Genomic DNA, 60,948 nt, shown 5'->3' with positions numbered 1-60,948 from the left:
AGTGGTATGGCGTCACTGTAACGATGACTACAGCAAGTGAACACTACGTCAGCTGTTTGCTGACGATCACATGACCATGATCCTACTACAAATTCACTGCTGCGGACTCATTGGGACTTATCCGACCAAAATGAAACGGAACAATTGATTAAATTGTGGGGGTGTTTCCGAGTCCCATCAATTCCCGCCACCTGCTCCATGTTTAGGTCACGCCATTCAGTATCCGTACATAACGTACACACGCATAACACACACCTCTGCTCAGCACAAGGTCATTTTGTTTGTAGGTACATCTATATTAAATGGCCACATTATATGTTGCCATGATTTCTGATCATCAATAACTAATGAACAAATGTTGCATTTCTACAAAAAAAATACTGCATTTCTGACAATGCCATATTGAGGAATGTACAGCCTTGGTGGGGTACTGCGCTCTCTGAGTGCTTTTTTTGTTTATTTTTGTAATTCCATTCTCCGAACGATTCATGAACTTTCCATATAAAATGTATTTTTTTGTTTTACAAAGATGCATAGGAGTAACGTTAAACTACACAGTTACAGACACCAAGGTAGTGGTAAAGGTCAGTTTGCATCAAAATAAAGAACAGAAACCTGCAGAGAAGGAAGTGAAATGGAGTTTTTATTAAACTGATGAACTCAAGAAAATAGACAAACATATGTAGTTTACAGACACAGAAAGTGCAAACAAAAAATACTGTTTTTGTTCCAAAGAATTTGAATACAGAATAAAGGACCTTTCAGGTAATAACAGATATCTATGTACAACAGGAACAGATTGTGCTTAAACATTAAACAAATGGTGCAAATTTGCTGATTGAATTTGTACAAAGTGCCCCCACACACCTAGGCATAGATGAAATATAGTTTGCTGCACATGTATCAATTACAGTCTCAGAAACAGATAAAGCTGCAAATAAGCTTTTTTTTGTTGTAGTGCAATCTTAATACTCCCTGATTGTCAGTTTCTCATATGCATACATGTTTTGGAAAATGCATTGTGTGGTGTAAACGCATCCAGTATGCTTGGGATACATGCTAAAATAAGTTCATAAGCATGCAGAAAAGAGGTTTTATGGTATTCTAATTCAATTTAATCCGACTGTCCTGATGCTGAAGCCTCTCATAAACTCCGTATGGAATACACTGGTTCCACATCCTGCAATGAGATGACACAAAACAAGGTAAGAAAAAAGAACACACAACTGGAAAAAAGATATAATATGAAGTACCATGACATGAAAGCGCACCTCAAAGTCTTCATTTCATTGCAGTTTCTCAAACTGGCTCCCAAACTCTCCACTCCAGCATCTGTTAGCTTGTTGTAACTCACACTGCCAGACAGAATCGAGATAGAATAACTTCAGATGGGTTTTCACTGCATCTCTACTGAAGTCCAAACATATCCAGCATATCAAGGACTATGGAACAATACATCAACTGTAAATTAAAATCTTCCTTCATAAAATGTTTCTCTTGCTGATGTTCATGGTTCAGATTTTTGTTGTCGTGTGCTCAAAATCGCATTTCGTTTGATTCCTTTTCAAATATATAAAACGTGTAGCCTATGTGTATATTAAATGCATGTTTCATCAACAGTTGTGTTTTGTGCTGGGACACGAATAAAATCACAACAGGTTTTCCACATTGTGTCAAACAAACACACATAAGTATACACAGATGCAATAAAAAAATATGTTCTCTTACTCAAGATCAGTGAGGGAGGCCATGTGTGGGAGGGCAGCTGCTAAACTCTCTGCCCCTTCATCAGAAATCACATTGCTGTAAAGACTAGAAAAAACAAAGAGAGGGAGAGGGAAGTGAAATTATGTGGGTTTACAGTATGTGCCTTTTTTTGGGTGGTGTTGTGCAGGGGTGTACATGTGTGTGTGTGCACATTCTATACCTTAAACAGTGCAGTTTGGGCAGATCCTTCAGTGTGGCTGTCAGTTTCTTGACGCCTTGGTCTCCTACGCAGTTCTGTGACAGACTAGAAACCAGAAGGAGGAAATACAAACTTATAAGATGATGCTACTTTACCAAATATATGGCTTTTTTGTGCTGTGAGTTCAAATAGTTTGCTTTTCAGACTGAAGAAAGTAACAAAAAGGGGTCAGCATGCACTCACTTTAGTTTCTCCAGGGAACAGAGGGAAGCTAATGCATTAGCCAGGTTCTCTGCTTCTTTGTCCCCGATCTTACAGTCCTCTAGACTGAAAGAGAACATACAGAGAAGCGGTCAGATACTAGAAGCACATGCAGTCTCATAAACACAGAATATAATGCAATAAGAGACAACCAGGAATAAAGATGCATATACTTACTCCAAGTGCTGTAGGTTGGGTAGCCCTGGCAGGAGCTCCCATAGCTTAGGAAGAGCCAGGGGACCCCTCTCTGGACCGAGCCTAGAGGAAAAGACAATGTCATCATCATCGTTATCATCATCGTCATCATCATCGTCATAATTGTCACTGTCTTTATCATTGTCACTAAATGCCAGAGCTACTCACTCAAATTCCAGCTTGTGCAGCTCTTTGACGGCAGGCACCCCCTCTGCCAGGATAGACTCTGATTGGCTGGAACTGCAGTTGAGCAGAACATGCATTTTAATAACCAGATAGCTAAAGCTAACACTAGTATGTAGTAAAGTATATCTGAATGCATTTGTGTATGTGTGTGTGTGTGTGTGTGCATTACCTGTCTGAGAGCCTCTTCTGCACGTGTATCTTCACCAGCTTTTCCAGGTGCTCAATGTGACACACCTGTGTGGCTTTCAGAGGATGGATCTTAAACGTGGACACTGCGCCTTGTAGGAGCTCCGTTTCACCAGCCTGCTCCAGCTGCTCCCAGAGGGCAACGACGTCAGCAATGCATGCTCTACAAGGCACACAAAGAGGGTTGCTTTTATACATTGGTATCACTGCATGATGTAGAATGTTGATGGAGACCAAAACACAAAAGCAGGCTTTGCAGTTTTGCCAATGACTTCCAAATAGTGTAATGTTAGCTCCACTAATTGGACGAAAACACTGTCTTTGGTTGACTTTTTAATGTCCAGCTCCAGTTTCCATAAATACATCCATATAAATATGCACTCAAAACTAAAGCTGCAGGTTCTTTGTAAAATATCAGCAACTTCTCCAGCAGATGATCTATATAAAAGACGTGGGTATGAAAGGCGCTCTTGTATATCTGAGGAATTAATCATAGCATTGTATTTATGCTTTTTTAAACATGTCCACATGGAATAGTTAAAACACAGGATTACTGATCACATTATTGAATGTTGTGTTCTAATTAGGTATGCAACCTTAATTAATGTAATAATTAGCAACACCTGTGCCCACCTCATGTGTCATATAAAAATAGTCACTGTGAGAAACGTCAGTGTTGAGCTGATGCTAAACTCTAGTAGCATCCAGGATAGTCCTCCCCAAAGTGTTCATCTTGTGTTTATCATTATGTGATCCTCAGTCTTGGAAATCTCTGTAACTACTAACTAAACTAAATGGACATGCTCACGACTGAAACTTACAAATGGGTGCCAAAAACAAGACAACACCAGAACCTTTGATTCCTACAGTGAAGGGATTCTGTGGCTCTACTATTCTGTGGGAAACACTTTGCAGAATAGTTTGCCCCCACTTGTCCTACCAAATTAAACATTTTTAGGAGCTTTTGGAATGATGTGCCACAGAGCATTTTCCACCACCATCAGCAAAACACCAAATGAGGGAAAATCTTTTGGAAGACTGGTGCTGCAGTCGAGTGCCTGAGATATGTTACCCCAGTGCCAAGACAAATTGAAGTTGTTCTTGCAGCACATGGTGGCCCAGCACCTTACAAGGACTTTTTATGTTGGCTTTTCCTTTAATTTGCCACTGAATGTATGTTAGAACAGGTGAACTTACAGTTCAGCCCTTTCTTTGCACTTTTAGCTGTGTTCTTGGTTTTAGAAAGGCTACAAAAAGACAACATAACCCTTTAAAGCTTCAGACACTGACACAACCCATTTAGAACAGGGCTAAAACCAGTTATAAGGTCACAGTAAAATTGGAGATATGTGAAACTTTCCCAAATTTGCTGAAAAGACACACAGTGTGGGACCTTTAAACATCTTAAATGCTGCACATAAATCTGAATGTGCACCATTTATCATATGTTAATCTTTTCCACAAGGCAGTCAGTTCTGTTTTCAAACTGCTGATACACTATTTTAACCGTTGATATATTGCTTTTTATTTCTATTACTTTAAAATGATTAAAATGTATATACTTTATATAGTGTGATATTTAATATATATATTTTTTGAATCGTATTTTACCAGTCTGATGGTGAGCAAATGAACAGAAATTTCATTCAAATGTGCACCAACTAGTGTATGTTATGAATGTCAGTCAAGTGGCTAGTCTATTCCATGGCTTTGTCTATTAGGTCTGCAGACACACCTTAATAGGAATGACATGCTGTGATTGGATGATTGCTGTTTGGGGGAGGGGTTTGGCAAACACAACATACATAAAACAGCTTTTAGAATACACTACCTGTATGTGTTGATGTTGTTGAGGCCCACCAGAGCTCTGAGTCCACAGATCTGTATCCCAGAGTCCTCCAGATCCAAACAGAAGCTTCTACCTTCAGTTCCACCTCGTTTAACAGCGTTTTGTACCGTGAACACATCTGGCGGACTAAGTGGAACTCCCTGAAATGTCAAGAACTCCGGAAGATTCACTGCCAGGTGAGTCAACAGTCGTGTGTTGCCAGTGTTTCTGCTACTTTCATCACTCGTGTGACTTGCTTCATAAACACAATGGCAGGCCTCTAGAACCTGGGAGGAGCTCAGGTCACTGTAGGAGAGACCTTCCAGGTGTTTCATTACTGAAGCCTGCTTGGTGACCACCACATCTTTGAGGGTTCTCTCTGAGTGTAAGTGAAGCTTCTGCAGTTCTGTCCTGTTGTGGAACAGGAGGCCGACGACAAATCGCTGAGTGAGCTCGAGCTCCTCCCTTTGAGGCCGCCGCCGGCCCTTACCACCTGACTGGAAAGGGAGGGTCTGGAGAAAGGTCCGCTCTGTCACAGTTCTAGGAAACAGAAAGTGAGAGTGGGTCAGGGAATTGCAGAGATGCCAGTGGATTGAAAGTGAAACAGTACTCTTTCATTTTTAATCAAACAACACACTACAGAGAGCAGATATTATGACAGCTGAAAGTAATTTTAATCTGCATCAAGGCCTGTCTGCCACATTTTATTTTTTTATTGGTCATGGTAGCCAATTGTTTTCAAAAGAATCAGTAAATTGTTTATTGTTACCTTGACAAAGACAAATGGACCGCTGCCATGTAACTCTGAAGAAAAGGGTTCGCCCACAACAGAATGAGGTCATCATCAACATCAGTGTCTGTCCTCCCACTGTTTTCCTTTACTTCTCCCATCTCATGTTTGTCTCCTCTTCCTCCTCCCTCATTCTCACCATTTGAGACTAATGGCCTTTTCTTGAGGTGATGCGAGAGAACGAGTCCCATCCTAAGGCCAAATGCCTTGAGTTTACTGGGCACAGCTCGTCCTGTTGGAAGGATGGAAGAGTTTGATTTGACCCCTTCCCAGGCCAAAGAACTCAGCTGGGACAGCAACTCTCCTTCTTGTGTTCTATCTACTCCCTCAACATCATTCTTCATCTCCTCATCCATTTCGTCTACCTGGGTCTTTTTTGTCCTCATTGATCTTCGGCTGCCAGAGGAAGTGTGCTGCTGTTTTCTGGACTTTTTCTGATTGCTTCCGTCACACTTCTTCACTTGACAGCTATTTAAGATTTGGGTCTCATCTTGTACGGGTTGCTCTGGTGTTTGTGTTTGAGCTTCAGCACATGGGTTCTTCCTCTCTTTTTCCATTTTCAGACAAAGCACTTGATGACAGAGCCCAGTTAAAGTTCTTGGTAGGACCTCCAAACTTGCACACTGTTCCAAAACCAAGCACATCAGCCGACACAGACCAGGGTTCCAGCACAGGAGATGGAGGTAGCTGCTGCTTTTCAAACAGTCCAGAGCAGATGTTCTGAGGGCAGGATCAGTGAAGTACTGGGTCAGATATGTCTCTACATTTGTTGAAGTGAAGCCACACATCTCCAGGAGACTGTCTGTGCGCCGAAGTACCTGGAGGCCAGAGCCTCTGGGGCGGGTGGAGAGTAGAAGAGTGCAGCCTGGAAGGAGAACCCTCTGAAGGATGGCAGAGTATAACTGCTTTACTGTGAAGGTCTGTGCCTTATTATCTTTCAGCAGGGATGTCACCAAGTCTTTTTCTTGAGTCTGGAGTAGCATTTCATAGTCTCGCAACTCATTAAACCCGTCAAAAATGATGAGGACACGTTTAGGGGCTGCAAGGATTTGAGCGAACACTGCCTCTGGGTCCATGCAGGAAGGAGCATAGGAGGACAGGTTGAGTAGGAGTGTCTGAAGGCTGAAGGTGGGCTCCGTTAAAGAGAGTTGTTTGCCGTCCAATAAGAAGACAAAATCAAACTGCGGGATACAGTCTTTGGACCAGTCAAGACACAGCTTCTTAATCAGAGTAGTTTTTCCCATGCCAGCGTTGCCAAGTAGCAAAATGTAGCGTTTGGCTTTGTCATTTGAGCCTCCAAAGATCTGAGTGCAGAAGGATAAAATATAGCACTCATGAGTTTCACAAGCCAAATAAACAAACAGATGCATAGTATTAAATTTGTAAATGATATGAAATTTGGTGGTGTACAAAAAACATAATCGATGAATATTGTTTTTGTTGTTGTTATTTAACCCTCTCAACTCCAAGCAGTTTCTGTGTACTTTTAGCTTCTGCAACATTTTTACTCACAGTAGGCTAATTTTTCACTGCAACACAAAGTCTTGCATCTCTATTGTTTCAGGTCATAAATAATAATAACAAAAAAAAAAAACATCCAGCAATCTATTATCTATAGGCTGCTTAATCCTCATTAGGGCAAATAATTAATTGAGACATGAAGTATAAAGTGATTTTGATAAAACATCAGAATTTTCAGCTTTAATTTGGTTAAGTATACAGCACGTCACCGATGATTAGTTTAAAGACACTCTCACAGCTGAAAATGTGATGATTCCTTCTGTTTTTATCATTTCTGGCTCGGATAAAGACAATGTATCTTTCACAGTCATGGGTTGTGGGGTTCAGAGGGCTAATTTTAAGTTGTCCAATAAAACTCATAGCACTAGTTTCATCACGTGTTCTTTCAAACTTCACAACCTCTCATTCAAATGACCTATCTCAGTATGATCAGTCTGCAGCTCGTTCCATAGACACTCTTACCTGACTCTGTCCCAGCAAGCTTTTTTGCCGATCTGTATCTCCCATGATAACCAGCTCCTTTTCCAGGCACTTGTTTGTGTTTTTGCCAGAACGAAGAACCTCTCTTTGGCTCACTTGTACATCTACGTAATGCGAGGTCAGGCTGATACCCGTTTCCATATCCTGGCAGACTTGACTCATGTGGGCTTTGGCTTCCTGAATGTAGTCATTTACGCCTTCTGAAGAACAAATACAAAGGATATTCCAGCTGCATCTCCACAAAACATGACATTTTGTTCAGGGAATTGTAGATAAAATATAAATAAAGGCTTCAAAACACATGGTAACTTACGTGGAATATCAGGGACAGTGGGAGACTGAGGAGGAGGCGATTCCTTACACTGGGACATCTCTGAAATACAACAAATCATGATGTTTGAAACACGGCAATAACTCCGTAGGGATTTTACACACAAGGGAGGAAAATAAGACAGATAATTAACACTCACCAGTACTGGGGGAAAGAGGTGATGCACAGGGAGGACACATGGCTTTGCTAGCACTGTCTGACAGAGAACCTATCGGGGATGAACTCATTTGGACTGGTGCCACTGCACCACCCACTACAAACACAATGGAAAAAATAACAAACCATTAAAAAACAATTGCATTCAAGCACAGCAGTTGGTAAAGAATAGTTTCCAAAACTGGAATGGTGGAACCCTAACTAACAAACCACTGCCTGGGTAAGATCTCTACATATGAGCACATGTAAACAGACTCTTGCAAACACATTAAAATGACAAATTATTGAGTTTTTTTGCTCACCTGGAGAGAGTGGTGGCAGCCGACGTTTGCATGGTGGTGAGGTAGCAGGAACTAAATTAGAAACAGGGGTTATTATAATATAAACTGCTGATTCAATATGCTCAGTAAATATAAAATAATAAATAAAACTGACATATATTTAATACACTAAAACAACAAAAATATGACTGAAACAACAGTCTAAACAATTTAATATTATGAAAAAACAGATAATAGCTGGAAGAGGCTGAAAATGTAGCATTGTTTTGGCATCAAAAAATATGTTAATGTACGCTATCAGTCAAACGTTTGGACACACTTTCTCAGTCATATGAATGAGAAAGTGTGTCCAAACTTTTGACTGGCAGTGTATATGAAAAGTTTCTTATAGACAAAATATTTCAGGTATTTTACTTGCACACACATATATTTTCTAGATCTGTGCTTGCCATTTGTAACTGTATCTAAACCAAACTTTTTTTTAAGGCAGTCAAAATTGTATATCATCTGACTCCTCTTTCATTTCCTCAACACAGTCTCTTAGCCACAACAAAAACTGAACACCATAAGCTTCACAAACATGACTTTTTCAGGGCTGCTGCGCTGGAATGTGCTTGGTAAAATTTCAAAACTTTTAACTCTGTGTATGTGAATAATTAACTCACCAAATATGTATGTAGGTGCAGTAGCCGTGTTGGAGAGTGGAAGCCTAATAACAGGAGGAGGAGGAGACAGCTGGACCACCTGATAGCCTGCAGCGTCTGGGATGGTGATGATCTGAATGGGGAAGGGAGGCGCTGAATTGGAGGGATAGAGATGGACGATTCTTGGTGGTGGAGTGGTGGAGAGGCCACTTAAAGAATCTGTTGGATTTGGCGCTGATCCCACATCGGTTTCTGCAACCAGAGAAAGCATTCTTATCATTTCCAGCAAGTCTGTTTTGCTAACCTTGAGCCTATCAGAAAGAGAGCCGGAACAATGAAAACAAGCCGAAGGTTTAGTTTCTCATCAAACAACAAGTGATTTCTGTGTCAAAATGTTTTTGCAGATAGAGAGACTTGAAAATGTTGAGAGACCAGGAATATTTGCTGATTGCAATGGCATTCAGCTAATGGGTATCCTGTAAATAAAATGCTGGGCATCAAAAAAATCTGGTCAACAGCAGATGGCTAAGTGAGCTCGGATTAAACGTATGAAAGTCACTGTCAACACCTAGCTGCTAGTTCTGATCATACTGAGAACTAAATCTGACATCTAAAAAAGCACCGAAATGATCTGGAGGAAGTGGAGTGACTGAAAGTTCTTCTTTTGATTCATGAACACGACCTCTCATCTGGCATCCTCTAAAATAAACTTCCTGTTTTCTTGGTTTGTAATACAGTCCTGGAGAAGTCAAGCAAAACTCACCAGCATCACTTTCACCTATGAGTCAAGTGAACTGTCTGTAAAATGACATTCAATCTCTGAAGTACACATGCTCAGATTTCTGTTGTGGTCTGGTTAATGTATCTGTAACATCACAGCTGCATATAACACAAAGTTGGTGTTGACATTTGATTAATACATTGCTGTTTGCTTGCACACCCAAAATGCTGCAACAGTGATGTCACTCTTTCTCCTTAACTATCCTTTGTAGATTTTCACATCTGAGGCAAATTAATCTTTTAAAATGTTAACAGTTCACACCGAAAATGGCATTAAAAAGTCACAAAGACTCACCTGGAATGACAGATGTCGGCTCAGCCTGTACCTCTTTGGTTTTTGGTTGACCTAGAAGAGTTAACGAACCTACATTACAACATAGTTCTTAGCTTATTTCACATAAGACAATAAAAAACAGCCTGAACATTATACGTCAGACCAAAAGGTCATGATTACTTTTTAAAACAGCCTTTGAATGGAGATTTTTATAGTGAATCTTTATCGAAACACATTTAAATTCCTCAGCTTCTCAACAATGCATCTGGTGGCTATCTGAATTCATGCTGATATTGGGTTTTGATGCATTTCTCCAAGTTAATCAGGCAGCTACTGGTTTCCATTCATACTGTTTTCTCATTTTATATCTCACTGCTCATCTTGTCTCTCTTGACTCTCCCTTCACTCCAACCAGTTGAGGCAGACGTCTGCCCTCTCTGATCCTGGTTCTACTGGATCATTTCACCTGTTAAATCGAGTTTTCTTTTACTGACTGTTGCCAAAGAGCTTGTTTAAACAGGATCTTTGGATTTCTGGGTTTCTTGTGTTGACCTCAAAGCAGGCTGACAGGAGTGCACCAGGTGGAGGTGATGGGGCACACAGAGTTCTGGATAAGTTTTTTAGACTGATCCCTGTTTCGCTATGGTAACCACCAGTCCTTAGCGGCTGCAGCTTCCCCGTGGGGAGGTTTGCAGGGATGGATGGGGATGACTAGAGGTCCAGGAAGGACAGCGATATAGGACAAAAGAACTCCATTATGAATTATGAAGGATGAATAGATGTTTATGAGCCAGAGAGGGTGTATAATTGGGTTTTGTTCATTAAACTGAACTTGGAACCGAAAACAATGCATTTAAGTGAGACTATCAAACATTCTCTTAAACAAATTTGTTATTGCTACAGATAAAGTGCATTTGGCCTATTCATTAATAAATATAAATATCAAGTGAGCTGTGATGACTTATTTCCTGATTAGTCACTATAGTCACTATATGTGTGTGTTTTTTAACTATTTGAATTTCCATCTCCAATGAAATGAAATTGTACTTTTGAACTCTCTGTAACTGTAAATTAAATACTGTTGTATTGCATTAAAACCAAGAAATTATGCTTAAATATGTGCAACGTGTTGAAGGTATTTATTTGAGTCACAACAGCAATTCAATTAAATTTTACTACACCTCCATGGAACGCAGCTGTGACATGTGACGATCAGCGTAGGTTTGTCGGTCTGTCTGTCTGTCTGTTAGCAACATTACTCAAAACTGGACTAATGGATTTGGATGAAATTATCAGAGAAGGTCAGAAATGACACAACGACCACCTGATTAGATTTTGTTAGAGATGCAGCTCATAGTCTGGGTCCATGGATTTGTTAAAAATTTCTGTATTGCAATGGCATCACTGTAACTATGACAACAAGTGAGCGCTACGTAAGCTGCCTGTTGATGATCTCATGATTGTGATCCTACTAAAAATCAACCGCTGTGGACTTGCTGGGACGTATCCATCAGAAATGAGACAAGGAACAATTGATTAAATTGTGGGGGTGTTTCTGAGTCCCATCAATTCCTGCTGCCCGCTACACATTTATGTCACACAATTTGGTATCCGTACATAACGTACACATGCATAACACATGCCCATGCTCAGTGCAAGGTGATTTATTAATAAAGATTTCACATGTTGGGACCGATAAAATGACTGAGCAGCCTTGGCGGAGTACTGTGCTCTCTGAGTGCTTTTCTTTTTTATATAGCACCAATTCACAACATATATCACCTCATAGCACTTCACATAGTAAGGAGAAGATCTTACGAATGTTCAACAAAACTATTCATATGTAGTGAGCCAACACAACAGGTGGACTCTCCCTTAGTCATCACTGTGACTACTGAAGCAAACTCTAGGTCTGCTCAAGGATCATCCTAACATATATGAATGGAAACTAACAGCTGCCTGAAACTACACCAAATACATTTACACTTTTAAACAGTCAAAAAAATCTACTAAAGCAGAGTCAGAATCCGTGAATGATCTCAACTCTATTGAAATATTCTGCAGAGAATAATGCTCAGAATTGTTATAAGATTGTAAAACAGACAAAGGAACATGGTGGCTGTGTGACTATCATTCATTTATCCTCTGCTGACTCGAAGATTTTGTCGTTGCGTAACCTGGACTCTAGAATGTAATGCATGATTATCAAAAAAGTGATCAGAACAGCAATAAAACTTTGGTCATGAAGTCAGTCGATGGCCAACAGCAGAAAGTGAGGATTGTATGTTTCGCAACGGCCACATTTGAAGTGAAAACGTAGAAATAGTTAGAAATCAAAGCCTGGATTCATCACCTGCTACTTTCGGCCTTTTTCTTTTGGTGTTTTCAGTGGTGCACAGTGGCTGGGGAACTGGAGAGAGAAGATGTTAAATGTAATTGTGTTGCGAAAGTAAACAAAACTGGTAATTTAGTGCAGATTTGCATGGTTTTTTTTTCTGAAAATGACATTTTATGTGACAAAAAAGCTCTCTGTAAAGTGGAAGAGGTACAGAGCTTTGATTAGCCAGTTCTCTCTGGTTACCTACCTCTCTTTCTCTTTCTGCTGTTTTTGGTTTGTTTGTCTGTTTGTTGGTTTCTCTGCGGTTGGCTTTCCTGGCTAGGCACCTCGGCCGCCTTCTGAATGTCACCTGAAGTACAATTTAGAGGAAGTAAAAGAGTCAGTGAAGCAGTGAGTAGACACAGTACCAGAAATGACTGTTATTATCACGCATGCCAGCACTGAACTGAAAATCAACTCCGTGAAATATGTTTTTCTAGACAATTAAAGAAAAAAAGGGAAGTAGCACACACAGCATAAAACAATGAATTGAAAATGACACCGGAAAAGTTTTTCAATCATGTGTTTTGCTGGCATTGGTTGTATTTCCTTGTTGTTGGGGGTTTTCAAAATACCATACTGTTTCACCTCTTTAAAAAATCAAATAACAATTGACTTTTTTCCCACCGGTTCTATTTTTGTTTTGACTTATTAAAACCCAGCACTGTGAAAATTAAGGAAGTGTTCTCCTTGCTACAAACTGGGTTTCAGAATCATTGTGATAAAGATGACAAAATCCAGAAATTACAATGAAATTACACTAAGGAAACATTTAAATTCTGTATACTTTATAAAAGGTATAAAGAACAAATATATATATTCATTTATTTCTCGGTTCACAGTAAAAGATAAACAAATTTATCAAAGGTATGGGTCAATTATGGTCCAAACCATTCAGATTTATACATATATATATATATATATATATATATATATATATATATATATATATATATAAAACGATGCCTATAACATACCAAAAGAAAAAAGAGACTACAAACAGATTTACTTAACATTTGTTTTTAGTTCTGGGGGGCAAACAGTTGCAAAAATAACAAGAACTCATTCTTACTGCAGTAGTCATCCGCACAGTTCAACCAAGGATCATCAAAAAGCTTTTCCGTATCTAAATGACAAAATGCAGTGAATTAGACAACAGTCTATTTTTGCATACATGTGAGTTTCTATGTAAGTCATGTGACAGATCACTTTTATGTGTAACCTTACATACAATAAGTGAGCGTGTATGCAGAGGTCTGGTTGCAACTTACCGAGGAAGTCAATATTCAGATATTCAGTTAAATCATCTAAAACACAAAGAATAAACTTTATCAGACAACAGTTTTATTTCCTAACCTTCCATTTACATTTCAGATTATCAGCATTAATCAAGACAACAGTGGAAAGTATTTGGGAAAGTGATCTTCAAGTTGTAGAGGAGTACTAACTATGAATAACCAGAAGATGACCACACAACAGCACAACAAGCTAGAAATAAAACTTACTACAGCTGCAAACTGGAGTCACATAGGATTGTATTCTTTATTATTACTCCGACAAGGAACGCGTCGGAGTTATGTGACGATTGGTGTACGTTTGTTAGTCTGTGAATCTGTCTGTGCGCAACATTACTCAAAAGCGGACTAACAGATTTGGATGACATTTTCAGGGAAGGTCAGAAATGACACAAGGACCAACTGATTAGACTAACTATGGCAACAAGTGAATGCTATGTCAGCTGCCTGCTGACGATCATGATTGCAATCCTACTACAAATCTACCACTGCGGAGGGATTTTCTTGTCTTTTTCTGTGACAATATCAGTGTGTGTTGAACTTGCAAAATTATGTTATAGCTTCTGTTTTGTTTCATTCAACAGACTGTTGGAACTGACAAAGCCTACTTCTCTTACTTTGTCATTTCATCTGAGTTCTCATTGGCTCAGTCAGTTGCTGAATAAAAGGGATTTCCTCAGGGTCAGTTATTATAAATTTGTTTTTAGAACCCCAACACGCATTTCATGTTTCTTCACAATGCAGAAAACCTGTCAGGAACTTTTGAAAAGATGCAACAACACCAACCTGGTAGATCTCCAAATTCAGAGGGGTTAAAGGGGAAGTGATCTACTTCCTGCATCCTGGCATCTGAAAACACACACATGCACACAGAAAGAAAAAGAAAAGACTGTTGGTAAAATCCTTTAAAAAAATATAAATACCTATGCACAAAGAGCATAACGGCATAAAATACTACTCACAAGTTACCTGAACACTGTATTAAATGTATTAAACTGATCAGCTGCCTTTGTTTAGCAGCATCACTGCTGCCACAACTTTTTTTATCAACCTTTGCACATGTTCCCACATTAAGCTTCCTCTTTGCGCTTCCTGCAGCTCTATCAAAACGCATAGACGAGTAAAAGTAAATTCTTTAAGCAAATGCAATCTTCTAAATCAGTCAATATTTGATCACTGTCATATTGACACAAAAGAGCACTTTAAGTAAGAGACTTTCTTCATCTCAACAACAAAGAACATAACAGGAAACCAATCCTACTAATCGCATCAGTCTGTACCAAGGTTCTTCTTTTGGTTTTCATTTTTTATTAAACATGCTGATCATCGAAGACTTTCACGTATCAGATTATGTCTGTTATGCATCTGTTATAGGCTTACTTGTAGTTCCAAGAATTTCTAAAAGTAGAATGGCAGGCAAAGCCTTCAGTTATCAGGCGCCTCTCCTTTGAAACCAGTTCCCAGTTTGGGTTACTGCCCACAGCACTGGATGCTGTTACAAAACAAACATTCTAGCCCTTACATAAATGTTAGCTATTTAACTTGTTAAAATGTCGCAGTTCTCAATAAACAACATTTCCCATTCAAAGTCCTTTAGCCTTCAGCTTTTTTTTTCTCACAGTAAATCTCTATTAGCGGGTTGTTGCACCACCATCTCCGTTTTGTTTACATCTACTTCACCATGACATCACAGGAGGTGCTGCTCTGTTCCCTGACTACTCCTTCCTGTATGATCATCTTAATATTTACCTGCACTGCGGAATGCGCCATTGTTTTTCAATCATATGTATGTCTCAGATTCGAGAGAAGAACATCTGTGAAGTTTCTTTAAGGGTCTCTTTAACCCTTAAAAAGCCGGGACCGAGTATACTCGGTTCCCGCTTACTTGTACACACAGCCGAAACCGAACATTCTCGGCTCAACACGTGTGACTTGTTTATGATTGCAAATTAACATAAAATATGCACGCACCCGTATGTTTAAGTCGACCAATGGTAAGATATAAACATTGGCCCCAAATTTGCTTATTTCAAACAATAAAGCCGTATGAGCCGTTATAACGAAGCCGCAATTACGAAGCTTTTATCGGGCTTCAATGCTCATAAGCTGTTACTCCAGATATGTCACAAATCGAAGTGCAGTGGGCAGGATATTGTTTAAGACTACGTTCTGATGAGTACAAATAGAGAGATGAGCCAAACTAACTCATTTTTAAACACATTTATGTAATTGGGTAAAAAGCAAAAAAAAAAAACATTGATAATTGCAATAATGCTGAATATCAGATGCACCGATCAGTTGGTCCAACTGTACTCTCTAAATACAAGTCCACTGTTTGTATGTATGTTTGGTTGGACTTATAGTGCAGCAGAAATACAGAGTACAGTTGTACAGTGGTGATTCATGAGGCCTTTTCGAGGTGAAAGCTTATCAAAACCACAACTTCCTGTCTGAATCGATTTTTTTCTTGCATCTCTGTCACAATCATAAAAGACCCATGAAGGTAATAATTAAGTAGCAAATATAGAGCATAGAGAAAAGTAGTTTGGGAGAGTCAGGTGGGAAAGAATGAAGGAAGTGACCATGAAAAGGCAACAAAGAGGTTTCTGTTGTCAACGCCCAGATGCTTTAACCAGCAGAGAACTATTGTGCCACAGTTAATATTATAGTAACAGGTTTTTATCTTCATTCATATTGCTTGGAAGTGCGTCATAATCCTGGACTATTTTAAAGTGAAACTACACGCAGATGATCTTTGAAAGAAAGAAAGAAAGAAGGAAAGAAGAAAGAAAGAAAGAAAGAAAGAAAGAAAGAAAGAAAGAAAGAAAGAAAGAAAGAAAGAAAGAAAGAAAGACTGTCCTATTGCATCATGGCAAAGAAAACAATACAGTTGAATACAATTTGTACCCAACAGATTCGGATGAAAGCAACATTTTTAACTGATAAAGATTAAAGCCTGCTTTAAATTACTTACTGTACTACTGTGTACAGCTATTGTTAACCTGGGCTCTTGGCTCTTACTTTTCTCTTGGATAATTATAAAAGACACCTGAGTTAATACATTTGATCAGAAATGAAGTACAGGGGGCCGCACTGTGACTTGGTGGATAACACTTTGCCTTGCAGCTAGAAAATCCCCGGTTTGCGTCCCAGACTTCCAGGGATCTTTCTGCATGGAGTTTGTATGTTCTCTTTATTTATTTTTATTTAACCTTTATTTAACCAGGTTGGTCCCGTTGAGATACACTGACCTCTTTTCCAAGGGAAGCCTGACCAAGACAACAGCCAGAGGAACATTAAAATTATTATCTCTCTGTGCATGTGTGAGTTTCCTCCATGTACTCCGGGTTCCTCCCACAGTCCAAAAAACATTGTGAGGTTAATTAGTAATTCTCAATTGTCCGTCGATATGAATGTCCTGCGATAGATTGGTGAGCTATCAGGATGTCCCCTGCCTTCACCCTACGTCAGCTGGAATAGTCTCCAGCTCCTCGTGACCCTAATGAGGATTAGGCAATTATAGATAAAGGATGGATGGATGAAATCTAGGTACATGTGGAACTCGGGGCCTCTGTGATTAGAACGTCACGGATGTTGGTATGAATGTTTGAGGGAGTTTATACTTCAGTCTTTGAAAAAAAAAATGTCACCATGTAAATGCACTTGTCTTGTTTTTCCTCCACACTTTGACTCCCAAATCGGTTTAATCAAACAGGATAAAATGAGTTTTGAAACTTGGACCAAAGAGACACTGCTGGTACCAAGGAATGACAGGACAGCTTGTCTTGATGGCGGGTAACTTTTCCCCTTCACCTTGAGTACAAAGTACAATGAAACTAAAATGGCAGATGATCTAGAGTTGAGTAATTGCCAAAAAATTGTACCAAAACAGCAACACTAAAATGCTGCATTACCAGTAAAAGTAATATGAAAACTGCTAATCAAGTAAAAGTATGCAAGTATTAGCAGCAAAATGTAGTTAAAGTCCCTCTGACTGATGTATTATGGCTTCATTTGGGCGTCACTGCGTAGCTGTTCTATATACAGGGGCAGTAGATGTAGAAGAACAAACAAAGTTCTAATACATAAATCTGTTTTCAGTTTTGGGATATCTTATCTCGTCTTTGATTTTCGGTGAGTTATTGGATCATCTGAACATTTACTGATATGAAACGATATGATAAGTTTAGAAGGGGAAATCACTGTTTGTTGGAGCTGTTAAAGAATTCATTCCGAAATGTCACACTGCTTTTTGAAAGAAGGCAAAAGTATCACGTCACTGGTTTATATGTAATAAACTGTTGTTATACTACCCATTATGTAGCGCTGTCATCTAAAAGTAACTAAAGCTGTCAGAAAAACGTAGTCGATTGGAAGCACAACGAAGCACATTGAAATTATACTTAAGTACAATACTTTAGCTAATGTGTTTTTGTTTACCAGAATGTAGTTTCTGTTTACCACTGATCCAACAAATATATTCCTGTCTAAGTGAGTACACAGGCACCTCGATTTTACACTCAACTTTTCTTTTGGTTTGGGAATCAATTTATCTCAGGGTGCAGTGATCAGTTTGGACTTTCAGCTGATCACTTTGTCTGCGAATCAATAAATCTTGACTTTGTGCCTCATAGGATCAAAACAGAAAAAGTTTTCTCTTACATGAAGTGATTTATCCTTCGGGTTAAGGATGAAGGGTACACACTTGAACTAGTTCTACATTTTCGCAAACTTAAAGGCACTAGGGTGAATTCACTTCAGCTATGAGAAACTTGGCAGATTAAACAAAGCACCACAGCACGTTTTCACAGCAAAATCCTCATTAGAAAGTGAAAGACACATGACTGCATACAACATAAAATATTATCTAGGTGGAAAAGCTACACTCAGGAAAAGGCTAAGCTTAATACAGGAATGTGTGAAAATCCTTGTTTCTGAGCACATTCAGTAGACTTCTACACATATGGCCACCACCTCACTGTCTCCTAAGCAGTGCTTCCTAGCAGCTCTATCATTCAAGTAGCTTGGAAACCCCCCCAAATGCCCTTTTGATAACAACTTTCCCTGAAACCGCCTCGTCTTATTGATTCATGCGACATTTCAGCACACGGGGGGCCACACTGGTGGGCACACCCACACCAATGCGCACAGTGGCGCAGGTGAAATGCAGCTGGTTTGCGTGATGAAGGCTGCAAGTTTCAGGTGTAAACACATATGAAACATCGCACTGAAAAAAAAACTTCGACACTTATCAAAACTAATATCAATGTAGATGGTACGTTAAGATTATCTGAAGTTACAATAAAACAAACCAAAAAAAAAAAACAGGCGCATTTCTGCAAACACCATCCTAATTATCTCAAGTAAAGTCATAAAGAAGAAAAACATTACTACAGAGTTACATCATTCATTATAGAAGCTTTAAATCTCAGCAAAAATGTTTCATATATTACCAAATTAATAAGTGTGAACAGAAGGGAAACCCCCGACATCTTTGTGTATCCATGTAGGCGCATTTTGGATAAGTGCGCCCACAATGTGCCATCAGGAGAGAATATTTCTGCCTACCTGACAGGTCTCTCTGTATGATGCTCAGTAGCGTAAATCGGTCTGCTGTATGTTTCCAGTGCGGTAAAGTCAAAGCCTATATCCTCAAATGACCTACGCATCCAGCGAGCAGGCAAAAGCTGCTCCGATAAAACTCTGCTTTTGCTTTCACTTTGCCTTCACAAAGGACGCCAAGCCTGGGACGCAACGATGTGCAAGGTGAGGGTCCAAACCAGCAGGAGGCAAAACAACAGCTTTCATTTCAGTGTGTTCATGTAAAGACGGAGGAAAAAAAGTTCCCCATCCACACTGCACAGGTGACCAGTTCAAAACGGCAAAAAAAGAAGAAGGTTGAATGCTTGTATATTACCATATTCATTTGCTCAAATATTCACTGCATACTCAGACATTACATGGTGTCCACATAAAAATGTGCTGTTTTTTATTTACATAATGGTATTTCATTATTTTTGCTGCTTTTGACTGTATTGTTAGACTATTTTTGCTGTATTTAAATCAGCAAAAAAAAAAAAGAAGCCATTTCTTGAATACATGTGCCATTTTCTGAAAGACACACACATATATGGACTAAAAAAGGATGAATATATTTAAAAACGTTGTAAATGTTTTATCATTCTGAACGAGTTTAAACTGAGATGGAGAGCGGAGCTCCCACCTTTCCTGCCTTATATTCCCTGAAACTCCCATCCTGGCAGCACAGTGGAGTAGTGGTTAGCACTTTTGCTTTGCAGCAAGAAGATCCCCGGTTCAAATCCCGGCCTGGGATCTTTCTGCATGGAGTTTGCATGTTCTCCCTGTGCATGCGTGGGTTTTCTCAGGGTACTCCGGCTTCCTCCCACAGTCCAAAAATATGCTGATACTCTAAATTGCCCGTAGGTGTGAATGTGAGTGTGACTGTTTGTCTGTATATGTAGCCCTGTGACAGACTGGTGACCTGTCCAGGGTGTCCCCTGCTTTCACCCCAGTCAGCTGAGATAGGCTCCAGCACCCCCCGCGACCCTAGTGAGGCTAAAGCGGTGTATAGAGAATGGATGGATGGAAATCCCATCCTCAGTATGGTGTATTTTGTCGCATCCTGCTACATCTGACAGTAATTTCCAAACTAAATTACAATCAGATTGTGTCACTGGTATACCTTTGTCTTCAACACAATGAGCTGAAGTGCTTAAACATGCTTCAAAATACATGACATTATGTCAGATGCTGAAAATAATGCGAGGCCTGCATCCCACACAACATACTGAAGACAACTGGTATTCCCCATATTATGATGTGGTTGTGAATTAAAAAGGCACACTGATGCTGCGGAACTGTCCAAATGTTGAACATCTTGTTTGATCCTCTTAATATAAGCATCAAGCCTTGCCTGTTGTAGACTAGTTGTGAACACAGGCATTGCACAGACAGACATTGCACATAGCATTATAGCGCTGCTTCTCCTATTAGTCAGACAGATTTAGATTTACTGACTCAAAAACAACAAAAAGCAAGTGTGGAGAACTGGTGTAAGAACTTTATAGACTTCTATGAATGCAACAGGCTGCTCCAAGTCTGCAAGATGACACTCGAAGACAAGATGATTCCTCGAAAGGGTTATTATTGATGAAATATTAAGATTTGAAGCTCAAGCATAAGAGATGGTTTGTTCAAGGACCATCAGAAAGTTGAAAATGTTCCATTTCTCTCTATTCTTACGATTCTGGCTGATAAATCAGCATAATTTGTGTGATCTTTTTAAAAAAGAAGTCATGCCCTTTTAAACCAGCCATGGGTGTTCACGTCTGCCTTGAGAGAGCATGAACTACAATCCATCCATTATCTATACAATGCTTACTCCTCTGTAGTGTCGCAGGAGGGCTTTAGTCTATCCCAGCTGACCTAGGGTGAAGGCAGGGAACACTCTGGACAGGTCACCAGTCTGTCACAGGGCTACATATACAAACAATAACACTCACATTCACACCTACAGACAATTTAGAATCCCCAATTAACCTCAGCATGTTTTTGAGCTGTGTGAGGAAGCTGGAGTACCCGGAGAAAACCCACGCATGCACAGGGAGAACATGCAAACTCCATGCAGATCCCAGGCCGGGATGCAAACCAGAGATCCAATAGCTGCAAGGCAACAGTGCTAACCACCACCAACACTGTGCAGGCCAAGTGCATAAACTGATTTTATATTAATATTAGAGCTATATTAATACAATCATAGCTCTAAAAAATAATTGTTTAGGGAAACAACCGAAACAAAAGTTTGTTTTCTTGCTTTTTTTAATGTCCAAGTACGTACACAACATACAAGGAATTTGGTTTTGGCTGTCGGTGTCACTCTATGTATGAGGAAAAGAGAACTATAAAATAACTATAAAATATATAAATAGATATTCACACATCTAGAAAAGAATATATGTATATGGTAGTGCAAAGTGACAATTGCTAAAGTGAGAATAGTGCCAAAAGCAAAAAAATATTGTTCATATTGCATGCATCACTTCTCTCTCTCTCTCTCTCTCTATATATATATATATATATATATATATATAGTTAGAATTCATAATATTTTTTTATTTCACCTCAGTATAGAAAATATTTATTATAAAGAATTATTATCATTAAGGGCTGCACAGTGATGTAGTGGTTAGCACTTTTGCCTTGCAGCAAGAAGATCCCTGGTTCAAATCCCGGCATGGGCCTGGGATCTTTCTGCATGGAGTTTGCATGTTCTCCCTGTGCATGCGTGGGTTTTCTCTGGGCACTCCGGCTTCCTCCCACAGTCCAAAAATATGCTGAGGTTAATTGATTACTCCAAAATTGCCCGTAGGTATGAATGTGAGTGTGACTTTTTGTCTGTATATGTAGCCCTGTGACAGACTGGTGTCCTGTCCAGGGTGTCCCCTGTCTTCGCTCGAGTCAGCTGGGATAGACTCCAGCCCCCCTGCACCCCTAGTGAGGATGAAGCGGTGTATAGAGAATGGATGGATGGATTATTATCATTAATATTCTCACCTCCCTCTTTATTTAAAATATATTTTATTCAACATGTAGGCTCTGCTTTGTTTCTGTTCAGTGCTATGTGAGTACGGGATCTGCAGAAAAAAGGCACACATGTTCATCTTTGGCTTTTAAAAAAGAAACCAAACTACCAAAGAATAGACAAACAACTCAAGAGAGACAAAAAAAACCCCACAAAATGATAAAAATAAGACAAAAAACACAAGTGAGACAAAAACAAAACACAAAATGTCAAACGCAAGAAACACAACAACAAAAACACGAGACAAATGATAAAGGTTAATGTTAAAGGTTAATGAACTGTCTTTTCATATTCTGAACAAACTGATTTCTTCAGAAAAATAAGTGCAATTTCAGCAATATTATGCCTCAGTTCATCATTTACACAACTTTTAGATCACAGTGTGTCTACAATATAGTATTTCACAACTTGTCAAGATCTAGAAGGGATTTTAAATTTACATTCATTTCCACATCTGTGTAGTATTCCTGACCACCACACCACATGAACTAAATTTGAACTGTTAAGGAAGCAGGTTAAGTTATCCCCTGCCGTGTAAATGTAGAAAATTTATACAAAAATATACGTAAAAGTTGTGGCAGTGCAGTGGACCAATTTAAAAAAAAAAAAAGCAGTTACTTTTATTGAAAAATTACAGCGAATTTTGTCTCTGTAATTTTTACACATTGCAAAGTCATCCCGGGGACCGGATTGGACCCACCGGTGGGCCGACTTTGGCCTGCGAGCCGTATGTTTGACACTCCTGCTTTAAAGTGTCTAAATTCATTGTGAGAAACAAAAAATCCAACATGAGTGCCACTGAGTCAGTACCCTGTTCTTAAATTCTGGCAGTGGATAATTGTATTTTTGCAGAACATCACAAGTGAAGTTACATTCTGATCTTTTAGATATTACATGCCATCACGTCATCATTTTGTTCTATGAGACGTTTGTGTGAACTTTTGCCATGAGTTGCATGTAAATTCTATGAGATCACAGACCCCTTAATGTTTGATCACCAAAATATTATCAGATCCTTGAGTCCAAGTGGACGTTTGTATAAAACTTGAAGAAACTCTCTCAGAGCACACCTGAGATAATCATTGGAGTGGGACACGGAACAAAAGCCAGAAATGTTTCAGCCATGACTGTTGCCACGGCGAAGGCAAAACAACATGCCACCCTGACCATTTGTTGGTATGTACAAGGAAGCTACGGTGGAAAGTACCTGCTCTACCTGATTACCAGATTCAGTCAGATACACATTGCACCACACTGAGTCATGCCAATTATACCAGCTTATCCACATGGTGATATAACGCTGGCAAAGGGTCATTATAAAGCATAAACATGTCGCGCATACAAGCACGCACAAACATACAATCTTTCCTGAGAGGTTTTGTGTGTTCTTAACAAACACACACATAAACACAAACATATTAGATTATTTATTTGGTTGAAACTTAACCAAACCTTAAACCAAGTCTTCAAACTAAAAATGAATGATTTACTTAACAGAGACAGAAGTTGACTGTCTGTGAGGCGACCCCGTATCTCCCTCTTTCTTTCTCGTTAATGAAAATACAAAATTGTCTTTGCAGTGTTTTAAATCAGAACAAAAATCTTGCCATTATTGTCGATCTGTATCACTCCAGGAACAAGGAAATCATGCAAAGAATTTCAGTTACCAGATCCACAAAATTACTCATTAATTAGGTCGATGGAGAGCACAGCAGGTCACACCTGCATGCCTGAAACTTAAGCCCTGCCTTTGTGAGCCACACAACAGTTATCTACACAAAGCTAAACATTAAGACCAGATCCTTTGCCAAAACTGTATGTGATGGCAGTTTCACACCAGACAAAGTCCATCATGACAGCTGACACTCGCAAAAAAACAAAAAAAAAAAAAAATCAAAGATGAACCTTTTGTGCTCTTACATGTCTGTGTCTCCATCTGCCCGAGGTTCACTAAAACCTCAAGCTAAAGCTGATAATTAGACGCTATGTTTGAATATTTTAAAGAAATCACTGCTTTGTTCATCTTACTTTGGTCATCTGGTGGACACACCTTCATTGCTTTTTGAAATTTGCATTGCTTTCCACATTGTAGATCTATACTGAAGATTAACACTTTTGTGTTTACAACATAATTGTATTCTTTTAGAGTTTTGGTGTCTTCAGTATTAATCTACAATGTATAAAATAGTGCAATAAAAACCACTGAATGAGAAGGTGTGTCCAAACTTTTCACTGGTAGTGTATTTCCTGAACAGGCATGCAACAAAGGCCTCCTTTCATGTGCTTTGCACTTCATTCGTTACCTTTTTCTGTCCTTTCACTTCAGTTTTGAGGCTGTTTTTCTTTCTTTTTAAACATTTTAATGCAAAATGCAAAACACTTTAAAGTCACGAATGTGCAATGCAAATGACCTCACCTGCCCTCACCTAGTTCTCCACTATTACTGCATTCAGAGTCCCTTCATTTCTATTCAGTACAACTCATATGCTGTGTCGCACCAGGAAATATTTAGAAAACGCCCTCCAGGGTTTGGAAAACATTCAGGAGAGAGGTTGGGTCTGTGGCTTCCCAGTTTGTTTTGGTGCTGGTGTGCTCAAACTGAAAGTGAAACTAAGGCACACCCCTATCTGGAAATCTTGTCTCGACTGCACCCTAAACACCAAAAATAATGCACTCTGCTGACTCAGTTGCCAAAACATTTAAATGGAAAGCACCTAGAGATCTGGCACAGAAAACAAGTTTAAAAAAAAAAAAAGTTACTTTCTGTTTTGTGGTGGTGCTCAGGCATGATGAGGCTTTGAGAGTATTCCTGCAAACCCTGGCATTTCATGTAAATTAGATTTTAGGATTTGACTCGATAAAACTTTCTCTTTCACTCTCCATCATTTATATTGCACTTTTGCATGTCATTTCCATTTTGCCTTCTCTTTCTCTCCTGCTGTTTGTGTATTTTCCTTTCCCTCCTTCTCCCTCTATTCCCTGCTCATTGAACAGTCCAGTGTTTGTTGTTATCTTATTTGTTGTCTGTCTGTCACTGTCTCTCTCCCCGCCCCTAAACCCAGTGCAGGTGCGAGGCAGATAGCCGCCCTCCATTCACCTGCTTCAACTTAAATGGACTTTTTCCTCCTTGTTCAAAGGAAACCCTGCATTCATTTGGCTGCTCTCTACCATGTAACATTGTAAGGTTTTGACTTTAGCATATAAAATACTAATAGGATGATAAGCGATGCTGATGATAACTTACCCCAGTGTGAATCCATCTTCTCATGGATGTCTGTAATTCCATCTCCACTGCACGTTGTTGCACCAAATCCAGTCGTGGAAGCATTTTCAAGCTCATCTGTCACCCCTACTGCCATGCAGCAATCTGTGTTTAAATAAAGTGAGTAATCTTGCCTGATAGTTTGAGTTTCTTCAGGTGTGCATGAAGAGAGAAAATGTGTAGAAGTGTCTTGTGTGAGGCCAGAATTTGCATTGTATTGTGCGTCTTCAGTCAAAGAAAACAGGTCATCTGCTGCGTTGGTGGCCCTCTCAGCTGACCAGTAAGCATCCAGGTGGCCTTCCAGCTTGTCTGTGATGTTGTTGTTTGCGTCTGTTGCTGCACAGGCCTTAACAGATGAGGAGCTTCCTGCTGCTCCAAATATATCAGAATCATCAGAAGTTTCCCAGTTGCTGAGTTGAGAGAAATGAAGGCCTTGTGGTGCGACAGAAGCTCCCTCTGCATCCAGTGGGAAGCCGTCTGGAAACGTCCCAGCGCACTCGTCAATTGCCCTCAGAGCAGCTGCAAGCTCCGTTTCCCCGTCCATATCCGAGGCAAAGCATTGTGCTGCGCTCTCTGTTGACTTGTTTTCACTTGTTGAACAGCCAGTTATACAAGGAACCAGGGCTGATAACATCCTCCCTCCTCTGTCCCAGTGCTGCCACAGAGGGACAGCTATTCTCCGAGCTGCCTCGTCTACCTGCCCTAACCACTCCTCCCCATCCTCCAAAATCCCCTCAAGTATTCTTTCATTATCACTTTCAGGCTTCTGCATTAGTTCTGCACTTCTTAGCAGTTCTGCTTCTTCATCACTCAATGTGAGGGTGCAGTTGTAGTCAGATATTGCTGTTGTAGAAAGCAGCGTTTGATTGAGGTAGTGCTTGTCCATCAATTCCTGAATATTGCTGTGAATAATTTGATATTCATGTAGGTGATTAATTTGTGGATTGTATTCTGTGCTGTTCTGTTCATCCATTGACAAAACCGTCTCAAATGTGGACCCACATTTACTCACTAGGCTGTGATCTTCTTGGTTGAGGTGAAGGTAGGAGTTGGGTCCCTGAAAATCACATCCCGGTGTACATGCTGAATCTGCTGCGATCCCATCAGTAAGTCGATGCAGACTCAGGCTCTTGCTGTAGGCTTCTGAGATGATCCCCTCCTCCACCAAAGCCCCCAGTAGATCCTGGACCTCAGCGGGAGAGGACATGGTCAGAACCAGCCTCACTTTGTCCAGAACCTCCTCAAACTGAGTCATAGTGGTGACATCGGCTTGAAAGGTCTTGCAAAAGAGGCACCTACTAGTAGAGATGACTGAAATTTCTTAAATTTTTTTAAAGGGACACAATGGTTTTATCAAGGAGGCGTTCTTATTAATAGAGGGAGGTGATTTTGTGGTTTCAGAGGAGGTCTGTTCCATGAAATGTGTGGAAACGTACGTGAAAGACTCGTGTTGGGAGGCTGTGCTAACATTATTAGGAAGTGAGGTTAAATTATGCTCACACTGAGAGAATCTGAAAGGAGACATCCCTTCCAGTTTCACACAAAACACACATTTCATGTCAGAAAATCACTCTGGTTGTTTGTAACTTGCTAACTACTAGCTCTAAGTTTTTCTGCTTAGCTTTTTAGCTACTTTTAAACAGACAAATTATTTTTGAGTGCTGTATCACACCACAGAGTTACTTTTTCCAATTAAAATATATATGTATATATATTTTAACAAACTTAGAAAGCACTAACAGCCATCTGTTTATGAATTGTTTATTATTCCATTGCCTCGACACAGATACTCACCTAATTTTCGGATACAAATCTGGTTTGTTTTATTGATTTACTTTGTGTAACAGATCATAACCACGGAGACATTTGTTTTTTTCCTAATTGAATAATTTCCTCCCGTCTTTTTCACTGAGCATGACTTCTTACACGTTTACCTGCAATCACTAACAAAAGATCATTATTCACAACACAAATGCAGGTGCGCAAATACGTCAAAGGAAGGCAAAAAGGAGCCTGTTGTGTTGTTTGCTTTCAGGATTGGAACTGGTTTGACAAAATGCATTCCTCAGTACCAAACCCATTAATCATCACCCTCCATTTGTTTCATAACCAATCAACTGAACCTCTCTCACCACAGTCCTGTTTAGCTGCAAAGTTAACCAGAGAAGTGCAACTTACCTGCAATCACTAACAAAAGATCAGTATTCACAACACAAATGCAGGTGCGCAAATATGTCAAATGAAGGAAAAAAACATGCCTGTTGTGTTGTTTGCTTTCGGGATTGGAACTGGTTTGACAAAACAATACATTCCTCAGTACCAAACCCATTAATCATCACCCTCCATTTGTTTCATAACCGATCAACTCAACCTCTCTCACCACAGTCCTGTTTAGCTGCAAAGTTAACCAGAGAAGTGCAACTTATCAAAGCCTTAAAAGGTCCAGATTTTCTAACTTTCTCATTGTTTACTGCTGGATATAATGGCTAATTTTGGAATAAAGGAAGACACTAAGACCCTCAGGACTGCTTCAATATTTTTTATGTAATATCCCTCATTGAAAACTGCCCACTGTAGTATTTTATTTAGAGAGAATCCAGTTTTTCATCTCCTCTATGAGGCTTCCAGTATCCGGCTGACATCCTTTAGGCGTTGTGAATGTATTGTGACCGACGGTGCCGAATTAAAACACGACAAAAACAACAGCCTCTGAAAGCACAATCCACTGTCAAAAACAAACTTGTGCTTGTGGTTCAAATGTGTAAAACATCTCCTGGACAATTTGACTAATGTTACTGTCCTTTTATTGTTTTCCAACCTTCATTTAGGAAAGAACTGAATTCAGTGTTTTTTAAGACTTTTTAAGTGGAGGGGAATCTTTTAGTGTTTGGAGTTACACTCTTAAAGCTCAATTAACTGCATTAAAGTATTAAAATGATAAGAAAAAGTAGAGCTCACTGTATAAAATACGTATTGCACCGGATGCGCCATAAGTGTGTGAAATACTCTAGATGTGGCTGTGATTGTTTGCCGGCAGGATGCAGATACAGTTTCACATGTGTTTTCTAGTGAACCCCGGAGGAACTATGACTATGTTTACATAAGTACAAACAAGGACACACGCACACTAAATTCTAGCAAAACGTAGCAGACATGGTGGATGTGTGCCCACAGCACTTACCCAAAAAACTGCCTAAATAGTGACTGTCAGTGAAATATGTTGAACTAGTAGGACACTTGGAGAGCACAGTCAGCCACCAAGGAAGATTTAAAGAAAGCGATCTGGATCTGCACCAAATTTAACCGATTTTACTTTTGGACATCCTCCATCTTTAAATCAAGTTTGATAAAATTCAGCTAGGTAGTTTTGGCAGAATTTTTCTGACTACACAAATACACAGGTAAACAAAGGCAAAACAGAGTCCCTCTGCCTTGGCTCTCGCCCTGGCAAAGGAACAAATACTTGATGCAACACTAAAGACAAGCTTATTCGAAGGAACCCTGGCTTGTTAAACAGAGAAAAGATTTCAGGAATGGTAAGTAAAACAAGAAAAGCACTCAGAGTGCAGTACTCTGCCAAGGCTGCTCAGTAGCTGTATCATTTCCACCAGATGAAATCTTTAAATATTTCATGGTCACGATTGCAAACATGTGATCGTCAGCGGGCAGCTGATGTAGTGTTCGCTTGTCACAGTTACAGTGATGCCATGCTGCTATCTTGCAATGACATAGAAATCTTTCACAAATCTGTCGATCCAGACTATAAGCTGCATCACTGCCAAAATCTAATCCCTTGGTCCTTGTGTCATTTCTGACCTTCCCTGAAAATTCCATCCAAATCCATTAGTTTGTTTTTGAGTAATGTCGCTAACAGACAGACAGACAAACCAATGTTCCAATCGTCATGTAACTCCGCCGCATTCCTTGGCGGATTAAAAATAGTGATAGAAAATTCATGGACGTCCGTTTTATTCAGTCATCGGTCCGGTCATTTATTTTGGAAATCAGTTTTAGCAAGTCAGTTAAACAAAAACATTTGTCAGAACAGGTGTACTTAACGGATCAATAGTCAAATGACACAAATCGGGGAATCCACATTTAAATGTAATGTTTACTGCAAATCAGGAAAAATTGAAACACTTAAGTCGTAAATAAATGCGATGTAAACTAAACTCAGAAGAAAATTGACAGTTATTATGAGCAAAACACAACCAGTATTTCCAGATTTTATAAAATGAACAAACATCACAACATCCATAAAAGTGAAATTTAAGCTTCATGCACAACGTGCATTGTCAGACTTTAATAGGGTTATCTATATCTCAGAACCAACGGTATAGAAAAGAAGGTTAACTTTGTCTGCTCATTTGAAAGTAGAATCCAGTGAAAAGTTGGAAGACTTCATCATCTGGTGTCCTAAATGGGTGAACAACAAAATCCAGCTGATTGTGAAATCATTGGCCTTTCTCTCTTTTAGATTTCGGGCACCAAAATGTCCTTGTAGGAAATGGTTGAATATATAACATAACATATAACATTATTTACTACATGATCAAAAGTTTGCGTTGAACAGACATCATCTCGCCTGCTAAAGCACATTGAGTGAATTAGCATACTGTATAATGCTGTTTCCAAGAAAAGTTGGGATCCTGTGTAGAATGTAAGAAAAAACAGAATGAAATGATCTGCAATTCATTTAAACCTCATATCAAAAAACCAGACGCAATCCTGTTGAGAAAATCACAACGTGGGCTCTGGAATATCTCAAAAAAGCAACATAGGATGTATACAGGTTAAAACTGGATGACATCAGTAAAGACATACAAATAAGATCAGGAAAACGGTGCTGGGCTCATTCAAGATGGACTGAGGTAAACCGTGCTGTGGTATAACCAGCTCTTTTTGGAAATCATAGATGCTGTATCATTCAGGCTAAAGAGGAGAGAGAGACCACCCAGGTTGTTCCCAGCATACAGTTCAGAAACCCGCAAACATGATGGCATGAGGGTGTGTTAGTGGTAGGAGTAACTTGCCTATCAGTGAAGGCAGCATTAACCCAGAGAGCTAAACTAGTCTGCCTGCAGTCCAGACTTGTCTGCAATGAAAACATTTGTCACAGTATGAAAGGAAATGCATGACAAAGAAGGCCCTGAATGAAAAATGGGAAAACACTTCATTATCAAAACTGCATCAGTAGTTCTGTGACATACCGAAATATTTTACAGGTTTGTTAAAAGAGGCGATGCAACATGGCAATGAGAGCACAGTAATCTGCTCAGGCTGCTCAGTTGTTGTATGATTTCCGACGGATAAGTCCTGATATGTCCACAGCAGTGGATTTGTAGTAGGATCACAATCATGTGATCATCAGTGAGCAGCTGACGTAGCGTTCACTTGTAGTCATAGTTACAGTGACGCTGTGTCGCTATCTCGCAATGATACAGAAGTCATTAATAAATGTGTGGATCCACATTATAAGCCGCATCATTGCTTAAATCTGATCAGGTGGTCCTTGTGTCATTTCTGACCTTCCCTGAAAATGTTATCCAAATCTATTAGTCTGCTTTTGAATAATGTTGCACACAGATGGACAAAGAGACAAACATGCCGATCATCACATAACTTCATGGGGTTTTTTGGAGTGAAGTGCAATATTAAAAAAAAAAAAAAAAAAAAACAATAAACAAAAAGCCCCCAACAGTTCAGTGTCCCAATTTTAACATTCACTATTCTGTATTTGCAGTTTTGTAAATAAATATGGGATTTGAAGGATATCCAAATCATTGCATTTTGGTTGTCCTTTTTTATGACATTTCACATAGCGTTCCAACATTTCTGGAAAGATAGTTATATAAGACACTGACAATAACCTACACTATCCTTCATATCATGTTGGGTCCTGAAATAATGAGTCATTACCCCTGAAAATGCCCCCCCTTTAAATTAACTGCCATAAAGGTAAGTCTAAAATTTTACATTTTTCCTATTGTTAGCGTACTGCATGAAAAGACAAACTTGAAATGGAATGTACCTACAACATGTGTTATTCGTGTAGCCAGTGTCATAAAACTTTAGAATTACCCTGAAACACACATAAATCCTTTATAGCTGGGCTTTAATAAGCCACACCAATCAACAAATGTACTATTTACTCATGTTTGACCTCAGTTAAAACTCCAGTGCCCTGGTGTTTCACAAAATAATTGTCTAAAGGTGAAACTCTAAATGTGTAACCCATTTATCTCGACTAGGATCATTATATAACGCAAACGGTCATGTTTAAAATTAGGCCAAAGTGCTTTTTAAATAGGCCACTTTTATTATAAAGATGCAACAAGACTAATTATTTTATTACAAAGTGGAACTAACTTGAATTGTACAACAATTGAAGCATTATTAATTATCATATATTTATCTTTTTTGGTCAACTCTTCAAGTAAATATCGCACTTTCAGAAGAAGAATGGCACAGCGATATCTGACAGACTCACGACTTGTCATTCCTTATAATATTCAGGTAATTCTGACAAGCTTCACTAAACATCGTCATATTGCTCTTTTTGAGCTTTCCTGTGTGTGTTTTTGTTCAGCAGTTTTCGACTACACTCTTGTCATGTGATTTGTCTGTTCCAATATGGCCGCCATGCGTTGGGTTCAGGTTGCACTCTGCTCCTCTGTCACTCTGTTGGAACAGTAGTCCTGGATGCCTGAGGAAAAGATGTTGAAAATGATCCTTTTGGTGAAGATTTTTAGGACACAAATAAATCTACCTGTGTGTGTGTGTGTGTATCTGCATTTTCAAAAAGCCGTGAGTCAACTGTCTGTTATGAAAACCACATTTGATTCCACATGTTTAATCCGAAGCCATGGGTGGGTGATTGAATTTCGATACAATCCGTCTTCTTCCTCTTAATTTTACTGCTTCCCATTTACAGTCGTCACTTCTTCTTTCGTATTGTTTAATAGGGAGTTAAGCCAATTCGCAAACTATCAAGTCATCAAAAAATATTAAAGGACTTCACTGGAAGAAGGATTATGTCTGAGTCTGCATCTGACTTCCTCACTCTGAAACGTTAAAAAAACCCTAAAATATGATGTAAGAGGCAGCAAATTGACGTTGAAGATGCGTACGTATGTGGGTTGTTCATCTCTTATCAAACGCACTCACTTTGCACAATTCTCTGATAGGCTTGAGCAGCAGGAGAGTCAGGTACTTCACTGAGGAAAGACTTGCCCTCATCGCAGCTCCGTGCTATTCTGGGGTCGAGAGGTACTTTTCCTAACAGCGGCAGATTTAGATCTGCACACATTTTCTCAGCGCCCCCGCTGGTGGGAGGGAAGATCTGCGACGTGTTCTGCAAGAGAGAAGACAAAAAAAAAATCCAACTTCTGTATGCATTTTCAGATTCTATGGCTCTACCGGTGCCAATAAACGCATGTCGAATTGTTGAGGAATATAAATGTGACAAAAATTACAAAGCCATTTTTTCACCAGTGAAATCGAGGAAGTTAGACACACCACAATATCCAAGGCCTGTCAAACCAGTGTTTTTTTCTTTGTCAGTTTCAGTTACAGAAGAGGGGATTTCAATGTGGAAAATCAAACACAAATCAGACTTCTAAATCTACAGCAGTTTGACACTTTAAAAGGCCTAAATTCTGTTATAGTACTTTAAAAGAAGTCTGGCTTAAAAAGACACTAGTGAATCAGAATCACCCTTTTTAAAAAGAAGGGGAAGTTGTAAGAAGAGACAGAGTAAATTAGTATTGTAGGTAAAGATAAACTGCGTTTACTGATGTACAGTGAAACCTGAACTCAAAGGCTACATTCACACTAATACTAAAGAGTTTTTGCATGTTCCAAAAATAATTTATGTCCATACTATCACTCCTGTAAATGCATATGACATGTCTATCAATTTGACATCAAAAAACAGAGGGCTGGCTGCTTGGCTGTAGAACATTCTAGAGGAAAAGAACATCAATGGTGAAAAGAGAGATCAGATCTTTCTATATTTGTACTGACAATGAGGTGAAAATTGAACACAGAGTTCCACAGATGGATACCCTTTTCTGGTGTCTTCCAGAAAATGGTATTCTGAAATGGGTGTGAAGAATCAAAGAGCATAGCAGCCAATCAAGACATGAACATAGGGGTTTAAAGTCATTTCCAAAAGTCTCTGTTTCTGTTCATCCAGGCTAAAACAAAAGTCCCTAAAGTCTCCATTTTAGGGGTACTAAAATGCTGAAGTAATGCAGATGCAAGGCTTAAGTGTAGCAAAAATGATGGATTTTAAAATGAAAACATATTAGTGAGTCTGTAGCCTGGTTTAACGACAACGCCATGGCTTTCTGTCTTTACGTGTTTGCATCACTGTGCATCTTTACCACCCTGGACTTGAACCTGGACTCTGTTTACGCTGGTTGTCTGCAGAGAAAGGCTGGCAGCATTGTTACAGATTCAACCCAACCTGGTAACAAACAGTTTGTACCTCTGCCCTCAGGAATGAGGTACAGATCTAGAAGAACTCAAGCCACCAAATTGAGGGACAGCTGTAAACTGTACAAACTCACGCACACTTTACAAGCTTGAGACGAGATGGAACTGAAACTGCATCTCTAATCAGTCTGTTGCATAAATATTTTCGTACTTTTAATGTATTTTTTACTATTTTCTTAAATGCACTGTATATTTTACTGTCCACATCTTTTAACGTTGACTTTTAAGATGGTAATAGCAAAAAAAATTGTGTGACTGGTGAAAACTAATTGCTTAATGACAATAAAGATCTTGACTCGTTCTGTCAGTGACCTTGCATTTGGGACAGACGAAGCCGCTCATGTTCTCCACCACTCCGATGATTGGCAGCTTCACCTTCTTGCAGAACCTGATTTCTTTCCGTACGTCCTGCAACGACACCTCCTAGACACAGAGGAACGAGAACGCAGACAGAAAGAGAAAGGCAAAGAGAGCGATGGGGAGGGGGGCACAGAATATAACAGGAAATGAAAGAGGATAAGACCAAATAGCTTTTTTTTCCCCCAACTGCTATCAATGATCGAAAGCTGTTGGCACCACTAAACTTGGCAGCTTCCATGCACAAAAATGCTGAAATGCTTCATAGCAAAAGAAATGCTCGACGCTGATGTCAAACAAACTGGCTGTTTTGTTTGGGTAATTCCATCCTGCCGTGTGGTTAAGCGAGAGCTGGAGAAATGAGGAAGTGATTCTGCTGCTATCTGACCTCATCGATTCCAGCCTAATTAAAGCATCAGGAACTGTCTGCCGACAATCAGTTTTTCACTCAGTGGAGTACAAACCGACACTGACTGGAGTTCACAATGAATAGAAAATGAAAAAAATATATACTGACAATTAAGAAACTAACCAGTGCCATCCGTATGAGAACTCTCAGCTGTTACATCCTACCAGTTCTGATGTACGGAGGTGAATCTTGGAACATAAAAAATAAAATATTAAACAAAATCACTGCAGCAGAGATGTGGTTTTACAGACGCATGCTACGTATATCCTGTATGGACATAATGAAGACAGATCGCCAGTTATCGCAGGGCTACATATACAGACAAACAATCACATTTGCATTCAGACCTACTGACAATTCAGAATCACCAATTAACCTCAGAGGAGGGAGAACATGCAAACTCCATGCAGAAAGATCCCTGGAAGCCCGGGACGCAAACTGGGGACCTTCTAGATGCAAGGTGAAAGTGCTGCTCACCACGATAGACAGATTAACATCATGGCTACACATGGAACGGGCAACAGTTCAGAAAGCAAAAGCTCGGATTAGATGGAGAGAAATGATCGCCTACGCTGAATGACGTGGCACTCGAATGACTGATTGACAGTACATACAGATTTTGGGACACTAATAACATAAAAACGCTTGTATTTGGTGCTGTGCACGAAGAGGAATAAGTCACATTTATGAAACCAGACTCTGGCAATAAACCCCAACTGAATTCTGTACATGAAGTAGAAACTGGCTGCTAATTGTGTGAACACCTACTATTTCAGATCACCTGCATGTAAGAACTTGTTGGGTGAATTTACAGGTGTGGCGTGTTTATGCAGGAGTCTGAATGTGTGTTATTGCTATGGTGACAGACTTTGTGGTGGCAGTTCAGCACACAGACCTAATCTCATGCTAAAGCCGTGTGTCCTTGTTACACAAATAAATCTTTACCAAACCAGAGGGCTGAACTACGCAGGGAGAATAGCGAGTTATGAGGTATGTTGAGCCAAAAGTCACAGGTTTTTGAACCTGCTAGATCTCCATGGTAACTTACTATACTGTGGAGGTAACCTGGTCGGGAGCAGGTTGTGTTCAGAGTTTCGGATTTAAATTGGCTGGAAGAAGCGTCTCCCTAACCAAATTTTTTCTTTTTGAGCGGGACAGATTTTCAGCTGAAGGAAAATGTTGTATTTGCACACTTGTTGAGCTGTGCGTTGTCAATATCACCGAATGAACCTGTCTAGTTACAGTATCGCATACTGCAGGCATCGTGTTGCCATGGTAACCCCACATGCATTCAGGTAGTGATGCAGAAAGTGCATGAATATGTTTTTATGTTTTGTCTGTAGAACACTGATTTAAAATCGATTATTCTACTGGTATTAATCACAGAGAATATTCAATCAATCATCATAATTTCACTTTGATTTGGCAAAACAATAACTGACTTCCTGCAATATGGAACGCAGTCAGACCTGCATGCAGTTCAATACAATATCATGTGTGAATATACACTACTGTTCAAAGGTTTGGTGTCACCCAGATAATTTCATATTTTCCATGAAAACTCACACTTTCATTCATGTACAAAAAACAAGATTGCACAAGGGTTTTCTAATCATCAGTTAGCCTTTCAACACCATTAGCTAACACAATGTAGCATTAGAACACAGGAGTGATGGTTGTTGGAAATGTTCCTCTGTACCCCTATGGAGATATTCAGTCGTTTTCAGCTAGAAAAGTCACCACATTAACAATGTCTAGACTGTATTTCTGATTAATTTAATGTTACCTTCATTGAAAAAAGCCTTTCTTTCAAAAATAAGGACATTTCTAAGTTACCCCAAACTTTAGAACAGTAGTGTATGAAGCATGCAGTTTAACAGCTTTAATGTGCAGCCGTCAGCTGGAAATAAGCAGCTGCACTGACTCATTTGCATTAGCAGTGCTTTTCACAACCATGATTTTTTTTATATTTCTCCATTATATCAACCTGATCGCTTCATTTTGTGGGGAGGAACAGTCACATGATGTGTTAAAGCTTCCTTTAATGTGAACAGAGTTTCAATCTGACAGCCAGAATTAACAAAAAGTCAAAAACCACCTTTATGACATTTGGGGCTTTAGCTTTCTCGAGCTGGCTTCCACAAAGAAAGCCCACCTATGTCAAACTTGCTTCATAGTGCAGTCTTCAGGTGTACAAGAATCAGCACTCAGCAACTATTGTTGTCTTTGTATCTGTGACCATAAAATGATTTCATTCTTTTACTGAATACTGCCTGTAGATTGTACATAACGTAAACCTGATCTGCTTTTCTTCTGCACAACTTTTCTGTATTTTATGTCAGTGTTGCCAACATTTCATTTTCTTGACTGTGTTTTGTGCAAACAAAAATCTACTAAACAGGCAGTATTGTAACTTTTTCTGCTGCCATACAGCCTTTGTCTCATCAGAACAGACTTTTTATAGCATCCTCTATTGGTTGCCGTACTGTAACAGCATCGTGTGAAATAAAAGCAGTCTAATCAGCTACAGTCCCACGACAATGACTGCAGTTATCAGCAACATCATATCACAAGACAACAGCGTGTCCCAGAAAATCTTTTATATCATGTATCTAAAACATGCACAGAAACAGTTTAGGAAGAATAAAGTTTATGCTCATAAAAATGCTTTCGTTATGAAAAGATGTTAAAGTGCTAGATAGGAACTAGCAATGATCGCTTCCTCTTAATCTGTCTGCTTTATTTAGACTTTACAGTGTGACTTTCCACTAGCCCCCACAAGTGCATTTTACCATGGGTTAAACCTGTGGGCGAGGAGAAAAGCGGTCGCTAAGCTAGAAAAATCATGTGCTACAAATATATCAGCACACTGTCATATCACAAAGATGTAGAGGTACTAATTTCCCCATGGGGAACTGCACAGCTGCAGAATGCGACACAGCCGTTACATTTTGACTAAAGAGTGCGTTTCAAATCTTTCAGTCCCCTGGCAGCTGTCATTTGCCATCTATTACCGTTGATGTGACTTGTAGTGTCACTATCATAATTACTCAAGTTGCATAAAAACCACCAACTGAACGAGCAACTTGAGTTGGTTGTAAATCATTTTGGGAAATCCAGGAAATCACCAAGTGAAGAATAAAAAGGCAGATCACAAGCAGTGAAAACAGCCGCAGACCATTTTGAGAATAGACCCATACAGTATTCATAGGTGGAATTTCGTTAACGGTTACTGGTCTTCGTTTCTGAAGTAACAGTCATCCGTGCAAGCTGTAAGTATTTGGATAGTTCAGCACTTCTTGTTCATCAGGCTGTAAGTCCACAAGTCCCAGCTATAATTTTAAAAGGTATTTATGAACTCTCTGAATATCAAACAGCCTCTGAGCATATTTTGCTCCTTTCATGTTTCATCATTGTGGGCTCATTTTCCCCTTACAATACAAAGCACTGCACCTCGATGGAAACCTCTACAGAAGTTGTACTGAAGCTTTACAGCCATAAATAACAGGTGTCAGACATACGGCCCACGGGCCAAAATCGGCCCACCAGAGGGTCCAATCCGACCCCCGGCATGACTTTTAAAACTACATTTTTAAATTACAGAGATGACATTAACTGCAATTTTTCAACAAAAGTAACTGCTATTCCAAATGTGTCCACTGCACTACCACAACTTTTAAGAATTTTTTAAAGTATAAATTAAATAAGTTTACAAGGAAGGGGGATACCTTCACCTCCTTCCTTAATAGTTCCTATATATTTTGTATAGTGGGTCAGTTCAGGTGGTCAGGATTACTACACAGATGTGGAAATGAATGGAAATTTAAAATAATTTCTTGATCTTGACAATTTGTTTTGTTCATAAAGTAAAATACTATATTGTTCTTGCCTGGAAAATCCAGACTGACTTTATTTATGTATCAATATAAATACAAATAAAGGCAGTCTGGCATCGTGATGATAGGAGACGATTTCAAAAAGGAGGGGCTAATGAATGCAACTTGAACGAGAAAGAACCAATCAGCGTAACACGGATGTGACGCACAAACAAATCGACCTTGAAGTCCATGTAGTCCAAACAACAATGGCATGGAGCCGAGAAAGCATCGCGGTGACTGATTACTGCCGTTTTTGTCACAAAAATCTGCGAATACATGGGGTACTCTCAAGTACAACACTTATTTTTGAAAAGGCTACGCAACAAAAGACTCCTTTCGAACGATTAGCGGTGTTAGGAATAACTTTGGTAATGTTTGTGTTTGGTTACGGGAGGTGCGCAGGTGTTTTATGGGTAATCCAGGCGCTGAAGATGACGCAGCATTAACTCCCGCCTCCCGTGCTGTGATTGGTCGTACCAAACTTTCCCGGGAGGGAAACGCGATTCAATTCACCCAATGCCAAACTGATTCTCCTGTATCTCCTAACATGGAGATAGGAGATTACATGGAGATTCAGTTTGGATTTTCCAAGCTAATATTGTTCAGTTCCAGATATCCATGACTGAATGTTTTCTGCTTTTGCAGATGCACTGTGACCTGGAAGTTGTAATTTGTAAATGATAAACGGAGGCATAATATTTGCACTTGCACTTATTTGTCTTAAAAAATAAGGACTTTTCTAAGTGATGCCAAACTTTTGAATGAAAGTGTACATTACTGGTTTTATAGTTCGTAAAACACAAAATAAGCTATGTTAAAAAAACAAGCCATCCAACTGTTTGCATAGATATACTTGTACATATTATTTTATGTTAGGTTTCTATATTTTATATTTGTACATTTGTTACTGTATTTTTAAAATTCTGACTTTAATGAACCGATCAATTTTATGGGATTGCTGCTAAATTTTGTTGCACACTGTGCAAAGACAACAAAGACAATATATTCTGTTCTACTCTTTGCTCAGGTAAAATAGTTCAAATCAAAGCTGAAACTTTAATGTACAGATCTTTGTTTGATTTTAAACTGACTATGTACCTGTGGCGTGGTGATAATAACGGCTCCATCTACATGGGTGGAGCTCAGATACTGGACGATGGACAGATGTTCGTCAGAGGTGCCGGGTGGAGTGTCCACGATGAGGTAGTCCAGCTCCCCCCAGTCAACATCCCTCAGAAACTGTTTGATCATCCCTGATTGGACACAAACGCCACATTGGTTGATGTTTTGTGGCATCCAGAAATCAAAAAATTACAACTACACACACACGTTAACACACCGTTCTTCTTCGGTCCTCTCCAGATCACAGCATCATCCGGGCTACCGAGCAGGAAGCCAATAGACATGACTGCCAGGTTGTCCTCCACGTACTGCAACACAGAGACACAGTTTGAGCTGGAACAAAAGAGATTTCTTAAAAGAATGAAACATTTAAGCATTGTTTAAACTGACTCACCACAGGGGACCAGCCTGAGCCGCTCTGGTGAACCTGCACAGAAAACACAAATGCTCAATGCTTAACATGATGTACAGCGGCCATGAAAAAGTATTTGCCCTCTTCTCAAGTTCTTATTTTTTCCCAATATTTCCCCCATGTAAATGTTTAAGACCACCAAACAAATTAGACAAAGATAACCAAAATAAACCCAAAAAAGACAGTTTGTAAATGATGATTTAATGCTTTAAGGGGAAAAAGCTACCCATACCTACCTCCCCTACGTGGAAAAAGTAGTTGCTAAGTCATGAATTAGCTGTGGCTAATCACATTTCTTGGAAAGCAAGTTCAATTTCACTGACCACACTCAAGCCTGATTACCTCTAGACCCGTTGAATCAAGAAATCACTGAAATAAAACCTGTCTGACTAAATGAAGTCGGCCAAAAGATCTCAAACAGCTGCAACAAAATGCCGTGATCTAAAGAAATTAAAGAACAGATGAGAAATAACGCGATTGACATCTATCAGTCTGGAAAGGGTTACATTTCTAAAGCTTTAGGACTCCAGTGAACTACAGTGAGAGCTATTATCCACAAATGGAGAAAACATGGAACAGTGGTGAACCTTCCTAGGAGTGGACCAATGACCAAAATTACCAAAGAGCACAGCGAGGACTCATCCAGGAGGTCATCAAGGAACTCAGGACAACTTCTAAAGAACTGCCGGCCTAACTTGCTTCAATTAAGGTCAGCATTCAAGACTTAACAAGAAAGAGACTGGGCAAAATGGCATCCATGGCAGACTTTGCAAACAAACGTCTGAATGATCCCCAAATCTTTTGGGAGAATATTCTATAGACTGATAAGATGGAAATTAAACTTTTTTGGAAGGTGTGTGACTCGTTACATCTGGTGTAAAAGTAACACAGCATTTCAGAAAAAGAACATGATAGCAACAGTCAAACATGGTGGTGGTAGTGTGATGATCTGCGGCTGCTCTGCTGCTTCAGGACTTGGACGACTCGCTGCGATTGATGGAACCATGTATTCTGGGTTCTACAACAGGAGATCGAGCCAAAACACACCAGCAAGCCGACTTCTGAATGGCTTAAAAAAAAACTCAAAATGAGTGCCCAGATAGCTCAACTGGTTGAGCAGGCAACCCATGAAGCTGGCTATAGTCCAGAGGTTATAGTCTCCAACACAGCAGCCTGGGTTCGATTCCAGCTCCTGGCCCTTTGTTGCAGGTCTTCCCTCTATTCTTCTCCCTACTTTCCTATCTGCCTCTTCACTAACCGGTCAAATAAAGCCAAAAAAACCTTACAAAATGCAGGTTCCGGAGTGGCCTACTAAAAGTCTGGACTTGAATCTAACCGTAATCTTACCCCTTGAAATGCTGTGGCATGACCTTAAAAGGCCGTTCATGCTTGAAAATCCTCCAGTGTTGCTGAATTAGAACAATTCTGCAAAGAAAAGTGGACCAAAATATCTCCATGGAGATGTGAAAGACTCATTGCCGGTTATGGAAACATCTGATTTCAGTTGTTGCTGATGAGGGTGGCCCAACCAGTTATTAGGTTTAAGGGACAATTACTTTTTCACACAGGTCCAGGTAGCTTCCTTAACAAGTAAAATCATCATTTAAAAACTGCATTTTGTGTTTACTTGAGTTATCTTTGTTTGATATTTACATTTTGTTGATGATCTTAAAAATCAAAGCGGGCAAAATGTCCCCATAAAATAAGAATTTGAGAAGGGGGCAAATACTTTTTCACAACACTGTATGGTGAGAATTACATGTGGTGAAAAAGTAGAGTAATTTATGGGAAAGAATCTCAAACTGAGCTACTTTTTTGTAGAAGGACTATAATGACATAATTGTTATTGACAGCTTACTTGTTCTCCCTCTAAGCCCATGATCCGAGGAATGGATGGACCACAGATATCCACATCCAACAGTGCAACCTAAAACCAGAAAAAGAGACAGACAGCAGACAAACAAACACTCTTCAGTCTCTAGAGTAGTAGAGTCTGTGACAGGCTAAACTTTGGCCCAGTTTTGTAATCGTGTATTAATGTCTGGAACAAGCATTGATGGTGAGGAAGCTGAACTCTTGACATTTCTCATAGACTAAACAAAGAATTTTTTTTTTCCGACTAAATGACGAGGTCTTAGGTCACACTGACGAGGGGCTCTATTCACATAGTGCCTTATTTTACCACTCTGAGCTCTTTAAAAAGGTACTACTTTCAGACATGCTTTCTTTTCCATGAATCTAACAGCATCTCAACACGTCAGCTTCATGTGTAAAGGAGCATCCTGGTCACTTCACTGTAAAAAGTTGCAATCGCAATCGTACTACATACCACTAGGTAACATTTCTGCATTACTTTCAACACGGCAAAAGTCTGAATTGCCTGTGGTTGCATTAACAGATAAGCGGCAAGAAGCGACATAGTTGGAATTTTATGAAGTGATTTAAAGAAGGCAGTGCTGCACAATGGCTTTGTAGGTAGCAGTGTCGCCTTGCAGCTAGAAGATCCCCAGATCGCGATCTTTTGCATGGAGTTTGCATGTTTTCCCTGTGCATGCGTGGGTTTTCTCTGGGCACTCCGGCTTCTTACCACAGTCCAAAAACATGCTCAGACTAACTGGCAACTCTAAACTGTCCATAGGTTTGAATGTGAGTGTGACTGTTTGTCTCTATATGTAGCCTGTTGATAGACCGGTGACCTGTCCAGGGTGTCCCCTGCCTTTCCCCTAAGTCAGCTGGGATGACTCCAGCCCCCACCCCTGCGACCCTAGAGGTGAATAGACAATGAATGGATGGAAGTTTATGCTCTCTCAAGACGGGATATGACTTACGAGGGATCATCCTGTCTTCAGGCGTCATCTTGGAAACTTAGAGCAGCCTGCTGCATTCATAGCAAGTCTATAAAGTTCTTACACCAGTTCTCCACACTTGCCTTTTGTTGTTTTTGATTCAATAAATCTAAATCTGTCTGGCTAATAGTAGAAGCGGTGCAATGTACTGTCCGTAGATATGAATGTGAGTGTGATTGTTTGTCTCTATATGTGGCCCTGCGATAGACTGGTGACCTGTCCAGGGTGCCTCCTGTCTGGGGACACTTTGACAGGGGACACCATCACCTGGGATAGATTCCAGCCCTCCCACGACCCTAATGAGGATTAAGTGGTGTATAGATAATGGATGGATTTAAGGAAGGCTTTTTCCACATTTCAGCCCAACACTGATCCAAAAACTTCAGAAAAAGTGTCAAATTCAAATAACACTTCTCTCGCTCACTTTGTCGTGCAATGTCACATTTATTAAAAACTAAAATTTCCAAAAAATAAAACTTTACTGCAATGAGGACAAAGCATGTAACACATCACATTAATGAGACTCAACAATACTAAACAAAACTGGTGTTTTGACAAAATGCTAAAATGCTTAGTGAATTTATCCATTCGTTTTTGGTCTATTTTTGAGAATTTTCTGAAAACCTTAAGGCTTCAAACTATGACTAAAATCCCTTTATTTTTAGGATTTTCTCCTAACTTAGTCAGAAGGTGCCTTTGTATTTGTTTAGAAAGTAAATAGAGAAAAACGAACATCTGAAAAAGAAGGAGAATTCCTTGCGAGGTTCTATCCACATTCTTTGTGCCAGAGCAGTCATATGTACCGCTGAACATAGAGACACTGATGCAAGAGCAAATCAGAAACACTTAAATGTGTGTTCCATTTGCATTGAGATAGCTAAATCTGAAAACTGATTAATCTGTACTTAAGCTGCTTTGGCTCTTCATCCCACAACAAGTCTGTTATTTCAAAAAACAAAACAAAACAGCTAAGACATGAAATGTCTATATCACAAAAAAAAAAATGGTTTGAGACATTCTGCAACCTCGGTACAGGTTTACCACATCAGGAAAACACCTTACATTAACACTCCAGCAGACATCACTCTCATAAAACATGTCTAATGTTTTTTCAGTGACTTTTAATCTGAGGTAACAAACAGTATCCTACTGCAGCTGCTTTAAATATTTCAATATGTGATTGTTATGAATTGTTTAAAACAATCAATCACTAAATAAACTAATTTATAGAGTTTCATTAGTTAGACAGAGTTGCCATCATAGTGAAAGACTAACTTTAGAACGATTTCAGGTGTAGATACCTGCACTTGCAGTTGACTTTACCACCATAATCCTCGGTTCGGCCATGTCTGCAGCGACCTCTAGTGGCATTTATTGATCTGCATAAGCAGCAGTGTCAGAGGGCATAGCAACGGGTTTGGAGAAATCCTGTGTTTTTGTTTCAGGTAACACAGTTTAACTCGTCGTAAACCTTTAAAGAGAAGCTGTGATGCACTGCCCTCTCTCTCTGACCCCAGAGAAAAATATACATCCAGCAGTCGTATATCAAATCTGAATTGAAGAAAATACTTTCGTAGCCGTAATAGTTTTGTTTGTTGAACAGTGTGTGAATAAACTGGTGCTTTAGAGCTGGTAGCTTTGTGATGTACATCTACCAATGAAAAGTGAAATATTACCTCCTTTGTGGTGTCACTAGCGAGGGCATGGGCCAGGTGTGCACTAAAAGTACTCTTCCCCACTCCTCCTTTTCCAGACAGCACCAAGATCTTGTGTTTGACTGTTGACAGCTTTATTCCTATTTCTGCAATTGCTGACACGACACATGGGGAGGAAATGAAGGACAGAGATAAGTTTTTTGATGCAGAAGCAAAAGAAACTAAACAAAAGGAGGCTTCACGTTAATATTTGTTGGTTAAAAGCTTAACTCAGTCCATTATTAAACCAACATGTATTTGTTGAACAGTCCTGCCTTGATTTATATATCGAAATATCAGAGAGATGATATAATCAGATGTGGTCTTACCAGGGTCAGGGGCCTTTGTGGCTCCAGAAGCACACAGTTTCTGGTTGGGACAGCCCTGACATGATGCAGACTTTCCTGCTTGCTCACTTTCTGTGCCTGGACAGTCTAAAAGGGGAAAACAGAGCCCAGTAATCAGGATACTGTCTTTGTCTAAGCATCGGTAACTGATCAGAACCCTAAACATGATCTGGACCCAGTTCTGGTGCATGATGTTAAACACAAGCCCGTGTTTAAAAAGCATTTCCTTCATTTCTTTAAACCTTACTGAATACCAGTGGGACTGTTGTCAAACTTGTACTTTATTTAGATCGTAGTGAAGACGCCCGACGTTCTGAACACCCCAAGCATGTCAGGGTAAATGTTGGGATGTTGGTGTATGAAATGTCACACAAGGTGTTAAATAAGTACTTGCTTAAAATCACAATTTGAAGCAATGTCAATCAAAAAAGGCTATAATTTAGGGTATATTGCAGTGTATGGGATGCAGGGTTTAAACTGTTGTGTATTCACGCTGTTCTCCTTGTGTGACAGTCACAGCTTTGATGGTTTCTGATGTAGTAATGCTTTATAACTTGTTTTCAATCTATACAGTAAACATTGAACTGAAGTTTTTAAAAAGTGCTAATCAAATTGCAATTGTGAGAGCTGTCAGAAAAAATACAATTTTCCCTCAACCATTCAGTCCTAACATCAAGAGTCATACTTATTATTGTTCTATTGTTCTTTTCTTTTTATTATGTTCCACACTTCAAATGAGAAGCGACTCTGGCAAATTTACCAAAGCAGATTAAAGGGTGAAACACAAGAAAATTTATATTAAAGAGGTTATGCATTGTGTGATAAAGAAAATATATATTTTCTCACAACATTTGCACAATTTCATAATCCTCAACATTTTGATCATCGAGAAATAACAGATTACATTGGTTGCAATTTCCCCACACTGATCCTGGAGGACTGTCACAATGATTCAGCAAAATTTCCAGGCATTTCATCAGACAAATACATTCAGTAACATTTTGAGCAGCTCTGTGTTTCTATTACATCTTCCTCTGGTAAAACGACCTTTTACTGCAGTAACATTACTTCACTGATGACCGTCAGAAAATCACATTAATAACTGCGTCACTTAGCTTCTGAACACAACAACAGATTCCTCTTAAATTTAATTTAAAATACGCCATCGCCACCAGCACAAACACAAATATTCTGGCTGACATTTCCCCTAAATACAAACACTTCGGAACTATTATGAGTGTAACGTCAGGATACCACCAGTGAGAGAAACAACAATGAAAGAGGGAAATACTGACGTTCATCTAATGTTTACCACAACTGTTTAGAAAAGACCATATTTACAAAGATCAAATAACGATATTATTATATTATTTGACGGATAAAAGTCCCTAAAAAAGTAAGTTTAAACGCTCACGATATTATTATATTATTTGACGGATAAAAGTCCCTAAAAAAGTAAGTTTAAACGCTCACGTTCGGGTGCGTTGTCTGGTACGTCTCCCATCTTTGCACAGGTGTCCCTCCGTTAAAGCCTTCCCCCTTCAAAGGTTCCGGATACATAGAACTGCTCAGGACATTTCTACTTCTGGATTTTAAACCAAACATACCCACTAGTAACACTGAAAATAATCCGAATAAATATCAAAGTAAAAAGATAAATTTGGAGCATTTTGAGAAAAAAAAAGCAATAGAAATAGACAGGAAAAGTTCATATTAACACAGTTATATTTCAAGTGAAATGTTCATTTATTGACAAAAACATATTTTGCAGTTGTGCAAATTCATTTTGCAGATGTTTATATCCAACGCAACATAGATCCGAGAGTAGACAGAACACACGCAAGGATCCAGTCAGGAGAAAGCAACCTGGATAAGTGCCATAAAACAAACACACAGCTCATTCCAGACATTTGTGCTTCAAAATTTATGAAAAATAGACATTCTCTTTTATTGTTTTCTGCTACATAGTCATCAATAGGTAATAAACTATCAAAGGCTTGATTGGATCAGCTTACACATCAATGGTAGCTTTTTCATTAAATGTTTTTTGTTGTTTGGTAACCCTATTCTAATCACAGGAACAGAGTTGCTAATCCACACTAACATTAGCTTTTTCTTACCAAAAGGAAAAGCTTAGTTATGTAAAGAAAAAAGTAAAAAGAATGTGTCCTCTGTTCTACCTATTCTTTTGGAAAACTGTTTGATGGTAATTCCAGCGTTAATTCATACCAAACAGACTTGTGTTGCATGTTGTTGGACACACGTTTCTCCTTTTTTTTTTTTTTTTTTTTTTAAGATTTGGTCTCAGGACAAGTAAATTTACACAGCAACTGCAGGTTTTAGTATCTTGTACATGTATTATTTGGAATTTGATGGGTGGGATGTAAAATGTCCTCCATCTCTGGAAGGAAAGCATGAAATGCTCATTGAAATGTAATACATAACGCTATATCATAAAATATGACAATACATGTGTCCACCACAATCCTCCAACCTCTTTCCACTTTCTACTATTTACAGAAAAATGGTACTACTGACAGTTACGTAGTCTGTTGGCTTTTAACAACTAAATAAATAGATGAATCTGTTCTGCATTTTCCCAAAAAAGAAAAAAGGGAAATGTAAACTGGGAAATTATTTTTAAAAATATTTAATATTTAGTGTTGGTTAGTATTTGACAGTGTTCTGCATTCCCCTGTATCATTTTTTACATGTATGTCTTGATTAACTGAATTAACAGCGGGAAATTAATTTATTGCTCCCAAACTAGAGCTGATGACTGTGTCCACTAGGGGGTGTTGTTGATCCTGTTATATCAGGAAGTGTTACACTCACATTGACAACACATAGAAAATAGAGACAGAAAAAAAGGATAAAGGGGTGTTTATGTTAAGCACATTCAAGTTTAATACAGATTTTAATCGAAGCTGCTGAAATGAAAAGATTTCCGACAGTTTCTGCTGACACAAAGTATGTTGTAATCATAAAGCTGCTCCATCTGGCTTTGCATCATTATGTTCATATTAATGTGAGGAAATCTGAAGCCATAATAGAGAGTAGAGTTGAATGATTTAGGAGAACCTCTGGTAGCATTTACTGTAAAGTCCAATGAGTAATATATCCTCAGGAAGCCTCAGCAGTATAGCTGGCTTTTAGACATATAATTTGACAGTTGATTTGACAGTGATGCTGTATTTCTTAAAAATGTTGCAAAGGTTTCCACACCATTTTTGTGGGTCAGTTTAAAATCCTTTCTGTATGATTCATACAAATCTAAACTTGATGAACAAGCTGTTTTATTGGCTCACTGACAGTATCGGAGGAGCTGATGGGTCGACAGAGCATCTTTTGTCTGTATCTGTAATCAGAGAACAAAAGAGAAGTGTTTGCAAGAATTTGTATGTGTGTCTGTGCATGACTACACATAGTGTGTGTGTGTGAGCTGGAAAACAAAGTCCTAATAGTGCAAGAGTCTTGAAATAAAGATCCTTGTCGATGTTGGGCTACACACACTTTTTAAGAGCTCTAAGCTGGTGAAGCTCAGTGCTCTTGTGTTTGTGTGTGTGTGTTTGCGTGTACGTGTGGCTTCCCCGCCTTCAACTGTTTGCACTGTCGAGACTGTGTAACGTGATATTTTCTTTGTGTTGGCTCAACTGTCAAGCTTATTCACACAAGCCATTACAACCTTCATTCACTGCTCATCGCTGCTCTCAGTGTATTAAAGCCAGAGTCAGATTGTACAGTCTCGGCACCGATCTGTGCGTAGTGGTGGATGCTTCAACTAGAATTTTAAAGATTGAAAACAACCGTAAGGAACAAATGGAACACACAGTCACAAAAATAACATTTTCCTATGAAATGTGCCTGATGTGTCATAGCTGTATGAACTAGAAATGGGTTTAATATCCTTTCTCTTTCCCTTTTACTACTCCTCCCCTGCCTCTCCGCACCCTTTAATGGAAGCACTGATAACACTGAAGCAGTTCTTTGAATAAAGAGAAAAGATGCTGACATTATCCAGTGGACAGCGCTCAAATGAATCTGTTAACTGGGAAAGAACAAACTATAAATCACATATTGGACACTGCCAGTTAGCGCCAGTGCATATCTAGAGTGGTTGTAGACTACAGAAATGACATAAGTGAACAGAATAGAAAAACAAACTTTTTTTTTCTCTTCTGGTGATGGTCACACACACGAATTAAATATAAAAAAATATTTGACTGCAAGACTAAAATATGCTTCAATCTCATAAAATGTTGACACCTTTTCTGTGGAGTTAAACAATGAGAATAAATGCAAACAAAAAGAAAAGAAGACAACAAGTCTGATTTTATAGAAATATGTTTTCTGCTTTCAGTCTTTATGCCAAGTTCAGCTAAAAGATTAGATAAATTGAACTTTATTAATCCCAAAGGAAGTTCTTGAACTAAATATTGCTCATAGAAAAATTACAATAATATAACAATATATGCAGTATCTAGTGGAATGGCAATAGGATGTGCGTACACTTAACAAAAACATAAACGCAACACTTTTGTTCTTGCTCCCATTTTTTATGAGATGAACTCAAAGATCTAAAACTTTTTCCACGTACACAATATCACCATTTCTCTCAAATATTGTTCACAAATATGTCTAAATCTGTGATAGTGAGCACTTCTCCTTTGCTGAGATAATCCATCCCACCTCACAGGTGTGCCATATCAAGATGCTGATTAGACACCATGATTAGTGCACAGGTGTGCCATAAACTGCCCACAATAAAAGGCCACTCTGAAATGAGCAGTTTTGTTTTATTGGGGGTGTCCACTCCTCTTCAATGGCTGTGTGAAGTTGCTGGATATTGGCGGGAACTGATACACGCTGTCGTATACGCCGATCCAGAGCATCCCAAACATGTTCAATGGGTGACATGTCCGGTGAGTATGCTGGCCATGCAAGAACTGGGACGTTTTCAGCTTCCAAGAATTGTGTACAGATTCTTGCAACATGGGGCCGTGCATTATCCTGCTGCAACATGAGGTGAGGTTCTTGGATGTATGGCACAACAATGGGCCTCAGGATCTCATCACGGTATCTCTGTGCATTCAAAATGCCATCAATGAAATGCACCTGTGTTCTTCGTCCATAACAGACGCCTGCCCGTACCATAACCTCACCGCCACCATGGGCCACTCCATCCACAACATTGACATCTGAAAACCGCTCACCCACACGACGCCACACACGCTGTCTGCCATCTGCCCTGAACAGTGTAAACCGGGATTCAGCCGTGAAGAGAACACCTCACCAACGTGCCAGACACCATCCAATGTGAGCATTTGCCCACTCAAGTCGGTTACGACGATGAACTGGAGTCAGGTCGAGACCCCGATGAGGATGACGAGCATGCAGATGAGCTTCCCTGAGACAGTTTCTGACAGTTTGTGCAGAAATTCTTTGGTTATGCAAACCCATTGTTTCAGCAGCTCTCCGAGTGGCTGGTCTCAGACCATCTTGGAGGTGAACGTGCTGGATGTGGAGGTCCTGGCCTGGTGTGGTTACACGTGGTCTGCGGTTGTGAGGCTGGTTGGATGTACTGCCAAATTCTCTGAAACGCCTTTGGACACGGCTTATGGTAGAGAAATGAACATTCAATACACGAGCAACAGCTCTGGTTGACATTCCTGTTGTCAGCATGCCAATTGCACGCTCCCTCAAATCTTGCCACATCTGTGGCATTGTACTGTGTGATAAAACTGCTCATTTCAGAGTGGCCTTTTATTGTGGGCAGTCTAAGGCACACCTGTGCACTAATCATGGTGTCTAATCAGCATCTTGATATGGCACACCTGTGAGGTGGGATGGATTATCTCAGCAAAGGAGAAGTGCTCACTATCACAGATTTAGACAGATTTGTGAACAATATTTGAGAGAAATGGTGATATTGTGTATGTGGAAAAAGTTTTAGATCTTTGAGTTCATCTCATAAAAAATGGGAGCAAAAACAAAAGTGTTGCATTTATTTTTGTTGAGTGTAAGAATAATGCATATTGCTGAACTTTTACAAAACTGTGATAGCTTATACTATTGAGAAACCAATATTGCTAAAAGAAAATATGGATAATATTGTTTTGTGTCCAGTGTTTGAATTGTCGTTCTTGCAGAAACGGGAGCAGTTCTGCAGTTTGAAACCCGCTGGTTGATTTTTAACGGACAGATACCCGACTCACACTGCCAGCATGAGGAAAGAATCATAAAATATTAAGGATTTATTCTCTGTAATAAAACTGTATTTTAATTTAATGATCTAAAGCCATAACTATATCTACGACCATTCAAAAGTTTGGGGTCACTTAGAAATGTCTGCATTTTTCGAGGAAAAAAAGCATTTTTTTTAAAAAATGAAGATAACATTAAATTATTTAGAAATGCATTTTACAACTTGTTAATTTGGTAAATGATTATTCTAGCTGGAAATGGCTCATTTTTATTGGAATATCTACACAGGGGTACAGAGGAACATTTCCAGCAACCATCACTCCTGCGTTCTAATGCTACATTGTGTTAGCTAACGGTGTTGAATGGCTAACTGATGATTAGAAAACCCTTGTGCAATTACGTTAGCTCATGAATAAAAGTGTGAGTTTTCATGGAAAACAAGAAATTGCCTGGGTGACCCCAAACTTTTGAACGGTCGTGTAGGTCAACTTTAACACATTTAGAGCAATGTCAACTAATTTGGAGTAACTTTAACTCATTTCAGAACAACTTTTAATAATATAGAGCAACTTTAACTCATCAAGAGCAATTTTCACTAATATGGGGCAATTTTATCTAACATAGAGCAACTTTAACTAATATGGAACAACTTTAATTCATGTACACTACTCTTCAAAAGTTTGGGGTCACTTAGAAATGTCCTTATTTTTGAAAGAAAAGCATTTTTTTCAATGAAGACAACATTAAATTAATCAGAAATGCAGTTTAGACATTGTTAATGTGGTAAATGACTATTCTAGCTGGAAATGGTTCATTTTTAATGGAATATCTACATAAGGTACAGAGGAACATTTCTGGCAACCATCACTCCTGTGTTCTAATGCTACATTGTGTTAGCAAACGGTGTTGAAAGGCTAATTGACTGTTGAAAAAGCCTTGTGCAATTTTGTGAGCACATGAATAAAAGTGTGAGTTTTCATGGATAGCACAAAGTTGTCTGAGCGACCCCAAACTCTTGAGCGGTAGTGCATCATTTATTGTGGACTATGTTCCTTTGTTTGTGTAAATGCATCACATTTGACTGATGACATCAACCATCAAATCTCTGTATGCATCAAGAAGTCACACACAGTTTGACTATTCAGCAAATGGTCTACACACACACACACACACACACACACACACGGACTCAGGTCAGATTGTGGTCACAGAGTTACTCAGCACAAAAGTTAAGCCGTCACACTGGGAACAATGCCATACGAACACACACACACTTACACAACCGGCCTTAACATAACTCACACTTTTCCTATAAGGATTAGAACAGAAAGGCGTGTTTGGATGTGACAGAGATGTCACACAAGTGAAGAGGAAAGAGGAAGTGAGCCGTTTCTGGAAAAAGCAATGGGTGTGACCTGGATATGCAGTTTACAAGCTCAGCGTGAAGGAAATAAAATACAGTTGGGAACAAAGCGCTTGTGTGTTTTGTCACTCACTTTGTGTCTTTCACTGGTACAATAGAAACTACAAACGAATTTTTGGTTGGAAATATGAAGACGCTCAATCTGAAAGCATAAATATTTGATGGTATTTTATTCAGTGTTAACCAGATTATTGTGAAATCATAAGTGACAAATGATGTTATTCAAACTATATTTCCATTTACTTCAAGAGAGTTGTATATCTGAACTCTATTATTGGTCTTAGTTTTCCATCCATCCATCCATCCATCCATCCATCCATCCATCCATCCATCCATTTTCTTCCGCTTATCCGGGGCCGGGTCGTGGAGGCAGCAGGCGAAGCAGGTCGTTCCAGACGTCCCTCCCCCCAGCAACGCTTTCCAGCTCTTCCGGGGGGATCCCGAGGTGTTCCCAGGCCAGACGAGATATATAATCCCTCTAGCGAGTTCTGGGTCTATCCTGTTCTTTCGGTCACTACCCAAAGCTCCTGACCATAGGTGAGGGTTGGAACGTAGATGGACTGGTAAATCGAGAGCTTCACTTTACGGCTCAGCTCCCTCTTCACCACGACGGTTTGGTACAACGCCAGCATTACTGCTGACGCCGCACCAATCCCCCTGTCCATCCCTCGCTCCATTTTCCCATCACTCATGAACAAGATCCCGAGATACATAAACTCCTTTGCTTGGGGAAGCAACTCCCCCCAACCCGGAGGGAGCAATCCACCGGTTTCCGGCAGAGAACCATGGCCTTGGACTTGGAGGTGCTGATCCGCATCTCTGCCGCTTCACACTCGGCTGCAAACCGCTCCAGTGCGTGCTGGAGGTCACGGTCTGAGGACGCCAACAAAACCACATCATCCACAAAAAGCAGAGATGCGATCTTGAGGCTCCCAAACCGAAAACCCTCTCCACCACGACTGCGCCTTGAAATCCTGTCCATGAAAACTACAAACAGGATTGGAGACAAGGGGCAGCCCTGGCGGAGTCCAACACCCACCGGAAACGTGCCTGACTTAGTGCCGAGTATGCGGACACAGCTCTCACTTTGGTCGTAAAGGGACTGAACGGCTCGTAGCAACGAGCCCGGGACCCCATACTCCCGCAGTGCCCCCAACAAAGCCCCTCTGGGGACACGGTCATAGGCCTTCTCCAGATCCACAAAACACATGTAGACTGGCAAGTCATACTCCTATGACCCCCTCAGCAGCTCCGCAAGGGTAAAGAGCTGGTCCGCTGTTCCACGACCGGGACGGAATCCTTATTGTTCCTCCTGAATCCGAGGTTCGACTATCGGTCGAATCCTCCCTTCCAGCACCCTAGAGTAAACTTTCCCGGGGAGGCTGAGAAGTGTGATACCGCGATAGTTGGCACACACTCTCCGGTCCCCCTCCCGGCGACCTCTGCCACGGATATGGCCTTATTTTTACCATAGTATATTGGTGCATTTGACATTTTAGTACGGTAATTACTCACAGTATAGTTTACACTTATTGTGCATTTTGTTCTTCAGTTTGTGTTTCTTATTTCTTACTTTTTTACTTTACTTAACTGGATATATATATATTTGTATTTGCAGTTCTGCTTACTACCGTAAACACAGAATTTCCTCTTGGGGATCAAGAAAGTATTTCTATTCTATTCTATTCTATTCTATTCTATTCTATTCTATTCTATTCTATTCTTGAAATGAATGTGGTGTTTAGAGATACTGTCTGAAAAAGCAGAATATTTGTGGTTCATTTTCTGTTTTGGATCCTCCTCTGTATCTCTTCTCCTTCATATCTTCCCTCTTCATTCCATCATCCTCCTCCTCTTTCCTCCCTCTCTTATGAAATTCTCTGTGGTCACAGTGGGTCGCTACCTTTGAACTGCACCTTTGTTGGACTACAAGCAAATCTGTGAGCATCTCAGAGATTTTGACATTTATGTCTGAGAAATTGTTTCTGATATTGCAAGACAGACATTTTTGGCCTTTGTTTAAAGCTTGCTCCCTCAATCCTGAAGCAGGAGTGTTTGCTACTCCACAGGCAACAATCATGCAAAGTAACACCCCCCCCCCCCCCCCCCCCACGGGGATTAAACATGCAGAACAGCTGCTCATCATCAGAAAATACACACTGTGTACATTTTGGTTTTGTTTATGTGTTTTATGTGAATGAGCATGGAGTCGGAGTGATAACAAATGCAGAATTTCATTATTCAGTAATTTAGACTGTAACTACAAGTTGTATGGGTCAGTCCAGAATTAAGATAAGATAAGATAATCCTTTATTACTCCACGCGTCAGGGGGAAATTTCTCGTGTTACAGCTGCAAAAATCTTTCAGAGCAGCACTAACCATATGTACAGTAAAGATAATAATTATAATAACAACAATATATACAAGAATGAAAGATGAAAAATGAATAAATACAGTATTACCACACTATAAATGAATGGCATCAGCAAAAAGCGAAGGACATCCCATCCATTAAATTTTAAATAATTCAACTACAACATACTAAAACATGCACCTGTTGTGTAAATTTACTTGGCTTGAAAGCAAATTTTTTTAAAAAAACTGGGAAAAAGAATGTCTGAAAATGTTTTTTCAAAAATCATATAAGTCTGGAGTTCCCCCAAAACTGTTAAAATGAAACATAAGTTCACTTTTTTGATGGTATTTTTTCGTTGATGTCTCTTGTCATTGCAGGACAAATTTTTTTAATCAACATAATATTTTAAATAATAATTATCATGCATGGAACGTGTGTCCCACAACAATCCTGTTAGCATAAGAAGAAGAAAACAGTGAATCACATGAAATGCTGGAATTGCCATCACCAAACAGTTTTCCAAATGAATGGGTACAGTGAAGGGATGTCGTGTCTTCTATTTTTCATACTGTCATAAGATTGTGAGCCTTGATTGAATGCCTCACTCTACCTCATGCAACCCTGTTATGCATATCATTAGAAAAAGACAAATTCTTTTTTGCTTTTTTTCTTCACTTTTTTTCCATTAGTAAGTTTGTCCTCTTGGTCAGCAGTAACAGTAACAGATAGTTCTAACTTCTACTCCTGAGAAAAAGCTAACATTAGCATGGATTAGCAACCATGTTACTGTTATTTGAGTAAGGTTAGCAAACAACAAATAAAACATGGAATAAAATTGGTACTATTAATGTGTAAGCTAGGCCAATCAAGTCTTTGATAGTTTATTACTTAATAGTGATGAATATGTAGCAGAAAAGTGTAAAAGAGAAGGTCTATTTTTCAAAAATATTGAAACCCAAATGTCCTTCAACTCTGGAATGACCCATGTATCAGCCAGTTAGGTGAGACAACGATCAGCTTAAAGTTGTGTCACACTCATTGTTTGCGGACAGTGTGGTCACAGATGAAGAAATGCTCCAAAAATAAATGAGAAAATTAAAAATAAAAATGTTCTCCTAGTTTGTAAGAAGTACTCCCTGTTGCTGAGGGTGGGGAGGATGCAGACAGCTACAAATTTCCTGTGATAAGAATTCACTTACTTTCACTAACAGATAAGCTAGTTTGACATTTTGTGAAATACCTCTTTTTTTGCTTTCTTGCCAAGAGTGGGGTGAGAAGATCAATATCACTTAGAGTTAGTCTGGGTTTGTCCAAAGGGAACCAAATCTACCTTCCAGCTGTTCCTCAAATCTATCATTTATGTGTTAATCCTCACTTGTTTAATCCACTGTACCAGAAACAGCCTGTATCTGATATTAAAACACAATTGTTGCCATTTTTTAAAAAAGTTGCAGAGCCTTCAGGGCTGTTTGATAGCACTGTGATGGAAATGGATGCAGAATTCGTGTGATTCTGTTGACTCAAATTTGAAAGAGTTGTGGTTATGAGTTTTTTGAACAGGTTCAGTAATATTAGCGTCAGTGACTCATTGTTGAAAAACTGTTGTTCACTCTCAAAATTACAGTTTTCATTAGGTGGAAGTAAATAGATTCCACTCAGGCCCGGTGATGGTCTTTCTACGTCTGCCTGTTTTACTTTGTAAATCCTTGACCAGTGTGTGTCTCTGCTTCCTCATTCTGCCTGTTTCCTTTCCTTCTGATAGCCCTGATCTTTTTCACCTGTTTTACCTGTGTCTTGTCTCTCAACTTGTTCTGCATGTGACTATATGGTCTTGCGTTTCCCTCCGTTTGTACTCTTTTATCTCCTGTGTAATCTCTGGTTCTCCTACTAATCCCAGCTTGCCACCTGTGTGTGCTCTTCATGTGCACCAGGGTTGTGTGTTTTTTGCCTTTGGATTAGAAACCTTTCAGAAATTCATATGGACTTTAAGTTTGGAGTTTTTTTTGCTCACCCTGCTAAATGTTTCTGATTAAAATTTTGTTGTCACTTTCACCAGCCTGCTTGTTGTGTCTGCATTTGGGTCCTTCCCTGCTGATCCCTGACAGAGTCCAGGGTTGTTCATTTTGGCCTCGTAGTTGTGGAGCTGTCACTGACTTTTTTTTTTTTGAGGTGAAAAATGTGCTTTTTTGAAGAAGGACTAATTTGTGTTTGCGTAAAAGTGAGGAGAGTGATGTGTTGGGTTAGTTCTTGGCTGAGAGCAGGAAATTCCTCAATTTTTGTTTGGATTAAACAAGTAAGATTGTGAGAGATGGAGCTGCAAAGCACAAGAACTCAGGGGTGAACTCAGAAACAGGGTTTTTATTTAATTCCAAAATAAAAAAGGTAGAAAAACCGATACTAAATTCAAGTCCATATAAAAGGTCAAAATAAAATAACTTAACTTAACCTATCTATCTATCTATCTATCTATCTATCTATCTATCTATCTATCTATCTATCTATCTATCTATCTATCTATCTATCTATCTATCTATCTATCTATCTTGTGTTGTTTAAAAAGATATTTTGTTTATTTTTGTATGTGCATGAGTGTAAACTCCTTCAACTTAAAGTTGGTCCTGAAGTTCCTATCTGGAATGGCTGCAAGTGCGGCCATCACAATGATATAACGTGTAAGGAGCTGTAGGAACCGTTGGGCAGCTTTCATTACAGTCAGATGTGGCGTTTCTGCCCTTAGATTCACTTTTATTGGATAGTCCTGCTATTTTATATTACTGTTTCCCAAAATCTTAACCTGTTCTTTCAATCTGGGCAGATAATGCCTGTACGATCTCAACCTCACCTCCTTCCATACATGATTTCCACTCTAAGGACTGGTGCAGTAACAATGACACAGCCCCTTTCAGTACACTGCTGAGAAATTCACCTAGGTCTCACTAAAAAAATCCATTGTGCTGGTGCACTTTATAAAATCTAGTATGAAAACAAAAGCTTCATGTTTTATTTTTTGACCATTACTGTTCATGTATTTACAATTTTTCTCCGTTGCTTAGGTACATTTCTGGAAGCATCCTCGACATTTGCAAAACAGCAAGTGCATTTCTCAAAACAGTTTGTACAAACAGCAAAACATGATGGATTACCTGCAAAAGTCAGTCTCTTCCTCAAAATCCTGAGTTCATCTCTCAAAAGTAAATATCTATATCAACATGTCAGTGTCATGAGAATAACAAGTCCTTGTGTCATTGTGTGTGGGTTAAGACAGTCAAATTGCTTAGTCATGTTGTCATTATAACAGTGTACTCTGGAGGAATTTTCTGATGTAAACCATGGCTAAAGTTTTGATGACAGTTGTAAATTGTAAGTTACACCTTACTGTATGTGGAAGATTTATTGCAAGAAACCGGACAAGATTCACATTGACACTTTTACTGTAATTTGTTGACAGACCACGTCATTGCAATACAGAAAGTTAAACAGTGCTGCATAGCACAAAGAAAAAACAAACAAACATAAAAAGGTAGAAATGTGAACATAGGACAATCTCTTTTAGGAAAACTGTACATGCAGAGCTGCAGGAATTATAGTGCTGTCTTCAAACACCTCCTGACGTTCCCGTCTGTTGGGCCACAAATTCTCATCCTGATCACGAAGATCTTCTCTTGTGTCTTTGAGCAATTTCAGAAAACCCTAACCCTTCACACATTCCCTTCGTTAGAGAAAGTCGAAAATTTACATAAGACCAATTTGCCAATCCAGGATAGATTTAAAAAAAAAAGTCTAATGGAAGTGCATAGAAATATCCTTGACATATCATGACAGTTTGTTCAATCATTTTGCACGTAAAAACTTATGCAATGAACTAATGCTAAAATGTTGTGGGGGTGAGACTATTCAACAGAGACCCATTACAATGCATTTTGATCAACATGACATAAGCAATTGCTAATGTAGGAAACAGCAGAGAATTGTACGTAATCATTTGCATGGCTGTACCAAAGCATTTGCAACTTGTTCAAAGAAATGAGAAACTGTTTATTTGATGTGCACAAGTGACACAATGATGTGAAGATTGAACAAGTAGTTTTGAGAATTTCTATTAGGATCTGGGGCTGCACAGTGATGTAGTGGTTAGCATTTTCGCCTTGCAGCAAGAAGATCCCTGGTTCACCTCCTGGCTTTCCCGGGATCTTTCTGCATGGAGTTTGAATGTTCTCCCTGTGCATGTGTGAGTTTTCTCCGGGTACTTCCTCCCACAGTTCAAAAATATGCTGAGGTTAAGTGATTATTCTAAATTGCCTGTAGGTGTGAATGTGAGTGTGATTGTTTGTCTGTATATGTAGCCCTGAGAGAGACTGGCGACCTGTCCAGGGTGTCCCCTGCCTTCGCCCGAGTCAGCTGGGATAGAGTCCAGGCCCCCCGCGACCCTCGTGAGGATAAAGCGGTGTATAGAGGATGGATGGATGGAATGATGGAATTCTGATCTTAGAAATGTACCAACGTGACCGAGAAAAACTGTAAAAATTACTAAACTCCTTGAGAAAACGTGCCTCTTACATGAAAATAAGTGTCTGTTTGTGCACAGGAGGTCTTTAGTTTCCACATCATGCTTATATAAGCTGCACAATGGACCAAGAGTGGCCTCCAAACTAATTGTCATTAAACTTTATCAAATAATTCTGAAAACAGCCTTCTATTCTTAAGTTCTGCTCATAGCTCTAGACAGTGTTTCCGCCTGACATGTTTTGCATGATGGGGGATTATGATATGCAGATGAAGCAACAGAAACACATGCACAGACGTAAGTGTTGCTGCAGTGGGGAAAGAATTTCAGATAATCATTGCAGTTATTCTGGTCAGGCTGCAGCCAGAGGAATCCCAGACATCAACTCTGTTTTCATACCTCTGTCCCCCAGTCTCCGTCTCACCAACCTGCCATCCGAACCGCTGACCGCATGAACCGCCAGCTTCCAGGACCTGAACTAATCAAACAGCCTCCCTTCACCTTAAATGTTTAGACTTCACTTCACACTTCTGCCTAAAATTGCTGCGTTAGAAAATGCTCTGTGATCATAAGTGAGAGGAATCAAATCATCCCAGAGGTTATAGAATTGTAAGAGGACTGATAAGGAAGAAGGATGGTCTGTTGGTGGGAGGATTGTCCCCTTGGGTGACCTTTGACCTGCCCAAACCACACGTCTAACAAAATCCATCACAATGCAGAGGGAATGAAGGCCTACACACACACACACACACACACACACACACACACACACACACACACACACACACACAACTTAAACCAAGTCTTCACCCTAAAATGTAATACTTTACATTGTGAAGACTTCCTTGCGGTTCCCAGAAGGAAGTCAAGTCCCAACAATAGGAATGCATAAACAGATTCACATCCCAACGACATTAGTAATGCACAAACACACACGTACACAATCATGGGTCATTAGAGGGGTAATGTGTTGACTGACGGGAGGTTGGGTGGTGTCCTCTATTTCCTCAGCTGTCCTGATGCGCTGCCTGATCAGAATAACCCTCAGGATGACCATTGTTATCTCTCTGTCTGCACATGTGTGTGTCAGCTGGGAAGCTTACGGTGATAATGAAAATATCTTTGTTGCAAGGAAGGGAAGTGTGTGCATGTGCAAGTGTGTGTGTGTGTGTGTGTGTGTGTGTGTGGGGGGGGGGGGTTGTAGTGCTGTAGTGTTTATGTAAAGGAAGGAAGATTAGTAGGGGCTAGCGGCCTATTTCTGGCCACACAGTTTTAGACATCAAGTGTTTTCCCCTGCATTGTTAAACACACGTAATGGCTTTTTACTTATCTTTACGACAAAAAATGCATTTCTTGTGACATAAATGAAAATATATTACATTTTCTGCTCATAAATCAAGAAACACACTAACAGGACCTTAATTTTGAAGAAGAATAGAGATGCTAGTTCTCTTTATATTTTAAAATGTCCTTTAAAGTGGACACCTACATGACAAGAAACTATACAGTACTGTTCAAAAGCTGGGGTCACCCAGACAATG

At 39.5% G+C, this 60,948-nt stretch overlaps 2 protein-coding genes across 3 annotated transcripts; both read right to left on the bottom strand.

The window, feature by feature from the left end:
• Nucleotides 1-626: 626 nt before the first annotated feature.
• Nucleotides 627-26,661, bottom strand: ciita (class II, major histocompatibility complex, transactivator). Of its 2 annotated transcripts, none has more exons than XM_022214376.2 (22): nucleotides 25,338-26,661; nucleotides 14,278-14,340; nucleotides 13,468-13,503; nucleotides 13,269-13,322; nucleotides 12,405-12,506; nucleotides 12,173-12,229; nucleotides 9,841-9,891; nucleotides 8,787-9,017; nucleotides 8,143-8,193; nucleotides 7,824-7,937; nucleotides 7,667-7,726; nucleotides 7,336-7,553; nucleotides 5,332-6,656; nucleotides 4,566-5,102; nucleotides 2,718-2,897; nucleotides 2,531-2,602; nucleotides 2,345-2,425; nucleotides 2,150-2,233; nucleotides 1,928-2,011; nucleotides 1,729-1,812; nucleotides 1,272-1,355; nucleotides 627-1,180 (listed from the first exon to the last, which is right to left on the bottom strand). In XM_022214376.2, the coding sequence occupies exons 1-22, from the start codon at nucleotides 26,608-26,610 to the stop codon at nucleotides 1,105-1,107; spliced, it is 4,917 nt and encodes a 1,638-aa protein (XP_022070068.2). In that variant the 5' UTR covers nucleotides 26,611-26,661; the 3' UTR covers nucleotides 627-1,104. The 2 variants fall into 2 exon arrangements, with proteins under 2 accessions (XP_022070068.2, XP_051797038.1); XM_051941078.1 differs by lacking the exon at nucleotides 25,338-26,661 and adding an exon at nucleotides 19,060-19,187.
• A 2,660-nt stretch (nucleotides 26,662-29,321) lies between these two features.
• Nucleotides 29,322-46,457, bottom strand: nubp1 (nucleotide binding protein 1 (MinD homolog, E. coli)). The gene is made up of 10 exons (XM_022214368.2): nucleotides 46,393-46,457; nucleotides 44,902-45,006; nucleotides 44,555-44,688; nucleotides 41,891-41,959; nucleotides 40,015-40,047; nucleotides 39,838-39,928; nucleotides 39,597-39,751; nucleotides 34,167-34,277; nucleotides 32,523-32,709; nucleotides 29,322-32,061 (listed from the first exon to the last, which is right to left on the bottom strand). Exons 1-10 carry the CDS (start codon nucleotides 46,421-46,423, stop codon nucleotides 32,009-32,011), a joined length of 969 nt encoding a protein of 322 aa, XP_022070060.2. The 5' UTR covers nucleotides 46,424-46,457; the 3' UTR covers nucleotides 29,322-32,008.
• Nucleotides 46,458-60,948: the final 14,491 nt, after the last annotated feature.

This window comes from Acanthochromis polyacanthus, chromosome 21, assembly GCF_021347895.1.
Source record: "Acanthochromis polyacanthus isolate Apoly-LR-REF ecotype Palm Island chromosome 21, KAUST_Apoly_ChrSc, whole genome shotgun sequence".
Lineage (NCBI taxonomy): Eukaryota > Metazoa > Chordata > Actinopteri > Pomacentridae > Acanthochromis > Acanthochromis polyacanthus.
This window is presented reverse-complemented; position numbering and strand designations above follow the sequence as displayed.

Bases quoted from the DNA above. Each gene is read 5' to 3' on its own strand.
- ciita (XM_022214376.2), bottom strand. From the start codon at position 26,610: ATGACTCAGTTTGAGGAGGTTCTGGACAAAGTGAGGCTGGTTCTGACC. The intron at 8,194-8,786 runs GTGAGTTAATTA...TTTCTAATTTAG, and splicing joins TGCACCTACATACATATTTG to TTCCTGCTACCTCACCACCA. The intron at 6,657-7,335 runs GTAAGAGTGTCT...TTCTGCACTCAG, and splicing joins GCTTGCTGGGACAGAGTCAG to ATCTTTGGAGGCTCAAATGA.
- nubp1 (XM_022214368.2), bottom strand. From the start codon at position 46,423: ATGGGAGACGTACCAGACAACGCACCCGAAC. The intron at 40,048-41,890 runs GTAAGCTGTCAA...TTTTCTGTGCAG, and splicing joins TGGGCTTAGAGGGAGAACAA to GTTCACCAGAGCGGCTCAGG. The intron at 39,752-39,837 runs GTGTGTTAACGT...GTGTCCAATCAG, and splicing joins GAGAGGACCGAAGAAGAACG to GGATGATCAAACAGTTTCTG.